Source organism: Pelodiscus sinensis, chromosome 3 (genome assembly GCF_049634645.1).
Source record: "Pelodiscus sinensis isolate JC-2024 chromosome 3, ASM4963464v1, whole genome shotgun sequence".
Lineage (NCBI taxonomy): Eukaryota > Metazoa > Chordata > Testudines > Trionychidae > Pelodiscus > Pelodiscus sinensis.
The window spans coordinates 95,920,347-95,992,435 of NC_134713.1; the positions used below are offsets into that span (position 1 = coordinate 95,920,347).

At 42.5% G+C, this 72,089-nt stretch overlaps 1 long non-coding RNA gene across 1 annotated transcript; it reads left to right on the plus strand.

Moving 5' to 3' along the window:
• The first annotated feature begins 22,836 nt into the window (after positions 1 to 22,836).
• LOC142827883 (uncharacterized) lies at positions 22,837 to 55,619 on the plus strand. The gene is made up of 3 exons (XR_012902677.1): positions 22,837 to 23,826; positions 52,285 to 52,327; positions 55,197 to 55,619. It is a non-coding gene; the product is annotated as an uncharacterized LOC142827883 (long non-coding RNA).
• Positions 55,620 to 72,089: the final 16,470 nt, after the last annotated feature.

The window sequence follows — 72,089 nt, forward strand, 5'->3', positions numbered from 1 at the left end:
GATTCTCATCAAAGTCAATGAGTGTTTTGACTGAGTAAGGATTTAGAACTAGGTCCAGTTCTTTGTATTATCATATGAAGGGCTGATTTACTTCTGCAAGAAGTTTCAGAGAAAACAATACAATTTTCAGTTGGTTCACTGATCTTTTCAAATATTTATCAAAACAAATTTTCACTTGGATTCAATTTGAAATGAAAAGATTTGTTTCCTATATAAATGGAGAAAAGTTCGTTTTGATTTGATTTGATTCTAATCCAAATGAAACAAAAAAGTTTTCACTTTTTAAGGTATTTTTTCTCATAGAGATTGGACCTCCCTGGTCCAGCACCCTCAGGAGCTGACCAGTCCTGGACAAAGGAGTTTGTTGGACCAGGGAAGGTGTGAGAAGGGGGGAAAGGGCACAGCAGCCTCCCTGCTGGGCTCCTCTCCCCAACCATCTGGTCTCCTCTCCCCAACCTTCTGGCCCTGCAAGCTTCAGCAGCCCTGCTAGACCTCCCAGCCCTGTGAGCTGCAATAGCCCCACTGGAGCTTCTGGCCCTGTTGGCCTCGCGACAACTCCCCTGCCCTTCCAGACCTTCCAGCAGCTCCACCAGCCTCGTGGCAGCACCGCTAACCCTGCTGGCTGGCTCCACTCCAAGCCACTGGCAACCTTGCCACTGGGGCTCTTTAGTCCTGCAACATCCGTGATTCTGTCAGACCATGGATGTTTTCAGGCCAGAAAATCCCAGACCACAGATGTTCAACCTGTATCTGTTTTGTCACCCCTCCTCTCCATTTTATCCACTGAAAAAGCAGGGGGTTGGTGAGAAGAACCACAAAAAAAAATCTGAAAAGCAAAAATATTTAATTTAATAAATTAGAATAAATTAGAATATTTTTTTCCAATTTGGATGAAAAATTGGACTATTTTGCATGATACAAAAACAGTTTGTATATTTTGCCATAAAATGCAAAAAAAAATACTTTTCAGTAAGCCCCCCCTTCATATTATACAACCATCAGAAAAAAGTAATAGGGTTACCACCAATGGCAGTAAAAAGACACAAAATCTCATGATACTATATATATATATATATATGTTAGTCTTTAAGATGCCACAGGACTACTCATTGTTTTTAATGACAGTAAAGTGAGCGTTTGTGAGTAGCAATGACATAAAGACTCATTTACAAAACCAATTCACTGTATATTTCAAGAAATTCATGTATCTTCAGTTTTACTTGCTTATGTTCTGCATAAACTGAACCATTTGAGTTTGTTGATTGTTTGAAAATGTTTTGAAACAGTCCTATTGCCCTCAATGGGCTGGTCCTTCCTTCTTCTCTTGCTGGGTTTATGATGTCAGATTCTAAGTAAAAAAAGCATGTTTCACCCGCAGTTGTTTTTACAATGGAATCTGTAAATAATGTATTTCCCATTGTTTATTCAAAGTAAAAAGGAAGACGTGCAAGGTTTGAATATCTGGCATCAAGTTCCCGACACACAGGCTATGAGCTTCCCTGAAGAAGCCAGGAGGATCCACCCCTTTTGTAAATAGTCTCTGCCAGAAGCGCATTGGGGAAAAGCTTGGTCAAAGGAAAATGTACAAAATGAAGTATTGTTAAAGAGGAAGAAACAAGCAAAAAGGAAAGTTTTTGGAACCCTGAAGTTAGCTAATACAATTAATTAATACAGTACTTGGGGCACAGATCTGTAAATGTTTTTTTCCCAACCATAGAGCTACTCCTGTACAGTAGTATCTTAGGGTATGTCTACACTACAGCATTATTTTGAAATAAGCTATTTCGAAATAGTTAATTCGAAATAGCTTATTTCAGAATAATGCGTCACACACAAAATGCATTTCGAAATAGCGTTTTTCTATTTCAAAATAGCACGGCCACACTGAGTGGATGTTGAATCGCACTTAAGGCTGGTTGGAACCAGTTCTGGCAGGGCATCAGGTCAGAAGTTGCCTCGTGGCCAGGGCAGCCAGCAGGGTACCCTGGGAAGGGCTGGAGGCCCCCTATTTCGAAATAAGCGTCTACACAACGCTTCTTTCGAAATAGCAATTTCAAAATTGGCACTATTCCTCATGGAATGAGGTTTACCAATTTCAAAATAAGCCCTCCGCTATTTCGAATGAATTTCGAAATAATGGAATGGCTGTGTAGGTGCTAGGAAAGTTATTTCGAAATAACTGCTGTTATTTCAAAATAACTTTGCTGTGTAGACATACCCTTATATTATGATATACCCAATGGTTCTCTCTGGCCTTAGGGCCCCTTTTTGCTGAGTACTGCACAGGCATAGCTAAGAATGCATTTGTAGCCAGGGGGTATATTCCGTGCCCACATAGATAGCTCTGATTGAAGAGCACACTCAGGGTACGTCTACACTGCATCCCTAGTTCGAACTAAGGATGCAAATGGAGACGACCAAAGTAGTTAATGAAGCGGGGATTTAAATATCCCGCGCTCCATTAACATGATCTCGCCGGCGCGCTAGTTCGAATCACAGCTGATTCGAACCAGGAAGTGCGCGCCGGCGAGATCATGTTAATGGAGCGCGGGATATTTAAATCCCCGCTTCATTAACTACTTTGGTCGTCTCCATTTGCATCCTTAGTTCGAACTAGGGATGCAGTGTAGACGTACCCTCAGAAGCTGTCCTGATCCACCGCCTTGATGTCATGGCCATCTACAGCTAAGTACAATCTCATCTGAGTTCCTTAGGTACTTGACTAAGTAGCCCATAACTCACTACTGTTTTTAGCAAATGTATCACTACTGAGCTAGGAACTATAGTTCCTAGCTACAGTACAGACATGCTGTAAGAGACTATTTTTGCCACAAAGCTGATCAGCTGGGGAAAATTCAGTAACTATTTCCATACTTGTCTTACAGTAGTTTTACTTGGAGGCTATATTATCATTTCTAAGTACTCTCTCCTTACCCTGTAACTACCTGCAGAATCCTTTCATTACAATGTTAATGAGCTCCCTTTCCAGCACAAACAGGTTCACCCTCTGGATCTGTGGCCCCCTTGTTTAAAAAAAGAACCCTAAAAGTTTTTTTCAAGCTTTTACTCATTCAAGAAGCATGGATGTCTATGTGGTGACCTCATAAAGTTTTCCTTCATGATGCTGTTTCTCAACATTGCCATGCAAGGAGCACCCTAAATAACAAGACTTCTATGGTAAAATAAGAACTCTTCTGGTTCTAGTTTTGCAAGAGCTGGCAAGCACATTGGTATGCAGGGTAATAGCTGCACAGTGTGAAGCCAAGCACACAAGGTATGTGTCATGAGTCTGGCCCTGTATCAGAGAGGGAAAGAGAGGCCTTCATATTTATATGAGTTTTCTTTCTTTCTTTTTTTCTTTTTTTTTTTTTTTTTAAAGCACCTCTCTAGAGCTTTGGATAAACATCAAAATGCACATAACCAAAGCTTACCATTTCCACAAGCCCAATCAGAACTGGATAAGAATCCAAACATTTGGGATGCTCACCCAGAGTCTGATCCAAAGCCCATTGAAATGAATGGAAAAGGTCTCATGGATTTTAATGGGCTTTGGATCAGGGCCCAAAGCACTAACCTAAGGAAACACTAAAAACCCTGTGCTTAACTTTAAGCTCAGGGTGCTCCTTTTTCAGTCAATGCTTAAAGATAATTACTTCCTTCAGTGATATCTTGGATTTGGGCCCTAAAGCTTAAAAACCTTTCACAAATTATAGTACCCTTAGAATTCCTTTCATATGAGGGTGACAACATGTTTTACATGTCCTTGTTAAACAGTCCTAACTTGTTTAATATCAAGAAGAGGACATAAACAGCATGTTAGCAAAATTCACACCTTGTACCAATTTGGGAGACGCCACCATCATCAGCAAATGCAATGTATTTAAAAATAACATACTGGAACTCAGTATAGAAAAGTGGGGGCTACTACATTAGTGGTGGGGGGAAATAATGCAAAACACAGACATTCAGCGAGACTGAAAAACATTTGAAGCACTTTTACCTACGGGGACTTGGGAGTGACACAGGAGGGTAACTGTGCAGGCTCATGGTGCAAGAGGTGAGAAAGGCGGGAAGAGACAAAAGTTTTGAGCTGCACGTGCAGAAGTCTCTCCTTGCAGAATACTGGGGTAATAGTCCCTCTGCCAAAGCATTCCCCGAATTGAAGTAGTGGAAGGTGGCATAATCCAGGCTGTGCATCCATTGCAGCAGTACCTGGAAGTGGGAATGTACCCAAACAAGCCACCTACAACCTTCCATTTTGTTAAGGAGCCCAGTGCAGCCCTAAAAAAATAGCCCAGATAAATGGAGATGTGCTGACTCAGAAGATTCCTATGGCCCCTTTTTTAGGAAAACTTCACCCAATGGAGCGTGAAGCAGATTTCAAAACTGTTCTCCCTAAATGGAAGTGTGACAGGGTGTCTGCCTGGCACTGGCCTAAGAAGGGTTAAATCCAGGGCTGGGGCTGTGGAGCAAGAAGCCGTAGCATATATTGGCCAACTAGGGCCAAGATGAAGGCTGCATAAATGAAGGCTCCTGTAAGAGAAGAAAACTCACTCATTGCTGAGGAGTAGGAGGGACCTGGCTGTCTTGGAAGCTAGAGGCTTCCTGAGACAGAGCAGTGCTGGGGAAAGGCAGACAGAGCTGGTGAGCTCTGGCCTGACCTCGCTCCCAGGCTGTAGGAACTAAGGCAAGGCCTGAGGGTGCTAGGGCTGCATGGAGGCAGCTAGGGCAGAAGAAGGCAGCAGGTCCACACCCCTTGTCATTGATGAGTGGCCATTTCAGACAGTCTTTTGTCCCTGAGGTAAGGGGCTACATGACGACTGGCAGTCAGTCATTGAGGCAAGGTGGTCATAGAAGTTTAGGGGTTGTGTGAGGGAGAGGATCCCAGAATATGAGGATACTGTGGCAAGGCAGTATCCAGAAGAGAGGGTGTCATGGTTTGAGAGGAACATGGGCCCTAATGTGAAGTGGCAGAACCATTAACATATAAACAGGGAACAGAAGGCGAGATTCCGCCAGAAAGGAGCATCCCAGGGCTGAAAAAGGCTAATTCCCAGAGTGCCCAGTGGGAGGCATTGTGGCAGCGAGTCCCACCCTGTTACAGGAAGCCACAGCTTGAATCACTACCTCTTCCACAGCACCCATTGTTCTCTGGCAGAGAACAGAGATTGCCAATGAGAGGTTCAAACAGAGGCATAGGGAGATTAAGTGACTGGCTCCAGGTCACACATCAGGACTGAGACAGTGTTTTGACCAAAGGGCTGATTTCCTGACTCCCAAGCCTGTGCGTCAGCCTTTAAACTATGCTCCTCCCCAGATCTCACAATAACCCTAGTCTGGTTTTATGGGTCTGTAATATTTTAACTGCAAACTGAAAATGTAACACAGCAAACATTTATTGTTACCTAATATTACTGTAATTCCTGTAAACAGAGATGGGAAGCAGCTCCTTTCAGAACCAATACAATTCCCCAGGGGTCATAGTCTTCTCTGTTTCTAATTCTACAGGATCCATAACCCAGTTATGTTGTTTATCTTACATGGGAGGAGCCACGTTGTTACTATACCTTATTGGTAGCCGTCTCCCTGAGCACATTTCCAGCTGGCTTTGAAGAGCATAGACTGTCCAGATCACATTTAACTTGTAAGCCCATGAACAATGATGACCCAGCTCTGACTCAATGCCATCTCTGTTTATGTTCCCTGACTACGCTATGTGTTAATGCTTCCAGAAAAGCAGCCAATCAGCAAGGATCTTGGCAGTTCTTTCTTGACCTTTCCAGCTAAGCTAACAAATCATATTGAACTAGTCAGGTCACAGGGAAATATCACTGGACTTCATCCCAGGTTTATGGATTTTCAATTGACTTGTAGGAATGAAAAATAATATTTGCACGTGCTGGCCAAATTGCTATGACATGTTTTCCCTAACCCTTTCATATTTATAACTGCAAAGTGAAATGTCCCATGGGCTCATTTTTTTTATAACTTTGGAACAACTTCCAGGTCTACTTGGCTGTAGAAGTCCACGTTATTGTAAGAGCTTATTCTCAATCTCTTCTCCCATTCTACATGAAGCTAACAGCACTCTAATAACACACAATGTCAATGAAGAGTTGTGTGTTAGGATCCAGCACCACACAGCAGTGTGGTCTGTGGCATGCATTCCCATAATAAAAGTTGATTCTAGCTCAGTTGTTTGTTTTGGTTCTGTAACTCTCTTTTCCCGCTAAGTCTGAAAATGCTTTTCTTTTCCTTAGAAAACCAAATAAAAATAGAAAAGGAACAAGATAAAGGCTTTATTACTTGGGTTGACTAATATGCCCAGTTGCAGCTTCAAATAATTATAAATGAAAGAACAAGTTCAGCTGCAGGCTGGACCATAAAAGACTGTTCCGTTTTCTAATGGTGATTTGATTGATGTAATCTGATTGAAGTATGTCCCTAAAAGAAACACCCAAAAAAATAAACTTGCTGAATTTAGGAGCACTAGTAAGATGGATTATTCCTTCTAATCATACTGGAAAACTAGCAGAAACTGGCAGCTCAAGGGAGATGTATTACACTTTTGATGATCTAATGATCTCAGTTTTAGGGATGGTTAAATATAGGCTAGCATGCAAGGGAAGGAGATCTGCAGCCAAGGATTAAGTGATAACACTGGAAAAAAATATCAGCATAACTTGTAGGGGTCAAGGGAACTTTATTAATAGGCCAGAGCATACCTGCTGCAGCTTTGTTCCTTCTTTGTGGGATACTGGAATGCACCTCATCTGATTCACCACATCTCATTCAATAGATGTTTTCAGCATTTACAACTAAGGGTAAACAACCTCTGGTATTTCTAAATAATTTACATCTCTGCTCATGTATCTTCTTGTTCCTTTTTCCCCTGACTATGCTTTTCCAAGTTTTCCTTTCCTGCTGTCTTTTTTGTTTCATTCCTACACGCTCATTTTTCACTTTCTTCCCCGCCATCCCCTAATTTTCTGAACCTTCTCTCTCTGTTTGACAGGCAATGGTGGGTCTCTGTCACTAGTAATGACTATGTGTTTGTTTTCAGGAAGCCATTGTAAGTATATACTTAAAGCTACTGACTGCATGAAGGCTTAACCATCAACCTGTGTATCATGCATATTCTGGGCTAGATCATGCCTAGCCCTGCAAAGATGAGCAAAGATGAAAGGAAAAGGCACTAGAACTCTTTTTCACCCCTGCATAGAAACTGCTCTCTATCTCTATCCGTGAACTATGTAAGCATAAGAATTGTGTCTCACCAGTACTAGCCTTCCCAAAGGAGACAGAGAAGAGCTTCCATCCTTTCTTGCACCAGCCAGAAGAGAATAACCAATACTGTATTCTTTTAAAGGTCTGAGTACTGACTTCTTGTATGCTGCTTCCACATGGCCTGGAGCCTTCGCCTCACTCAGTATCCTATAGTCACTATCAAGCCTTTATGTTTTTATATATAATATCACTAGTCATTTTTTTCAACAAATTTGTTGTGATTTTAATAAGAGAATTTTTGTGAAAAAATTATTGTCCCCGCATTTTTAGTTTCTTCAGAAAATTAAAAATGTATCAATCTAATGTCTTCAGGTATAATACCAGGTTCAGATCTTGCCCATATCTGCTCTCACAGTGTTGTAAATAGTAGGTGTGTAAGTTTGAACTCCGCATGCAGCCCAGGGCTAGCGGGAAATCCTCTAGGCTCCACATGGGCGCTTCTGTTTTGAAATGCACAAGAGCCTGGCTGCGGCTTTTATACATTTCAAAGGAGGAATGTGGAAATGCCTATCGGCTCTTGTGCACTTCAAAGCAGAAGTGCCCACTTGGCACCCGTAGTCAGCAGGACTTCCTGCTGGCCCCCAGCTGCATGTATTGTGCCAGCTTTGAAAAGTACAAGACTTCCCAGCTGATCCCAGGCTCTGCACAACATTTCAAAGTGGCAGCGCTGCATGAAGCCCAGGATCAGCTGAGAACTCCCCAGCTGACTCTGGGTTCCATGGAAATGCTGCACGGAGTCCGGGGTCAGCTAGGGAGTCCACAGCTGACTGTGAGCTCCCTGTGGTGATGCCGCTTTGAAATGTGGTGGCATTTCAAAGGGGCAGTGAAGCATGAAGCCCGGGATCAGCGGTGTGGTGCTACCTCTTTGAAACGCTGCTGTGGCATTTCAAAGCAACAGAGCTGCTTTGAAGTATCCTCTCCCCCTCCCCCACTTTGTTGTCTCTATCTGAAAACATGAACCAAAACAAGTGTTTTCAGAAACACCTAAAATATTTAAATGTGAAGAGACAAATTTATATAGCAGTGAATGTTGCATTAAGGTATTTGGTGGGTTTGAATCACTACTTAATTACTTCAATTGTATGCTTATGTAAGTCTGTTGATTTTAGTAGAGTTTCAGAATGGCATAAACTGGAGCAACACACTGGTGGATCAGGCCCAGTGGTTTTAGTTTGTCTGTAGATATGAAATCCTTAGGATTAACTGAATGAGTCCCTGCTGAGTTCTGAACAGAAAATCATTTTCATGCACTATTCAACATAATATTCTTCCATTAAACAAAGGTTGTCTCTGCCACTAGAGTCTCTGAAATGCTAAGCATCTATAGAAGCAGGAAGAACTGCTAATGCCACTTGGTCCTATAAAAATACCTCATTTGTAGTCAAAGATTTATTTTCCCTGACACATGAGAGAGAGAAAAAGGCTAATATTGTGCCAAAGGAGGAATGTGAATAATAGTAATTGCATTATAGGCTCATTAGGTATCCATGAACAGAAAGCAATAGTGACTATAATTTCAAAACAGGACAGGAGATAGTTGAAAAACAAGGAAAAAATAACCAGAAATATGGTCTTTTTCTCTCTGGAGAAAATCTAGCAGGGAACTACTTGGTACTGACCTTATGGTCCATGCATCAAAAGGGATAATTTACTCTTACTAGATTTACAGTCCTGCATTGTTTTTAGGTCATTATGTGGTTTAACTGTTTCTATAGCAATCCACAAGATTCCACCACTCCCTCAACAAACCAGAAATCAGATGAGCTTTTACATGCTCTTTGTTCATGAAGACGCTATTGCAACAACCAGGAAGCATTCCTTCAACATAGCAGAGGTGGACTGAACTTTTGCCAGTATGGGTGTTGTCACAGGTGCACCAAGCAACTTATAGGGTACGTCTAGACTACATGCCTCTGTCATCCCAGGAGGCATACCTGGGTGGTCGACAAATGCCTTTGATGTCGACACCCGCACGTCCAGACTACAGCGCTGAGCCGACAAACAGCTGATCAGCTGTTTGTCGGCTCAGCGCAGCAGCCATGTAAATTTAAATGAAGCGGCGATTATTTAAATCACCGCTTCATTTTCCTATGCCTTGTAGTCTAATCTACATGCCTCTGGCGACAGAGGCATGTAGTCTAGACGTACCCATAGACTCATAGACTTTAAGGTCAGAAGGGACATTATGATCATCTAGTCTGACCCCCTGCACAATGCAGGCCACAGAATCTCACCCACCCACTACTCACCTATATCTCAGATATTAAAGTCCTCAAATGATTGTTTAAAGACTCCAAGATACAGAGAATCCTCCCGCAAGTGATCCGTGCCCCATGCTACAGAGGAAGGTGAAAAACCTCCAGGGTCTTTGCCAACATTATGGTGGCAAAGAAAACCCTTTGACAAAGTCCAGTCTAAACTCTGGACTCTGTGTTCATTTATATTGACAACACAGCTGCAACCAAAAATTGGGCCACCCTAGATTTCGTGACTAACGCTTTGCCTACACTGGCAGATGTAAAGCACTGGCAGTTACAGCGCTTGTCACAGAGTACAGTAGGGAAACCTCTGTTGAGTGGCCAGAGTATCAGCTGCCAGCACAGAAGTAGCACTTGCAGCAGCATTTGGAGTGGGTGCACTCTAGGCAGCTATTGCAGAAAGCACCTCTGTGCTGCTGAGGTTTGTGGGATTGTGACGAGATGTGTGTGTGTGGGGGGGGGGGAAGCCCTATAATCAATAATGTGCATACATTTTCCACGGGCTGTGTTCATCCTGGAAGATATTTTGCTGCAGGGAATGAGATGGGAAGCAAGGGTGGAACTACTGCGATACTGCTGCTTCTGTCTTGGCCCTTATGCAGCTTCCCTGTGTGCAGCAATGGTAACCCTTCCCCTTTCGGCACAGTGTCATGGGAATGTTACCTTTAATGAAAGAAGGAATAAAGCAGTTCTACCAAGGAACCTGCAGAGGTAGATTTACCAGCATCCGCATTATGCTTTCAGTGAGATCTGCGAGGCTGATTACTGTGAAGTGAAAGAGTCTGTCAACACCCTGTTCCTCATCTGACTAACCCTGTGTCAGTACTAGCACACATAGACCCAAGCCTGCTGTCTTCAACTTTTCCTGCCCCCAACAACTCATTTCAGTGCTTCCAGAAACCCAAGCCACTTACCAGGTGCATCCTCTGATGCTAGTGCTTCCCTCAACCTCCGACTGCTGTGACTCCTGGTTCAGTCCACTTGTCCCTGAGCCCCCAAAGTGTCTTTAGAATGGAGATGGGATTGTCCTGGAGTATGTCATCCAGGCCTTTGTAGAACCAGCAGGTCATGGGTGCAGCACTGAAGTAGTGCTTTGCCTCCCATACCTTGTGGTAGGCGTTTCACAGCTCCTTCACTTTGACCCTGCACCTCAGTACATCTCGGTCATGGCTCCTTTCAGTTATGCATCTCGGTAGTTGCCCATCATATATATATAGTAGCCCAGTGTCTGAGAGTCTATAACGCTGAAATGCTGGCTGTTCCCTCTGGGTGGCACTGTTGCCTGAAATGCTGGCTGTTCCCCCTGGGCAGCCCATGCTGCATGGGGAGTGCGGGGCCCAAACAGCCACTTGCGCCGCTTGCTCCCCCATGGCGGCCCGGCTGAGCGGCGCAGAAGTCAGCCGAGTGCCACGGTGGGAGGCAAAGGGGGCAGGGCGGTGACGTGCAGCATGACAGTGGCTCCAGGCCATGAACCTCATCACCCCGCCCCCCTTCACCTCCCGCTGTGGCACTTAGCTGACTTCTGCGCTGCTCAGCTAGGCCGCCGCATGGGAGCAAGCCTCGCAAGTGACCGTTTGGGCTCTGCGCCTCCCATGCAGCACAGGGAGTGCGGAGCCCAAACGGCTATTCAGGCTTCGCAGTCCCTCGAGTGAGAGGCAGGAGGGGGAGGAGAAGTGAAAGAGAGAGACAGAGAGAGAGGCAGGAGGTGGAGGAGAGCTGAGGGGTGGAGGAAGTAGGAGAAGGGGAGAGAGAGAGAGAGAGAGAGAGAGAGAGGGTATGTCTACACTACCCCGCTAGTTCGAACTAGCAGGGGTAATGTAGTCATCCGCAGTTGCAAATGAAGCCCGGGATTTGAATTTCCCGGGCTTCATTTGCATGAAGCCGGCCGGCGCCATTTTTAAATGTCGGCTAGTTCGAACCCCGTGCCGCACAGCTACACCCGGCATGGAGTAGCTAGTTCAGATTAGGCTTCTAATCCGAACTAGGTGTACTCCCTGTGGAACTAGCGGGGTAGTGTAGACATACCCAGAGAGAGAAAGAGAGAGAGACGGAACGAGAGACCGGAGGCTCAGGAGAGAAGACCAACGTGGAGGAGAGACCTGAAAATCCCATCTTATGACAGGCTAATTGGCTAGTTGGTATCATAATTCCTATGGCTGGAGTGCATCTGGGACTGGACAGACTCTTTCTCCAAATGCTGATGTGGTCCAGCAAAACTGACTTCAGTGGAGCTAAGCTGATTTACAACAGCTGGTGTTCTGCACCGGGCTGAATTTCACCCTCAGTTTATATTTCACTGGAAATCTTAACATAAGAGCCTCTATGTAGCATTATAATAAATCCTTTTACTGAAACAAAGGACATTCTAAATGCTTTAAAAGCTCCACTACTTGCTCAAAACTCAAGAAGGTTCCAACCAAGAAGTATCCAAGACTCTAACCTTTCACTGACTCATTTTTTCTGTTAGATACCGTCAGTCAGATTGACCAGAACACTCAAGGAATAGCCATTCACTCTTCTGTACCATTTCTGTAGATGAATACAAGACTTCAGTCTTCAGAGCTGTCAGTCAGTGACTTTCTGAAACATTATACTTCCAAACTGCAAGCCAAAGTAATGCTTCAGCACTTAGGGAGAGTTCTATTCAGATCTAAATTCTGACTAGCACAGAATGTGAATGTGTTCCAATATAGGGGTTTGGTTTAGCCTGCTATGGAAATAGGAGTCAGCTACAAAAAATGAGGATTCAGATTCCAAACCCTCCAAAGTAGGACTGCCAAGTAATTTAAAGAATTAATTGTGAGTAATCACACAATTAAAAACATTTAACCATGATGAATTCCACCATCAATCATGCTGTTAAGCAATAATAAAGTACCATTTATTTAAATATTTTGGATTTTTTCTATATTTTTAAATATGTTTTCAATTACACCACAGAAGATAAAGTACACAATGCCAATTAAATTTTTATTATAAATACTTGCACTGTAAATGACAAAAGATTCAGTATTTTTCAGTTTACCTAATATAAATATTGTAGTGTACACACATATATAAAAAAATCATTCAAAAATAAAACAATGTAAAACTTTAGAGCCTACAAGTCCATTCAGTACTACTTCTTGTTCGGCCAACTGCTCAAAGAAATAAGCTAACAGGACCTTGACTTTAGCAAGGCTTTTGATACGGTCTCCCACAATATTCTTGCCAGCAAGTTAAGGGATTGTGGATTGGATAAATGGACGGTAAGATGGATAGAAATATGGCTAGAAGGCCGGGCCCAGCGGGTAGTGATCAATGGCTCGATGTCAGGATGGCAGTCGGTTTCTAGCGGAGTGCCCCAAGGTTCAGTTCTAGGACTGGTTTTGTTCAATATCTTTATTAATGATCTGGCTGAGGGGATAGATTGCACCCTCAGCAAGTTTGCGGATGACACTAAACTGGGGGGAGAGGTAGATATGCTTAAGGGCAGAAATAGGGTACAGAATGACTTAGACAAATTGGAGGATTGGGCCACAAGAAATCTGATGAGGTTCAACAAGGACAAGTGTAGAGTCCTGCACTTGGGACGGAAGAATCCCAAGCATAGTTACAAGCTGGGGACCAACCGGTTAAGTAGTAGTTCTGCAGAAAAGGACCTGGGGGTTACAGTGGATGAGAAGCTAGATATGAGTCAACAGTGTGCCCTTGTAGCCAAGAAGGCTAATGGCATATTAGGTTGCATTAAGAGGAGCATTGCCAGCAGATACAGAGATGTCATCATTCCCCTTTATTCGGCTTTGGTGAGGCCGCATCTGGAGTATTGTGTCCAGTTCTGGGCCTCCCACTACAAAAAGGATGTGGACACATTGGAGAGGGTCCAGCGGACAGCAACCAAAATGATTAGGGGGCTGGAGCATATGACTTATGAGGAGAGGCTGAGGGACTTGGGTCTGTTTAGTCTGCAGAAGCGAAGAGTGAGGGGGGACTTGATAGCAGCCTTCAACTTCCTGAAGGGAGGTTCCAAAGAGGATGGAGAGAGGCTGTTCTCAGTAGTGACAGATGGCAGAACAAGGAGCAATGGTCTCAAGTTGTGGTGGGAGAGGTCCAGGTTGGATATTAGGGAAAACTATTTCACTAGGAGGGTGGTGAAGCACTGGATGGGTTACCTAGGGAAGTAGTGGAGTCTCCATCCCTAGAGGTGTTTAAGTCTCGGCTTGACAAAGCCCTGGCCGGGTTGATTTAGTTGGAATTGGTCCTGCCTAGAGCAGGGGGCTGGACTTGATGACCTTCTGAGGTCTCTTCCAGTTCTATGATTCTAGGAGATAATGCTGCCTGCTTCTTGTTTACAATATCTCTTGAAAGTATGAACAGGTATTTGCATAGTGCTGATGTTACAAGATATTTGTGTGTCAGATATGCTAAAGATACTTGTCTCCCTTCATGCTTCAACCACCATTTCATGACAAAGAATTTGAAACAGTACTTGTATGAGGTGAACTGAAAGATATTTTTGTCTTTTTTACAGTGCAAATATTTGTAATAAAAATATTAAGTGAGCACTGTACATTTTGTATTCTGTGTTGCAACTGAAACCAGTATATTTGAAAATGTAGAAAAACATCCAAAATATATAATAGTTTTCAACTGATATTTTATTATTTACCAGTGCAATTAATCACAAATAATTTTTAATTGTGATTAATTTGTTTGAGATAATTGTGTGTGTTAACTGTAATTAATCAATAGCCCTAGTCCAAAGTTTGGTTGTTTCTGCCTCTAGTATCCATAGTGCACATGAGCATACAAATACACACACACACACACACACACACACACACACACACACACGCACCAAAAGTTAAGAAAGTCTAGGATTAAGGTTGTTGTTACAACTTCAATTCAGCTGCTCAAGGCATATGCATTATGATACAGTCTACAATTACATGCTCACATACTATGTTTTCCACAGAACACCTGCCTCATTCAGTGCCTGGGATGTATAGTGTTCACTTAATAAGCATCTATTAAATATTTCCTCATTGTTCAACATGTGCTCGAAGAAGTTATCCAACATGCACTATTCAGATACTGCACTGATGACAGACTAATTAATTTCCTCATGGACTTTTCTATGGTACTCCCCTGATAGCACCTGGGTGCTTTACAACAATTAATACATTTAATTGTACAACACCTTTGTACAAGTTGGAAACTGAGGCACAGAGAGAATAAAGTAAAAGGTATCAACTAATTTTTACTGCCCAATTTGAGATGCCTAGTACTTGCTTTTACATAACTCTGACCATTATATGGGACTTTACATGCTCAGGGCACAGCTCTTGTGAATATTGTTCCCAAATCAGACATCCAGGAAATAATGAACATGCAGTTAGGGTGCGTCTACACTGTACCCTAAACTCAAAATAAGATACGCAAATTGTGCTACACAAATTGCATATCTTATTTTGAAATAGCTTATTTTGAAATGTAGCAAGTCTACACAGCTCAAATTTTGAAATAAAGAGCTATTTCAAGCCATCCCTTATCCCTCGTGCAATGAGGTTTACCAGGATGGTGAAATAGTGTGCCCGTTATTTAAAAATGTTTCAAAATAATGGGCGGCTTGTGTAGATGCAGGGTAGCTATTTCAGGATAGCTCTGGTATTCCAAAATAGTCGTGCAGTGTAGATGTACCCTTAGTGATCCAGGTGTGAAATGTGTTTTGTAATTGACTTGCCCACACAGGAGCTATGCAGCAAAGGCAGGGGTAGAGGGGAATGTGATCTAATAGTAACAGATTCTTCTGCCTGCTCATCCCAAAGTTTGACCCCTTGTGACTTATGCCATGCTACCTGTGCTTATCCTAGTTTTTCCTGTTCCCCAGTCCTGTTTTCCTTGACTAACCAATCTCAGACTCCACTCCTCAAGCTTCTCATCCCAGTCTTCCTGGCCAGCAAATCCTACCCTCCCCCATCTGGACTCCCTCTCCATGTCTCCTTACCCAGTTCATTTCAGACACCACCCACCCTAATTCCCAGAAACAGTTTCCCTCTTCCTCTCTGATAGCATCAGTCCCAATTTCCCCATTCCAGGTTCCTTGTTGTAATCTACTCCTCCTACCCTCCTGCAGTGGACCCAGATCATGTGCCATCTGCATTGAAAAAAGCAGGCAGTTTCTTCCTCTGAAAGTACAGAAGAGAAAGAGAGAGAGAGAAAGGGACAGGGGTGTCCCTGCTGCCAGTCCAGGTGTAGAGACTCACATCAGGCATAACCCCACAACAGGTTTAGCGTGGACAGAGTCATCATAGAATTTAACTGATAAAATCTAAGCAGTTGCTAGGGCAATTTTAAAAAGCTTATAACCTGACCAAATTTGTGTGGATTTTCATGGGGATCTCAGAGGGCACATCCCCGATAAAAATAATTCATCAAATGTCAAGTTCATGCTCCAAAAATTGGAGGTACTAGAGCGTCTCAACATGGCCAAAGGAATGTATTTTTCTATAGCCATCCTTGGAAGTGATTGGCTGAAATACTATATGTCAGCTTGAAGCAGGCATGTAGCATGGAAAATTTCAGCACAAATGGTTGACGTTTGATAAAGTTATAAGCAGTTATAAGTAAACAGTCTTATAATGGGAAGTGTCGGGCTATTTTACAAATAGGCAGTACTATCAGCATCTTCGATAATAAATATTCATTCTTCCTTCATTATTTTAGACACAATTATAACCCTCACTTTTCAAACTCAGTCTTCTTGCTGAACATGTAATATAGGCTCAGACAGATATACAAGGATGTTTCTTAGGAGAGCAAAGGATATGCAGGCCCCTCAAGTCTACTTTATTCAGTGGCAGATTAAGCATGTTATTTATTTTATTTATTTATTTGTTATGTAGTAGCACTCAGGAGCCCTAGGCATGGACCATGCCCCCCATTGTGCATCGATATGGATATTGAAATTTTGGCTGGAAGGAATCCAAGGCCCAAGAGATTTTAGATCCACCGATTCAGTCATGTGTATTGGAAAGGCACAACTGGAGAAAAGTGGGCACAGGGAGTGATTTTGAGAGAAATGGGGGCTTATAATGGAAGTATTGGGCAACCTGAACAGCAATGCTACTAACAAACTCAACTATAATGTACACACATCCAACTTCAAAGGGTTAAGAGCTTGATTTCCCCTCCTCCCCGCCTCCTCAGCAGCACAAAGCATCTTCAGTGCTCATTTAATTTCATTTCAAGTTGTGGGTGCTTAGACTTTTGAAAAATCAGACCCAAAGATTGCTGCCCTCCCTCTTTGCTGGTGCTGTGGATTACAGACCTCAGCTATGAATAGTTAGCACTGCTATAATTACAGGCTTCAGCTAGGAATGCTACATGTGAAGGCAAGGGGAAGAGGAACAAAAAGTCCTAAACAGGTACTAAAACTTAATGAGCTTCCTGTGCATTTGAGAACTTGATAAATACAAAATCAGGCAGGCCAATGAAGAAATAGTTCTAGAAAGTTTCCAATGCAGAAATTTTGGAAGACAATTATTTATATTGTCTGGATGGCTTTAATTAGAGGACAATTCAGATTGGCTGTTCAAGCATTCCCCGGGGGTAAATTAATCAGTCTCCCTGCCAACTTGCATATTTTCCATTGCAGCATTGAGGCAAATCAACTGTGGCTATCATGAGACTGGCATGACAAGCTCCATCTTTTGTCAATTGCAGAGACTGCCAGGTATGTCTTTAATTTCATCCTGACCCCATCTCTAGTAAACTGATGAAAGTTCCATTCCATTCTGTGGCACCATAGCAAATAAAACTTTTTCCAGATTGCACGGATGTCCCCTTTAGTCCGTGCTGTAAGAGAGCTAGATTAGAGATACCAAAAGGAGACTGTAACTGTCAGTGTTTATGAAAGCCGCAGAACATTTCAGCATACTCCAATGATACTAATGGTCTGCCAAGCCGATGGAATCCAGAAACCACTTTCTCAGCCTACTCCCAATATAATAATTACTTCTTACACTTCACTGAATTTTTTCCATTTTATAATTAAGCTGTATTATCTACTTGTGTACTCATTTACAATGAGATGGATTCGTCCTCAGTGTAAGTCCACTGAAGACTGTAGAGCTACACCAGTGATAAATATGGCCTAGACCATTTTAAATTATTCTTTCTTTTTTTTGTTTGTTTTTTCTTTCAACCTGATGGCCAGCTGGTATAACTCCACATAGCTCCTTTGGCATCAACCAATGAACGCTGATTTCAGTGGTGCCACAGTAAATTCAATCAGTTGAGAATCTGACCCTTTTTATATTACTACTGTCACAAACTCTTGTATGACTAGTAAAATTAATAAATAAGCATATTAAATAATAATCTTTGGTTCTGAATATTTCTCATAATGAAATGTAGCTACCCTGACACTGACACTAGCAGCAGTGATGCAGCCATACAGAATGCTGTGATGCGGGGAGAAACTGCCAATGAGATGCCAGCTCCAGTTAGGGAGAGGGCTCTGAATCCACCTGAAGAGGCCGATGGAAAAAACTTTGAGAGGAGAAGAGGCTAGGTGCTGAGCTAGTAGATGAACTGGGCTTTCTGTGGTAGTGTGGGGATAATATAGAATCAAAGTAGGGGACTGGGAAGTGAGGAGAAAAGAAGGAAAATAGGAAAAGAGAAGCAGAAAAAAGAACAGACAGGCGTATGTAAGTAGGCACTCAGCTTTATCTACACTATGCAGCTTTTAGCGATAAAGCTCTGTTGACACAGGTCGGCATGTATGAACACTGTTTGTCAGGACTTTTGTCCACAGAATACTTCTGTCCCCACAAGTGGCTTTTGTTTTGTCAGCAGGGGACATATTCACATGTGCACTTGCTGCGGCAAAACTTTGTCATTTGAGGAGGTGGGAGGTTAAGCATCAGTGAATGAAAAAAGCTTTGCTGATCAATTGCAACATACTCTTAGAGAAAGAAAACAGCAGGAAATTAAATCAACGGGCATAGTGGAGCGAGAGTAAGAGAAAAAACGGAAATGAAATAGGTAAAAAGTGATTTGATCAAAAAAGCCGTGTGAGCTGAAAACAGATCCTGGAAACAATATATTAGGTGTCCACTGACAAAGGACCTGCAGTGAGTGAATGGAGAGAATGGCCATTGGAACCTCTATATAGTTCAAAGGTGCCAAATGGACAAGCAAGAGCCCGGTAGGTGAAGAACCCAATTTGTGGCTAAACTCAGTGCAAAGCGGTACAGTTATAAGAACACCAAATCTAAGAAGAAAGAAAAGCAAAGAAAATGCCAGCAAGAGTGGAGCTGGATTCTTCTCTGAAGTGATACAGTGCACCCTGGTAGAGAGAGAAGCTCAAAGGTGCTGTACTCACTGCAATGGTTCTCAATATTTAGACGGACAGACACTGTAACTGATAATGTCATTTTTCCTAGATACTTATAATGTGCTGCATTTCCAAACGGGAGAACATTCATTTACTTTAAGTGCCCTTCTGCATCATCAGCTGTCAGTGAAAATGTACTCATATAACAATCCTTGAAATAATACACTGGTAATTTGGCTCTACCGTCTAAAATGTTTCTCTTTTCATACCTTTTGTTATTGCCTTTTAGCAACAATGTGTCATGGATTGCTGCACAAAATGTTTTCTAGCATTTTCAAATAAAACAACTTGATGCCTCCCTGGTCCCAATGTGCATACCGAAGTGAAAACTATTTAATGGAACTCATTGCCATACAATGCTATTGGGGTCAAGATTCAAATGGGACTGGATATTCATGTGAATAACAATAACCAGAGTTATGACAGTGAACTCTTAACAAAAAGAGCATTGGAAGCAATAAAACCATCATCTTCAGTGGTTTAACTCCATCTCTGCCATCGGTGCCCTGGAGGCAGATTATACCACAAGTGTGTGCCTTCTTCTATAGCATTTGATGTTGGACACAGGCAGAGATAGGACACTGGACCCAAGATTCATCCATTCCAGCAATTTGTCTGTAGGCCCTGACTCACCAGTGCACCTGACACTACCCCTCCCCCCATGCTTCCCACTCCCTCTTCTTTTCTTTTCGTTTGACTGGAGAGGTGTAAACAGCCCACTTCACTTTGAATGGTCCCTTGAAATATGCATTAATACCTATGCTAAACAATCTCTTCTACCTTGTATTTAGCTGTGACACTCTGACAGGTTCTCTCCCAGCACTCCCAGAAGTGTTCAGATGTTCCCAAGAGACTTCCACTGGTAGGGGCAGGAGACTGGACCACTTAATGACCCTCGAGGTCTCTTGCAGTTCTAGTACTCTGTGATTCTATGTTTGACAGAAGAACAGTAAAACCTGTGTTATCCGGCACACCTAGGGATTAGAGTGTACCGGTAACTTAAACATTCTGGTTATCTGAGGGGGGAGGGGCAGGAATCGTGCAAGGCCTACAGTGTGGGGAGCCATATGGGGGCCAGGATGTGGCTTGCTGGGCAAGAGGGTGGGATGCGGCCTGGTGAGAGGGGGTGGAAGCCAGGGGGTGGGAGGCGGAGATGGCAGGGGTTGCCTGCAGGGGGTGGGGGTTGGCCTGAAGGGGATGTCGGCCTGAAGGGGGTGCCAGGAGCCATGGGGGGAGCCAAGATGCTTGCTGCTTGCTTCTGGCTGCTTTCGCCCCTTCCTCGGGTACATGCTGCACGCTCCTCCGAGGAGCAGCTCAGCACTTAAAGAGTCAGTTTCCTTTTTGTTTTGTTTTGTTTTCCCGGCATCAGAAATTTGTCGGTTTCTACAGTTTTCTTAAGTTCCGGATAGCGCAAGTTTTACTGTATTGGGAAAGTAATTTCCACGCTTGTTTGCGTTCACCATGATGAAACAGAACATTTGCCCAGAACCTAAGCCCTGAACTCCAACTTAAATGTTATCCTCGCTCTCTCTCTAGCTGAGACACATCGGCAGGGCAATGTAATCTGTACTGCCCCTGTCTAGTCCCTAATTTTTCTATGGTCAACCAGAAGATTTCTGTTACTTTATATGAGAAATATATAATATATAGTTAATGATAATATAAAATCAAGTATGGGTGAAAGTATTGTACAAGGTGTGTATGTGTACTTATCCAGGATCTGAATGTATCCATTGGTTATAAATTCAAGGGAATCTAAACATTATTTTCATTGGGTTAGATAACTAAACACTTTTTTCCTCTATAAAACTGAATGGAAACTGAGATTCACCATATTTCCAGTGTTTATTCTTCATTGGAAATTTTTCCTTCTCATTTTTCAAATGTATGTTACCATAACAAAGGAATTCCAAGAATACAGCCAAGCAGTTTGCAGGCTTTATACATATGTGACTTAATACAAATAGCTAGTACTCTAGATGCAGAAAACAGATTTACACCCAAACCACCAATCCACCCATTTATGGTTTCCTAGGGTCCGAAAGGCAGTGGAACTGAAGTGATTCCTCAACGGTTATGCACTGTGAAAAATGTGATTCTGAAGTTACAGCCACGTCGATGTGGAGGGTCAGAGAAGATATGGGGAAGGCAGGAAAGCATAACCTCAGCCAACTTATACATACATATTCAGGATCCTTGGTAGTCACAATGGAGGAAATAGTAGTGTGGTAAAGGTACACAAAGTTTCTATGATTCTATTTCTTTTGCCCTTCATTTCATGTTTTTGTACCACCCACAGACAGAGCCCTGGCAGACGAAGAGGAGTGAAATTATCCCTTTACCTCTTCTTTGGGTTTAAAATTTATGTATGCAGTAGCTATTCTTAGCCAATACTTCATCTGCCAAGTGTAACCTATTTTTAAATTTGCAAACTACCCACAATCAGACTTTTACATTGATATAAACATTCATTATTTCTAATGGTTTGAACATTTTACGCAAACACATTTTTATAGGTTGTGCACAAGCCATTCATTGCTACTATTCATGGTATATGATTGCCCACCCATTCCCAAAGTCACATGCTGCTATTTCTGCTGCAGGATTAGATGTCTGAAATTTTATAAACAGGATTAGCACTCGTCGGCTATGTCTACACTGGCAAGAAGTCTTGCGCAAGAAAATGTCCACACTGCCATGTGCGAACTGTGCTTTTGCACAAGAGCATCCATGGCAGTGTGGATGCTCTCTTGCACAAGAAAGCTCTGATAGCCAATTTAGCCATAGGGCTTTCTTGGGAAAGAAATCCCTGCCGAGCGTCCACACTGCCCTCTTGCACAAGAGCTCCTGCGCAAGACGGCTTACACCTGTTAAAAAAGAGCATAGCTCTTGTGCAAGGAGCTGTCTCTTACCACACCGTACTGTAAATTTCCTTGCGCAAGAGCGGGCGGGCAGTGTAGACACTCTGCGGATTCTTGCACAAGAACGGCCGTACTTGTGCAATAACCCGCCAGTGTAGACATAGCCTTTGGGTTAAATAGCACACGCCTGTATTTACACATGAGTACTGTGGGTCATATCTGAATCTGGCTATTTGTGAGAAGATTGTACTCAGGTTGCATGCTCTTTGGGGCAGGAGCCATCTTTGAGTTTCATGAGTGAACAGCATCTGGTACAGTGGAGTTCTGGTCCTGACAGGTAATTTTAGGAACCACAGCAATATAAATAAACAAATAAATAATAATCATATGAATAAAGTAAAATAAAAGCAAATAAAACCCCACTCATAGAAGTGTTCATGGAGAAGCAGAAAAACTCAGGTATTCACAAAACATATATGTTGGGATTTGCACAATTCATCCCACTGTAGCACTCAGCAACACTTACACAAGTGTATACTACAAATTTACAGCAGTCTGACTACATCGCTCAGGGGTGTGGAAAATTCGCACTGACCTAACTCTGGGTGTAGACAGCACTATGTTCATGGGGGGGCTTCTCCCGTCATCATAGTTACTGCCTCTCAGGGAAGTTAAGTACCTACACTGACAGGAGAAGCTATTCTATCAGCATATGTAGTGTCTTTGCTAATCACAACAATGGTGAACCATGCTGTTACAATGCTATTAGTGGACAAAAACGTAAGTCAAATTTCCATCAAACTGCTTGCGATTACGGTCTTAGTCGTAGGCAAACCTTTCATTGATTTGACTAGGCCATTTGCCTGAGCAAGGCCTGCAGTTTGGGTCACTCTATTTGCATAAAGCTTTCTCCATGGAAGTCTTCTCCTATTGGTATGTAATTCCATCCATGGGCTGATCCACACTAGAAAGTTTCATTGGCAAAGCTGTGTCAATCAGGTGTGTGAAAATAGCACCCCCTCCCCCCCATTACCACCACCATCACCAACATAGTTGTGCTAATAAAAGCCCTATTGTAGAAACAGCTTTGGTCTCTTTTGCCAGTGTAGCTTATTCTGTTTTGGGAAATGGCCGAACCTTTATTAGCAAAAGAAATTCTTATATACATCTCTACCACTATTATATAGATAGAAACTTCATCTCCACCGGTGGGATTTGCCCACATATTTTTAGCCATAGAAATATACTGGCAAACTCTATGTAATCAGGGCCCAAAAGCAGATCTGCACATAATCATCAAATCAGTCCCATCTCATACAGAATAAATTACTATTATTGTTGGATTATGTAAACTGAAAGAAGAATGTTTTGCCAATTGCTTTAGGTAAACTATGAAATAAAATAAATAAAAGTAAAATAATAAAGTAATGGGATAAAAAGCCCGGTTGGAATCTTTCAGGTAAATGTTCCAAGTACTAAGATATTTTTCAGAATTAAATTTAGAAAGACAGCTAGAAATGGAGTTATTTGGAGTAAATCTTCTTAATTTTGCTAAAGGGTTCTTGGCAGAACTAGAACAAGCTGATAGTTACATAATTTTTTTTCCATCGTTTGTTTTGTTATTCCATGTAAACCTTTAGCATAAAGTCAATTTAATTTGATTTCTCCAAATGCAAAATAACACAATTGTTTCATGGTGGAAATGGGTGGAAATGGTCTGGAGAAATAAATCCATATCATGAATGTAATTTTCTTGTACGTAAGCAGATATGTAATGGAGATTGTGCATGGGTATGGAATACACTGTGTAACCACTTATTTAATTAAAGAGTGGAAAAACTCCCCAACGTTTGCCAGCTGTGAATGCTGCCAGTACAGGCTATGTTGTTGATTTCCTTCTTTTAAATGTCAGAATGCTCATTCCCTCTGTAGCAACCACTGCTTTCTGATGCCTCTTCCTGTGGCCTTTCATGGAACACTTCAGTCTTCAATCCAAAAAGAAAACACAGCACACCAGGACACAAGCAACAGCTAACTGCAGGTGAGAAGTGAGAGTGGGTTAGGGAAGAAGCGAATCCTGAAGAAAGCTTAATTTAAAATAAGTCAGGCTTAAAGCCCCAGGAATTAGGTTTTCATTTTGCATTCTCAAGCAAGGCACAAGGAAGGTAGGAATTTTTTACAACACTATTGAGAAAAAAAAACTCCCTCTCTTTTTCCTCATCCTACATCCAAATGACAGGACACATTGACGGCAGGAGAAAGTTACTTCTGCGATGTTTTTCAATGTGTTGGTCAAAATTATAATAATCTACTGAAGAGCAATGGACTTTCAATGTCCTCCATGTGATGTAGGGAGTTTAGCGAACAGGAGCAGCTAACAGGGAGTTTTGTGAGGGAGTTCTCCAGGTGAAGGAGGAGTGATTATGGGACCTGTGGGGTAAGTGGCTGTCTGTAGCATGTGTGATAGAAATGTAGCCTTGTTAGTCTGGTGTAGCTGAAACAAAATATAGGACTATGTAGCACTTTAAAGACTAACAAGATGGTTTATTAGATGAAGAGCTTTCGTGGGCCAGACCCACTTCCTCAGATCAAATAGTGGAAGAAAATAGTCACAACCATATATACCAAATCACATTTCAGAACAGAAGGGGAATGCGGTGGGGAGGGGAGGAAGGTAAATGTCTGTGAGCTAATGGTATTAGAGGTGATAAATGGGGAAGCTATCTTTGTAATGGGTAAGATAGTTAGTGTCTTTGTTGAGACCGACATGTAGAGTGTCGAATTTTAGCATGAATGACAATTCAGAGGATTCCCTTTCAAGTGCAGATTTAAAAGGCTTCTGGAGCAGGATGCAGGTAATTAAGTCGTTGAGACAGTGTCCTTTCTGGTTGAAATGGCAAGAAGCTGTTTTTTCTTTGTGATCCTGTCTAATATCTGTTTTGTGGGCATTGATCCTTTGGTGAAGTGTCTGAGACGTTTGTCCAATGTACATAGCAGACGGACACTTTCAGCACATGATAGCATAAATTATATTTCTGGATGCGCAAGAATATGTATTCTTGATCTTATAACTCACTTGGTTAGGTCCAATAATGGTATCAGCAGAGTGAATATGTGGACAAAGCTGGCAACGGGGTTTGTTGCAAGGGAAGGTACCAGGGTTGATATTAGTGTGGTATGTCCTGTGGTTGTTGGTAAGAATCATCTTGAGGTTAGGTGGTTGTCTATAGGAGACTATGGGTCTGTCTCCCAGAGCTTCTTGGAGTTTAGTATCCTGTTCCAGTATAGGCTGTTGTTTATTGATAATGTGTTGGACAGGTTTAAGTTGGGGGCTGTAGGTGATGACAAGTGGTGTTCTATTGTTGGTTTTCTTGGGTCTGTCTTGTAGTAGATGGTTTCTAGGTATTCGTCTGGCTCTTTCAATTTGCTTTTTTATTTCTCCTGGTGGGTAGTTGAGGTTTATAAATGCTTGGTAGAGATCCTGAAGTTTCTGGTCTCTGTCAGTGGGATTAGAGCAGATGCAGTTGTATCGAAGGACTTGGCTATAGATGATGGATCGTATGGTGTGTGCTGGATGGGAGCTGGAAGCATGTAGGTAACTGTATGAGTCAGTGGGTTTTCCGTAGAGGGTGGTGTCTAGTTTTCCATTGTTGATTTGTACTGTGGTGTCCAGGAAATGGATCTCTCGTGTAGAATGGTCCAGGCTGAGGTTAATGGTGGGGTGTAGGTTGTTGAAATCTCTGTGGAATGTCTCCAGTGTTTCTTGGCCATGCGTCCAGATCATAAAGATGTCATCGATGTAGTGTAAGTAGAGAAGGGGACGGGAGTTGAGGAAACGTTGTTCTAGGTCAGCCATAAAGATGTTAGCATACTGTGGGGCCATGCGTGTACCCATGGCTGTGCCGCTGATCTGGAGGTATAAGTTGTTCTCAAACTGGAAATAATTGTGGGTGAGAACAAAGTTACATAGGTCTGCTATCAGGTTGGCAGTGGTGTCCTCTGGAACAGGAAGGATGGGCTCTACCTAAACCAACATGAAACCAGATTGCTGGCACTTAACATTAAAAAGGTTGTAGAGCAGTTTTTAAACTAATGGGGGAAAGTCGATGGGTATGGAGGAGCACATGGGTTGGACAGAGACGTCCCTTAAGGGAGGGTCTGTTAATAGAGATTATCTGTGTTCTAGTCAGGAGGAAAGGATGGAAGATGATAAAATACAGGTAAGATCAGATGAGAAACAGTCAAATGAAAAAGAGTGCCATTCAAACACATCAGGAAATGGCAGACAGCTAAATAGTGACAAATTTTTGAAGTGCTTATACACAAAATCTAGAAGTCTAAAAATAAGGAGGGGGTGAACTAGAGTGCCTTGTTTTAAAGGAGGATATTGATGCAATAGTCATCACAGAAACTTGGTGGAATGAGGGCAATCAATGGGACACAGTCATACCAGGGTACAAAATATATCAGCAGGACAGAACAGGTCATGCTGATGGGGGAGTGGCATTATAGAAAGAAATAAAGAAAATGTGGAATCAAATGAAGTAAAAATCTTAAATGAACCAAAATATTCCATCAAAGCTCTATGGATAGTAATTCTATACTCTAATAATAAGAATGTAGCTGTCAAGGCTGTTACCCACTCTGGCATGACAAATGCAGAAGTGGAGGCCCGCAAAAACACCCCAAAACCTGGTTTCTACAGGCTTTGGTACCAAAACTCCCCCATCCCAAATCCTAATACCCGGATTTTGGGGAATATCCGCTGCTACCACCCAAGTATTCCAAGAAAACCAGGGAAGAGATCACTTGGGAAACCTTCTCCCTAAAACTTCAGGGATACCTCAAGTTTTTTCCCCAAAGGCTTGAAAAAGAAAAGAGAAAAGCAAGCTGCAGTCTGTGGTAGCTGACAACTCAGCCAGCCAGACAACCAGACTTTACAGGTAAAACTTGGACACCAAAATGAACCAATACCAGGTTAATTAGAAGAAAAAGAAACTTTTATTATCAAAACAAAATCATACTTGCAAGCATAGTGACTAGATGAAAAAGAGCCACCAATTGATATACTCATGAGAGACCCCTCCCCGCATGAACTCAAAACTTAGTTACAAAAGAGAGAGAAAAAAAAGAAAACATTTTTAACAGCACAGACATCAGTTCCGAATCCCTAACCCATAAAAACAATAAAACCTGATGGGCTAACTACTTTGCCCTACTTACACATTATAAGAGGTGTTTTCTTGGAGAAAGGCAGGCCTTCCCATCTCCCTGTTACTTGGAAGAAACCACTCTGACACAGACAAAGGAGGGAAAAGTTAAATATTCTTTTGTCCCAGTTTGAAATCCCTACCTTCATTGTTATTGGCTGACCAGATACCTGGCTTGGGACAGTAGACATAGTTAGCCCCTTAGTCTCCAGGTTGCTGGTCAACTCTCCTGGTTATGACAATAGTAGTAGGGATAAACTATCGACCACCTGACTAGGATAGTGATAGTAACTATGAAATGCTAAGGGAGATTAGAGAGGCTATCAAAATAAAAAATTCAGTAACAGTGGGGGGGCTTTCAACTATCCCTGTTGTGGGGGTTTCAGGGTGCGATCACCCCCTCTTGGCCCAAGAGGGGGGGTCAGCGAACCCTCGTGTCCCCCTTTTTAGTGTCTATTCGACCTCGGAGCCCCCAACGGGGAACCCCCGGTAACGGGTGCGATCACCCCCTCCCAGGAGGAAGGGGGGGTCAGCGAACCCGACGACAGTCACCCGCCCAAGCGGGGTGGGGCAGCCGGCCCCTGGTCCAGCGTTTCCCCTTGCGGGGTCGTGACTCACTACAGCTCTCTGCTCAAGCCGCGGGGAGTGGGATACTCCCTTCGGGGAGGAAGGGGGACCCGGTCCCGCCCTCTCTCCGGGTCCCAGCCCGGGGCCCTAGGCGCCGGGGCTTGCTAACGCCCCGATGCGGTGGACGAGGGAGCTAATCCCTCCGAAACTCGTCCACCCACGGTCGCCAAAAGCGCCCTGCCCCGGACTCCTTCCTCCCCCCGGGCGGCGCCCGCCAATCGGGCCCGCCGCATTCACACCTACCCTGGTGCGGGGTCTCGTGGTGTCTCGCTTCCCGACGTAGCCTCGGGGGATCGCTCTGGGGTGCCGTTCCGTTTCCGTGTGTCCCGCTCCTGTTGTGCGCGACGCGGTGGGGTACGCCCCCCGTCTGCCGACGGGCTGAGGGACCGCCAGGGGCAGTGGCTGTCCCGAAGTCCCCGGGCCCAGCGCCGGGCTGGCAGCCGCGGGGTATGCCGCCCGGGCTCCGTTCTGTCTCTGGCTCGGTTCCTGTGCTCCTGCCGGGAGCCTGCCTCCTTCTCCGTCGGCGGCCAGCCCTTTTGAGCTGGCCCGCCGTACTCGCCGCTCCCGGGGACTCCGCCCCTTCCGGGCACGCCGCCATGCCGCGTCCTGCCGCCCAGCTGATCCGCCCCCCCCGCCCCCACCGTCCGGGGACGCGGGGAAGGAGTCGGCACGGCGCAGCCAGCGCAGGCGCGGGGGGAGTTCCCCCGCCCGCCGCCGCCGCCCGCGCGAGCTGGGGAAACGCCGGAGAACCAGTTCCCCGGCGGCAATCTCCTGGGGACCGGGGTTCAGGCCGCTCCGCCCCCCGACCAGTGACAGGCTGTCACACCTGTATTAACTGGGTACATGTCACCTAAGGACAGGATGCAGAGATAAAGTTTCTTGACACCTTAAATGACTGCGTCTTGGAGCACCTGGTTCTAGAACCCACAAAAGGAGAGGCAATTCCTGATTTAGTCTTAAGTGGAGCACAGGATCTGGTCCAAGAGGTAAATATAATTGGACCGCTTGGAAATAGTGACCATGATCTAATAAAATTTAACATCTCCGTGGTGGGAAAAACACCTCAGCAGTCCAACACTGTGGCATTTAATTTCATCTGAAGTGGGTTGTGTCTATGAAAGCTCATGATACAATCTACATTTCTTGTTAGTCTCTAAGGTGCTGCTAGACTATTCATTTTTAAAGTTTTTTTTTCAGAAAGGTAAACTACACATAAATGAGGAGGTTTGTTAAACAGAAATTAAAAGGTACAATGCCAAAAGTAAAATCCCTGCAAACTGTATGGAAACTTTTCAAAGACACCATAATAGAGGTCCAACTTAAATATGTACCCCAAATTAAAAAACACAGTCAGAGAACCAAAATAGTGCCACCATGGTTTAACAACCAAGTAAAAGAAGCAGTGAGAGATAAAAAGGCATTGTTTAAAAAGTGAAAATTAAATCCTAATGAGGAAAATAGAAAGGAGCATAAACTCTGTCAAATTAAGTGTCTCTGTATATTAAATAACTTTTCCTGCAAGATAGCAGAGTGATGTCATCGCGTCACTCTGCATCCCACCTGCCTCCTCCTCTCCCTTCTCCCTCCTTTCCCAGGTAGAGCCCAATCTCGCTGCTTCCCCTTGCCACTTGGAATTCCTATTTCAAACCAAGTCCCTACTCCCCTTCTTCTACCCCCACTCCACAGGGCTTTCAATGCCAAGAAACATGGCACAGTAGCTGGCAGACCCCACATCGCAGCTGTGACAGCCCAGGGTCCAGGGTGCTCAGGTGTGGTGCTTGGGACAGGTGCTAGGAGCGGGGCTTCCAGCTGGGCTGCCAGCAGTGGGCGCTTGGGGGCTCCCCTGCTTCCAGGCTCTGGGAGAGCTGGAGTGCACAACTCCCTGGAGTCTGGCTGCCCCTGCGGAGACTCACCCCTTGCCCAGCGGCTGCACTTACTGCAGCTGCCAGAGCACCTCTGAACAACCCGGAATGGGTAGGAATGGTTAGACTGTTTGTCAGGGGCTGGAAATGGATGACAGGGGTTGGATTACTTGATGATTACCTGTTCAGTTCACTCCCTCTGAGGCATCTGGCATTGGCCCCTGTTGGAAGACAGCACAAAATTAATCCATTTCTAAAATTGCTACTGCCATGACCTGTTATTTGCCAATGTTTATAAATGGAAGTGCTGTATATTTCTTTTTCTCCCTGTACTTAAGTGACCTAGACTGAAATATAGGTACCCCAAAGTAAAGGAAAACACAGCCAACTGGTTCTCTGTTCTGGTCAGTTTACAAAGGTAAAGAGCAAGGCTTCCCATAGCCTGATGCACCAGGAAGAGCTCATTGTCAGATATATGTAGGCTCATTTCAGTGGAGGCACATCTGAAGCAAAAGGAGAATAAGAAGTCTTATGTGAGAATGAGAAGTTCAGTTTTCTGGTTGCCAGTCCACAGGACCCCAAAGTCAGGCTTGGTCTGAGAATCTCCTGCGTCTTGTCCCCCTTGACTTGGGAAGAATAAGCAGTTATTTGGTATACATAAAACAATCCCTGTTGTAGAAACACCAGGCCACCTGTTCAGGATCAGACTTGGCAATTGCATGCCAGGCTCTATTATCTCGGAAGATTGGGGGCAGAGAGACACAAGATACTTTCTGTCTCCCTTTGAATGCCCTGCCCCTGAACTCTTCATTTGCCTGATGGAAAGAGACTAGTTCTCCCTCTAGCTAGCAGGCTGAGTGGGTTGTTTGCAGTGGGGCATAATGTTCACTTAGTCCCTTTGACAAAGAGTTAACCCCTTCCTTCCCCATCTCTAGAGAGTTTTGTAAACCCCTGCCAATTTTGCCTCCTCCCCTCCACCAAAACCAGTTTTCATCTATAAATAGGCTGATGAGGCTTTGTATTGTCAACAAAGTTAGCAGCAACTATCATGCAGATTATAAAAATAAGATAGAATGGTGGGTAAATTATTTGTGCACAAGGTAACGAGCCAAGAGTTATGCACTTCAGATTAGAAGCCTGTCACATTAGAAGCCTGTGACAGCACCTTTCCAGCAGCCAGGATTTCCATCACTTAGTTCCAGGCTATCACTAAACACTACAAAGAAATAAATGCAGGAGCACCATATTTAGTTTGATATTTCCATGGTGAATTGCTATTATAAAGTGCCTCTCACTATCTCATTTTGATTATATGGTCTGCCCTGCTTCATTCTAGTATATTTGACATTGTGTTACACTTTCCTTTCTTCAGTATTTATATCCCAACTGTTTATCTAATGGAACTTTAAACTTGCATGGAGAAAAGTGCTCTCAAGGGGAGGAAAGGACATACAAATCTCCTCATCTCAGGGGAAGGGTTTACAGCAGCATTTGTTTCAACTTGCTTAGTCACTGCTGGGCAAAAAGCCACACATTTGTAGTTAGTGTGTCAACTTTTCCAAATACAAAACCAGAAAAGTAAAATCAGCTGAAGCATTAGTCTTCTCCGTGTGATCACCGCTTGGCAAACCCTTCAGCAGTTCAATTATAAACTGCAATAGAGTACATGGGAGAGAAAAAAAATTAGCAAAGAGAATTATGACTTTATATAAATATTATAAATTTAGTCTTTACATAATAAGCACACTTTAAAACAAACATTGGTCAAAACAAAAAGCTCTCAAAATAAACAGTAGATATTCTAATGTTTTATGGACTTATTTGTGCAATACCTCTAGTCAGAATATTGCTAATCCTAGCCCTTTTCATGAATCTCTGCATAGCATCAGTAGGAATATGTATCTTATTGATGCTGAACAATCACAATTTTGAGATGAATTTTTAGCTTCCTAAAAGTGTGGCACTATTATTTTACTTTAAAATGTACATAACACACTCATTAGTTAATAAGATTAGGGATTCTAGGGTACCAAACAATTTGAACAATACATTTGATATGACTTGTCAACTAAAAAGAGATGTAAAAAAATCTAGTCAGGCACTGTAATATTAACAAAAATGGGATTCTATAGCTACTAAGAGGAAAATTACCATTACAAGTTCTTCCAAATTAGTAAGGGAGACAGCTGTTGAGAACCATCAGCAGAAATGGTTGAAAATTAGTCCTTCATTTGAAAATGTTTATTTGACCAAATCAAACTATTTCATGAGAATAGATTAGGTTTTTCAAAAATGTCAATTACAATTATCTAAAGATTTTATTTCAATAAAGTATATTGCAATAACTCAATTTAGTTAAAACAGTACATCTTTCTAGTCTTGTAGGTAGACAAAAGTCTTATAGTAGCTCTCCCCCAAATATCCCAGTAGTACAGTTTTGCAGGCTTTCTGCCTCAGGATCTACAAGGGTCATATTTCAGGGTTTGGAATGTGAAGATCACCTTACTCTGTGGCTGTGTCTACACTGGACCCCTTTTCCGGAAAAGGGATGCAGATGAGACAAGTCGGAATTGCAAATGAAGAGTGGGATTTAAATATCCCCCGCTTCATTTGCATGAACATGGCTGCCGCTTTTTTCCGGCTCGGGGCTTTGCCGGAGAAGAGATCCAGTCTAGACGGGATCTTTCGGAAAATAAAGCTTTTTCCGAAAGGTCCCTTATTCCTCTTAAAATCAGGAATAAGGGACCTTTTGAAAAAGGCTTTATTTTCCGAAAGATCCCGTCTAGACTGGCGCTTTTCTCCGGCAAAGCCCTGAGCCGGAAAAAAGCGGCAGCCATGTTTATACAAATGAAGCAGGGGATATTTAAATCCCCCGCTTCATTTGCAATTCCGACTTGTCTCATCTGCATCTCTTTTCCGGAAAAGGGGTCCAGTGTAGACACAGCCTGTATGTATGTTACTGGAGCCAGTAATATCTCTCTGCACAGCCCTACTTCACAGGTTATTTGCACTCTAATAGAAATAAATTGTCTGTGGGTAATATGCTACATTGTATAAATGAATGCAGTTTTTACTGCACACCTGTGAATTCACTTATGGATCCATTTATGTTTCTATCTAGACTTACACCAAATTTTGGTCCAAAGCCTTTGGTCAGAATTCCTCAGTTTTTGACTGACAGAAATCACCAGGCGTATACCAGGATTGAATTTAGCCCTTTATACTAAGCAGTTATAAATCAAACAATTGCTGTTAATGCTTTAATGGCATTCCAAGAAAAGAAGATTTTTCGAAAGAGGGTTAAGATTAAGTTTATAAAACTTAGTTATGTACCTAATCTGTCTGGGAAAATTCTTACCTTGCTTTGCACATTCTTAAGGCTACCTCCAACAGCAATGCTGATCAAGTGATTTTTAAGTTTAAAACATATAAATGTATATATATCCAGATAACACTGTTTTATTAAAATAGAGGAAATCATGTTTACTAGCAAAATTCCTCCCAGGAAATTCCATTGCCAAATCTCACAGACCCTAAATAAACCCCTCTACCAAGAATATGGGTGCTTTAATGATTATACAGGGCCAGGGGATAAAGAAATTGGTTTTTCATGAGAAAGACACAGGGTCAAATCCTGAGCCAGTGAAAATTATCACAGCTCCATGGAGCTATAGTAATTTACCCCAACTGAGGATCTGCCACATAGTTCTTATTCTATTATTACTTAGTTGGGTTTTACATTAGCATGACTCTGTTAACTTCAGTGGAGTTAAATTCTGTAACTGTGAGGGGAATCACACCCACTGTTAGCAGTTCTCTAGCATCCCATGTGCCATGCTGGGGAAACAGTCCCTTATTGACTCAGGCAAAAAGCACTTACCCATCAAGCCTATTTTATATTGCAACTAACTGTCTCCCATCCGAGTAATGACCTCATTTGATACTACTTAATTTGTAAGTACTGATGGTATCAGAACACAGAGTAACATGCTGCAGGCTTTTACAGCCTGGCCTGCTGGTAATCAACTGATGAGGCCCACTGTGTTATTCATCTACATGGCCCTGCAGATTAAAGTTGTTACTTAAACCCCTCTTTGCGCTGCCTAAATGGCAGCTGAGTAAACATAGTTCTGCCCTTCTCTGCGCACATTAGGTGCTCCACAGCTAGAGCTAGAGCTGCACTTTGGTGCTCCTACACTCTGTCAGAGTAGCCAGATGGGCCATGACATTGAGTGGGTGGGAAAGAATGGAGGCTGAGAAGAGTGGAACAGCGGGGATAGGGAATTAAGCTCTGGCCCCACTCCCTGGCCGGAATACCAGAGCGGAACGGGTTACGGCCTGGTACCCTGTCCCTGTTTCCCAGCTGGCTCGACAAGTGGAGCAAGCTAGGCCTGTGTCCAAAGTGAGTGGGCCATACCCCACTCAGGCCCACCTGTAGCTATGCCCCTGCTGCTCAGCCATTTTAGGCCTGCTGATTCCTAAGCCTACACCCATTCACTACCAGCTGCCCAGGTATTGAGAGTTAATATATAGCAGCAAGCAGGGTGGGTGAGGATAGTTTCTTGACAATGCAAGGCTAGCTGTGAAGGGATGAATGCTTATGAAAGGGAAGGATATGTATCTTTTTTTACTTTCCACATTTTTGGGGTCTGTGCTGTATAGCTTAGATCTCATTGGAGGTATAGTCCAAGAGACTTAGGATGGGTGTAGTTAAATTTCACATAGCTTTATTCCACAGGAACTGCCTCTGCACAATTTCCTTTTGCACATATATATCAAGGACAGGCAGTTAACTGTATATAGATCTCTGGGTTCATTTGTTGTGCTACTTACATAATTTGAAAGGGATACAGTCAACTGATTGTCCATGTAACAATGGTGCCTATCGCTCCAACTTCCAGTAGTTTCCTGTAGGGTTTCTGATGACTCTGAAGCCAAGCTAGCAGTACAACATGATCCAAACTCCTGAATACTCTCCCCTCCTCCTTCTTCCGTTCTACTTTTTCTGCTCCTTTTTCACTCAGTTATGGTCTGGTAATAAGAAGTTTACCCCTTTACTACAAATTATTTGATTTTATTTAGAATTGAAAGACTCTGTTGGGTGTCTGAGGAAATGTACTTAAACTCTGATAGCAGATGAGTTTATATGAAGTCTCATTTAACACTCTTGAAGATCTTCACTTTTCTTACATTATCTGATGTACCAGGGAATTGACCATTATATATAACTGATATTCTGACTTTCGGATAGACTCCCCTGAAACAGGGGAATCCTTTTATAACCACAGTTCAGAAACACAAAGAATGAAGGACTCCCACTTTCAATCACACAATGTACAGAATGGATACAGGACCTGCAGGGATTTGGTGGTGTCCTAATATTGACCAACATAAACAGCTGATGTGCATCCTCCTGTTTGAAGGCAGAAAGATGACTGTACAGATGTGATGGGACAGTTCCACAATAGAATGGCTCCTAGGTTCAACTATGTGCTGATGGAAGGAAGGAGAGAGGGACTGGCTGGTACCACAGAGAAGCTGGCAGTTCACTTCATGGATGCACCAAGAACTGTTTGGATGTGGACAAGTTTTTCTGCCAGCCATTGGTCCCTCTGTATAGTCCCAATGCTAGGTGGAGTCTGTATCAGGATCTCCATGGGCAGGGGAAGACTGGCCTGGTGGGATACCGGGAATTTCCCGGTGGGCCATCATCCAGTGGGCCATCATGTCCGCACGCCGTTGCCCCTCACTCAGAGCGGCTCTGCAGCTGCGCTGTATGTGGCATGCAGAGCCCGACTCGCCGCCTGCGCCGTGTGCCGAACATGACACGGGGCAGGGCTTGAGTGGCCCGCAGGGGTGACGTTATGAGGAGGGCCATTCTCAACCCATTTCTCGGGCCTATTTTGATTGCTAGTACGCTCCTGTGCATGGGTATGTCAACATTTGGAGCTGAGCTATCATGCTAAAACTAGAACTGTAGCTGCTGTTGAGCAATTATGGGAGGGGCAAGCCTGCCTGAAAATGTACCTGTCTGAGATCCCGAGGCAGGTTCTCAGGAAGGCTAGCCCATCCCATTGGTCCTGCTGCCATAGCTACAGTCTAGTACACACTTTAGTGCACTGCCTTGAATAGCTCTGATGTGAGTATATTGCCTCAAGCTAGGATCAGAGACCTCCAGTCCCAAGTACAGACAGTCTGTAAATGAAAAGCCTTGGAGTTTTTTGAGTGTTTGTTTGATTGATTCTTCCATGGGCTTTTCTATGGAGGCAGAGAAATTATGGCCAGATTTTTCAAAAGTATTTAGACATCTTATTCCCCTTGAAATCAATAGGAAGGACTTTTATACCGTAAATATCAATGGGAGCTAAATGCATCAATACCTTCACTTAGTCCTGCAATTTGCAGTTCATGTGCTCTTAAGAAATGTACTTCTTGAAATAATACGGTAGAACAGACAGTGCTAGTGAGCTCTGTCTCATGAAAGAAAGTAGCTATTTCTGAACTGTTGCAATTTACAGAGGTTACCGCTGCTATAGGGAAAGTGGATATTTTCAATCATATTTCATTACTCACAATAGAACGGAACCTATGCAATCAACCCCAGCAAAACTTCAGAGAGAGGCTAAATGGCCACTTCATTCCTATTTCCACACAAGATGCTTTTTCGAGTACTAAAATTCCCTTAAATCTAAATAATAATAATGATAATAATATAGGCCAGGGACAATAGGGACTGCCATTTATTTTTCTCAATGAGGCACCAGGGAAGTTTTGTATAGGTTAATGATGTAGCACAACATAACAGTGAAAGAGTAGGTTGAAAATAGACATCAGTATCATTTAAGGGGAAATTTGCGTTTTTATACTCCATGTTTGTGTTCAGTCTCTTCCAATATCATTCCTCTTTGTGAATAGTTTGATTAAACAGCAGAAACATTTATTAATAAATAACACTATTGGTCCTGGTTTTGTGCTATATCTTCTCAGATAATCTGTGTTTATTATATATTTCTCACTTCCATCCTGATTTTTTTCTGTTATTCCTGGGACTCTTTACACTCATTGTCACTTAGGTCTTTCCCATTATGTTCAATTTGTATGCTTAGGGACAGACTATAAACACCTTCCTCCCATATGTGAGCTGTCCCAGTAGCTTCGGTGCTCATGTAAGTCATTACTTACCAGCTGGACTAAGGGTTCCAAAAGCCAGCACACTGTTATAGTCTTTTGCTTCACCACAATTCCCACTGAAGTCAGCAGGGTGTCACACTATAAGATTAATCAGAATGAGTAAGGAAAGCAGAACCTGGCTCTTGGTGATTGGTCCCAAGAATGTTTGGACCAGATTCTGTCTCCTGTACTTATTCCAGGTATAGATTTATACAGCCCTTTGCACAATGAATGAGGCCCCAATCAGGGACTCTGAGAACTACTATAATAAATATACTTTATTTCTGGGAAGTGATTCATCACAAGTTAGTAATGTAATTCAGTTAAGCAAACTAGTGCTTGTGCCCTAGACATCCCCCCTAAAAACTTACTGCATTTCAAAATGTGAAACATTTTTCCCTGCAGCCATGATATAGGGTTTGTAAAGTCAACTGGTATCTTTAAACCTCATTTGGCATCAGGCTAATGCATAAGCTCACTCTTAGTGCTTGAAGTGCAAACACAGAGGAATAGGGCAAGTTATTCAAAAAAAGAATCTCTATATTAGGCTAGTGCTATGCTTAATCCAGTGAGACTAATGGGAATTAATTGATTCAACCTACATGTGTGCACAAGAACACTGGCGGTTACTAACACAAGCCCTCATGGGTTTTCTCACTGTTCAATTCCAGAGGGAAAAATGAAAGAGGGGAGAAGGCAAAATCTAATATGTAGCAAACTGGATACATTTAAACAAAGGTTTGACTCAGAGAGACTAAAGGCAGCATTGTAATTTTACAATCTGCCCTGACTCTGGTGCATCGTCGAAGAGGCACAAAGCTTCCCAGCTCCACACTTGCTGTAGGGGGGAAGTAACCAGCTTCATTCCCTTGTATGCAACAGTTGATTCGCCCCTGTGCACACAGAAAAACACTTTAAAGGGGCAGAGCAGGGGCTCTCTCACCTACCCTCTTACTTGCTCACAGGATGGAGGGAGTATCAAGTGAGCAGCTCCTGGTTTGCCCAATGTTTACTCAAGGGGATTCTGCACCCCCCCCCCCCAAAATTGGCACAATATTTGAAAATTCTGGAAAATTACACAAATTGCATTTGTTGAAATAACATTACATAATCACACCAATGTCAGTTATTTTGGTAAATCATTCCAAAATACTTCTCAACAAGTATATCTATAACAACACAGACACACACACAAATTCCCCCAGGAGTAGAGAGCTAAAGAAAACCCTACAACTAGCCAATTCCTGTTTCTTTGTCTCCTCCCTACAAAGCCCAGCCAGGGAGCCAGACACCCATGCCCTCTATCTCCCAAAGACCAACGGCAGGTCTCCCTAGCCTATATACTCATAGCCATTCCCCTCAGAGCCCAGTCACACACCCCACAGCCCAGGCATTCATACCTCCTATCTTTTGGGACCAGATGCACACAGACACTCACACCCTCTATCCCCAGAGACAAGGGATCCAGAGGGAGAAACTTCCTGAGGTACAGTTTCCTGCACCTTGCTGCCTCCTTCTTTCAGGGTGTGCTGGGAGTTGCAGGTCCCCCCTCATTCTTCCAGCCAGCCTTTTCTTCTATCTGGGTATGTCTACACATAAGAACATAACATAAGAACGGCCATACTGGGTCAGATCAAAGGTCCATCCAACCCAGTATCTTGTCTGCTGACAGTGGCCAATGCCTGGTGACCCAGAGGGAGTGAACCGAACAGGTAATGATCAAGCGATCTCTCTCCTGCCATCCATCTCCACCCTCTGACAAACAGAGGCTAGGAACACCATTCCTTACCCATCCTGGCTAATAGCCATTAATTGACTCAACCTCCATGAATTTATCTAGTTCTTTTTAAAACCCTGTTATAGTCCTAGCCTTTATATCCTCCTTAGGCAAGGACTTCCACAGGTTGACTGTGCGCTGTGTGAAGAAAAACTTCCTTTTATTTGTTTTAAACCTGCTGCCCATTAATTTCATTTGGTGGCCCCTAGTTCTTATATTATGGGAACAAGTAAATAACATCTCCTTATTCACTTTCTCCATATCACTCATGATTTTGTATACCTCTTTCATATCCCCCCTTAGTCTTCTCTTTTCTAAGATGAAAAGTCCTAGTCTCTTTAATCTCTCTTCAAAGACAGCAGGGCTAAAGTCAAATTAAGCTATGCAACTTCAGCAACATCAATTGCATAGCTTAAGTTGAAATACCTTAATTCTACTTTTGGTACTGTCTACACAGCAGGAAGCTAAAGGCAGAACACTCTTCCCTCAACTTCCCTTACTCCTCATGAAATGAGCGTTATAGGAGTCAGAGTAAGAAGTCCTCCAGCTCAACTTTATTTCAGAATAAAGGCTTGTGGTGTAGGTGTGCACTACATTATTTTGGAATAACGTCAGTTATTACAAAATAACGCTGCTATATAGACACATAGGCAGTGAACTGGACTTTACTGGATCGAGTGGCCCCTAGGGGCAGCCAGCATCCGCAGCCCATGTAAAGAAAAAAGGAAATTCTGCATGAATAGCATTAATTTCTGCAAAATTCTGCATTGTGCAGTACACAGAATTCCCCCAAGGAGTATGTTGCAATCAGAGTAGAGAGAAGCTGGAGAGCAAAGAGGACCTGACAGTCTCTTGTGAAACTGAGTAAAAGTTATGACAATCTAGCCCTTCAACTTCATAGCTAAGATTTTAATTACATTGTTTCACAATAAATACTTTGGGGTCTTCAAAGTATTTGAAGGCTTCAATATCAGAGATATAGGTGAGAGGATTATTCTAGAAGGGGGTGGGTGAGATTCTGTGGCCTGCACTGTGTAGGGGGTCAGACTAGATGATCATAATGGTCCCTTCTGACCTTAAAGTCTATGAGTCTATATTCATGTATAAGGTGTCATTCTGAACCAAAACCTTGTATTTGAAACCATTGCTGTGTTTTGCAATTGAAACAGGATCATCTGACTATTGAAAGCTGGCTCACATCTTTTTCATTGACGTAATCCAAAATGCCATATCTGAACACCTCTAAATTTTAGTATGTTTAAAATCAGGATCCAAATCTAAAATGTATAGCCCCAGCCCATTTCTAGTTTGAAATGTTAACCCTGTTTGTCAAAGGCACATAACTACCAGGTTCTGTAGTATATTACTTCGTCTGTGTTTTTTTCAGTAAATGTAGAATAAACTATATTTTTATTATTATTTTATGAGATCATTATAAATTTAATTGAATTTTTGTCTGTAATTTTCTGAATGCAGTTGTAACTGTGGTGTAGACATAGCCTGAGAAACTCTCCAAATTTTACCATGAGAAAATTTGGACTAATAGAAGAGCCATTATAGATTCCTGCAATCAGCTCTAGAGTTTTTCGGAAAAACGGCCATTTGGGATGCGAGATAGCATTCATACTGATTGGACACTATCTTTCAAAAAAGCAGACCGCTTTTTCTATGTGCTTTGTCAGTGTGGATGCTCTCTTCCGGAAGAAGCTTTTTTGGAAGATCTCTGCAGTCTAGATATAGCCTTTAAACTCAGGTTTTTGGCTAGGGGAATATTTATACCGTATCAGCTTCAATGTGAAAATGAATAGTATAAAGGAATTATGTCTGGGCTATTTTAAATCCACTGGCAAATACATAATTTATTAAATGTATCTCTTAGGTGAGAACCTTTAAATTGAGTTTTGTAAATCTGAATTTATACTTGACATAGGCTACTGAACCTGCTGAATTATTCAAAGAAAAAAAGCTACAAATGGGAATAACATTAAATCCAAAGTGGGACTTGAAATATGCTTCTATTTTGTTTTGTTTTTTTGAAGTTTAAAAATTAAATATGGCTATGTTACACTAAAAAAAACCCTTTTATTTCCTCTACATTAAAACAGCAGCTTGTGATTGGTAGTTATTAATTCTGTTAATCTAAAACTAGGAGTCTTTTAATAGGCAATGCATGCTCACATCTGTGAGTGATATTAAACCAGAATCATAGAGAGGATTATATTATCCACTGAGCTAACAGAAATGAAATATAATAGTAAGCTACTCCCCATAACTTTTTTTTTTTAAATTTCCAAGTAACCAACAGACTTTTTTTTTTTTTTTTTTTTTTTTTTTTTTTTTAAAGGAGAGGATTGAGGGCAGCCTAGATTCTGAAAAGCTTTTCATAGATTTGGAGACATCAGTTTAAAACAGAAATTCATTTTCACTCTTAGCTCTCATGGCTGCTACTGCTCCATAAAATAAGTGGGTTAATAAAGTGTTCTGGGATTCTTCAGGGTGGGAGGCACTATGCAAATATTAGTAACTGTTATTACTGTAGCCAGGCACAGCCAAAAGAAAATCTATGATATTCAGTTAAAGCTAAATCCAGTTTGCTATTATCAAAGGATCAGATTACCTAGTGTCTGAAACAAACCTTTTATATATACAAAGAAGATGTTGTTCTTGGCAGCAAATTTGTTCTTCACCTGCTATGATGAGAAATCTGCTCAGGAAGTGAAACCCAAGTATTTGCTTAGGACCTGTTTTCCTACCAGAAAACAGGGGCAACTCCCATGGATAGAAATGGGTTTTACTCAGATCTTGTAGGAGGGGGGGCAGGAATTCTCTGTCATAGGTTGCAGGGACAGAAAAGCTCAAAACACAGATTTACAAACATAGTGAAGGATTTCACACTAATTTACACCCTTCTAAGTCCAGTTCTCTCTTTCACTTCTCTTTGGTTTAGCTTAGCTGGAAATAATATAGTGATGATATGAAAGAAAATGTCTCAAAAAAAGATAACCCCAGCTGCCCCCTACAGCTCTCCTAACCATCTACATGTGCTCCTGATTTCCACTACAGGAGGAGGAACAAGGAATTGGGTAACCTCCTGGAATGTCCTGTTTGGATTTCTTCTCTCCTGAACTGCATTTGGTCACCAAATTAGCTCACAAAAACAACAAAAGAAACCAAGAAAGCAAAACACCCCTTCCAAAAAACATAAAATCATATCACGAGTGAAAGTAATGGCAGAAATAAAGGCATCAGCTCCTTACCCTGTTGAGCACTGATATTCAAAGGTGTTGGTGCTTACTGTAGAAAGCCAGGGATCAGCATGCCCAGTGTAATTTGGGCATCAGGTGAGGGCAAAAGCAGTTGATCTCCACCATGCCAATATGAGCTTGATGGCATGTGCATCCTTGCACAGGGCAGTGTCGAAGCATTTGTTGGACTAAATCAAATGCTGAACAGTTATTATGTCCCATATGCATTATTATACCTCTGCTCCTAGGACTTGAGTCAGGAGTCATGGGAATGGACAAGCATCTATTCCTGCCCAAGAATTTGTAAGGAGCACTGTGTGTTTTCTGTGGATGTGGGGCAGTAGTGCACCTGAATTGGGTTGGTCATTGTGGACATACTATGCTGCTATGCCTTGACTATGTCAACCACACAGGTAAATGTAGCAATGGTGCAGTTCTCTAGTGCAAACAAAGCTCATTAAAGCCAATTCATCTACTTCAGTGGGATTTAATCATGGGTGAATTAGGCCCTTCATATTCACTGAAAAGCATCATTGCTTACTGATCCTTAGAGGTTACGTTCAGTCTTTGATTAATGCCTTTGGCTCATGCGGCTTCTCCTGACAGACAACTTGATATTGCTAGTCTGGAGTCTTCATTAAAAAGAGAGAGCTAAATGTTACTGCAAGGCAGAGATCTAATCACTGGAAAGCTACTTCCTCGAAACTCGGGAACTAATTGGGTCACATTATAAGACTTATTTTGCAGTCTGCTTCATATGCTCTTGCTCTGAATCACTGATTCTGACATTTTATTTAATATTTCATAAAGTCTTTCCAACTGACTGACATACAGAATGGGATCATGAATCTTTTAACAAGTTACCAGTGTGCCTAGGCTTCACCATGTATTGGGGGGAAAAGGGGAATGGTCTTTGTTCTTTCTTTGATTTCCCCTCTTCCCCACACAATAAGGGGAGCATCTGTCACACTTTCCTGTCCTTTAGGAAAAAATAGACTGGGAAAACATTCCTGGGTTTGTCCAAGCAGAGGAGTTTTACTCTTCACATAGGAAAAACCTTGTTAACTGGTTAAAATGAAGACATCTAGTCATGGACCAATGTTGAGGCTACTTGAAAGAATATCAGTTTAGTTGGTGTATGTGACTAGTTTTTAAAGCAAAAGCTGAAGCTTTTAATAAAAATAATTATATTATAGGTTTTTCATGTTCAAAGTATTTTACCAGTATTAATGAGCTAATACTTTTGCACCATTCCAAAAGAGTTCCTTTTATATGGTAGTAGAAGACAAATGGCTATGACAGCAGAGTATGCTGACGTTATTCAGCCACAAAGAAGCCGTTTCTATGAATAGAAATAATGGGAAGATGCATCTCATAGTGTTAGAGAAATATCTTGAAAGAGACTAGTGATCCTGATTCTTTCTTTGTTTCTTTCTCTGGAAGCTGCCTATTAAGATCTAGCAGGTCCAAGGAAATGGAGAGATGTATGGAGCACACCTGTAAGAAAATCTAACTTACCCACAAAAAGTTTTCTGCTGTCCAGGGAAGTCAGGTGACATTTGACAGGGTTTCAATATGAATTTAAGAATGTTCTGTAAGGGCCAGGTGGACAGTAGGAAAGTGTGCTACCTTCTCAGAGAGAAGACATGATATCACTCCAGAGTGGGCTGTCCCTCCAAGATATCACTCCATGGCTATGTCTAGACTACATGGCTCCGTCAGCGGAGCCATGTAGATGAGTTTACTAGACATAGGAAAATGAAGTAGCGATTTAAATAATTGCCACTTCATTTACATCAAAATGGTCGCCGCGCTGCGCCAATCAGTTGTTTGGCAGCACAGCGGGGCAGTCTGAACGTGCTGCGGTCGACAAGGGAAGCCCTTGTCGACTGCTCCAATAAACCTCATTTCAGGAGGCATAATGGAGCGGTCAACAAGGGCTTCCCTTGTCAACCACGGCACATCTAGACTGCCCAGCTGTGCCCCCAAACAGCTGATCGGCGCAGCGCGGCAGCCATTTTGATGTAAATGAAGTAACGATTATTTAAATCGCCGCTTCGTTTTCCTATGTCTAGTAAACTCCATCTAGTTAATGGAACCATGTAGTCTAGACATACCCCATGAGATAGCACTCCAAGACTTGGTAGGTTTCTGCATAAGTGCATCTATGGAAAAGAATTAACGACTGCTTAGCACCCACCAGCAGACTCCTGTCCAATCAACTGTCCAACTCACACTGCCTCCTGTACAATTAACTGCTCCCCCTCCCTCTCAGCACCCCTCCTGCTTGCCTCAGTAAGTTGTACTACAGTGTGCAGAAAGCACTGGAAGGGTAGCAGGAGGAGTGGGGATGGGGCATGCTTGGGGGACAGGGCAGAACTGGGTGGGAAGAGGCATGGTGTGGGTGGAATGGGGGCAGGAAGAGAGGGTGGGCCTTGGGGGAAAGGGTGGAGTAGTAGTGGTGCCTGGAGTTTAGTGTGGGTGGGCAAGTCAGGTATGGGAGTTTGAGGGAAAAGATAGAGTGGGGCCAGGACCGGAGGGCTGAGAGGGGTTTGAGTGCCCCTGGGGAAAGAAGAAAGATGGTGCCTGTGGGCTTCTGACAGGCAAGGATCCGCTGGAGATGGCTGGTAGCAGTACTAATGACACTAGTGGGGGATAATCTTGCAGATAGGAGTTGACTTCAGGGAACTCAGAAGAATGTGAAAGCAGTCTTCTCTAAGGGTACGTCTACACTACAAAGTTAAGTCAAACTAACAGACGTTAGTTCGAATTAACTTTGATAGGCGCTACACACGCGAACCGCTAGTTCGAACTTAATTCAAAATAGCGGAGTGCTTAATTCGAACTAGGTAAACCTCATTCCACGAGGACTAACGCCTAGTTCGAATTAAGGGCTGTGTAGCCACTTAATTCGAACTAGTGGGAGGCTAGCCCTCCCCAGCTTTCCCTGGTGGCCACTCTGAGCACCATCAGGGAAACTCTTCTGCCCCCCACCCAGCCCCGGAGCCCTTAAAGGGGCATGGGCTGGCTACGGTGCCCATGCCAGGTGCAAGCCTGCCAGCACCCAGCCAGCAGACCCTGCACCTGGCACGGCTCGAGCCAGCCACCCGCTGCCACCCAGCCCTCTGCCTCTTCCCGGGACCAGGCTGGCGGCTCCCGGGAGCCTGCCCAGGTCTGCAAGAGGCGGGCACCCGCCTGGTCTAGTGCAGACATCTTGGACCTCATCCATGACCTCCGCACTAGGCATAGGAAAGTGACCGTCTAGGGAAGTATAGCTGCCAGCCTGGCCACCCAGGAGCAGGTTTGCATGAAAATCAAGGTGGTCCACTGAGACTCCTGACCCTGAGCCCTGAGCTTAGAATGGCCGTACTGGGTCAGACCAAAGGTCCATCTAGCCCAGTAGCCTGTCTGCCGACAGCGGCCAACACTAGGGACCCTGGAGGGGATGGACCGAAGACAATGACCAAGCCATTTGTCTCGTGCCATCCATCTCCAGCCTTCCACAAACAGAGGCCAGGGACACCATTTCTACCCCCTGGCTAATAGCACTCCATGGACCCAACCTCCATGACTTTATCTCACTTCTCTTTAAACTCTGTTCTAGTTCTAGCCTTCACAGCCTCCTGCAGCAAGGAGTTCCACAGGTTGACTATTTGCTTTGTGAAGAAGAACTTTCTGTTATTAGTTTGAAGCCTGCTACCCATTCATTTCATTTGGTGTCCTTTAGTCCTTCTATTATGGGAACTAATGAAGAACTTTTCTTTATGTACCCTCTCCACACCACTCATGCTTTTATAGACCTCTATCATATCCCCCCTCAGTCTCCTCTTTTCTAAGCTGAAAAGTCCCAGGCTCTTTAGCCTCTCTTCATATGGGACCTGTTCGAAACCTCTGATCATTTTAGTTGCCCTCCCCTCTCCCACCCTCTCTCTTCCCCTCTCCCACCTCCTTTTCCCAGTCTCCCCGAGTTTTGTTCAATAAAGAGAGTTTCTATTTTTGAACACACGTGTCCTTTATTTTGTACATCAGGAAGGGGGGCTAGGGAGAGGTAAGTGCAAGGAGGTGAGGGAGGAATGGGGTACGAGCCCCTGATGGGGAGGACTGGGCTGGCTCTGCGGGCTCCTCAGGGTGGAAGCTCTCCTGAAGCCCCTTGATTGACCCCCCCCTCCGGATGGCAGCCTGTGGCAAGTGCAGCCATGCTGATGGCCGAGTGCTGTGATGTGCCAAGTATGGGCACTCAGGGCACTCCAAGCCAGGACTGCTTTGCAAGCGGGGAACCCCTGAGAACTGTCTGTCCGGGGTGGGGGTTGGGTCCCTTTAAGCACAGCCCTCAGCTAGCCTGAGACAGCAGCTCCATGCTCTAAGTCCTAATCTGATGCCCTGCCGGCACTGCTTCCAGCCAGCCTTAACCTCGGTTCAGGGTCCACTCAGTGTGGACATGCTAGTTTGAATTAGCAAAACGCTAATTCGAACTAGTTTTTAAGTCTAGATGCGCTAATTCGAACTAAGTTAGTTCGAATTAGTGCTGTAGTGTAGACATACCCTAAGATCCTTCCTGTCCCATGCACAAAGGAAGGCCAAAAAATCTGGAAATGAATCTCTGGCTAGGTAAGTGGTACATTGTGTAGGCTTTGGATTTTGTGGAACGTTGATCCACATTATATGGGGCAGAGGGCTGTTTAGTTTGACTAGGCTCCAGCTCAGTAGAAAGGAGGCCAAGTCACTGTGGGGGCTGGCTGGTTACAGCAGTCAGGAGAGAGTTAACTATATAGCAAAAAGGGAGGGTAAAAAGATATGAGCACTCCACTCAAAATTGAAATGCTGGCAACAAAATTTATCAAGGAACCAAATGACACAATGAAAAGAAATTCTTGAATTTGCCTATGTATCAATGCTAGGAGGCTGGGGAATAAAGAGGAATTGGACTTACTCAGTTATGAGCATAAATGTGATCTAATTGGAATTGCTGTAACCTGGTGGGATAATCTCCATGGCTGGAATCATGGTTATAACCTACTGAGGAAGGATCAAGTGGGCAATGGGGAAGGGAAAGTGTCACTCTATCACAAAAATGACATTACCTGAAAGATCTAAGATTAATGTGCACACATTAAATGGACTAAAATTTGGTTAAATGACAGGTCTCATGATACAACTGTAAAAAGGGAATTATCTTAGATCAGGTATATTTCTAGTGGCATCTCACAGGGATTGGTTATTGGCTCTAAGTTATTTAACTTTTTTATGAATGAGAAAACAAAATCAACACAGTTAGAGTTTGCAGATGACACAGAAATTGAGGCAGTGATAAATAACGAAAGGGACAGGTCCCTAATTCAGTGCAAGTGGGATCACTTGGTAAACTGGCATAAGCAAACAAAATGTGTTTGTAGACAGCTAAGTGTAAACATGTACAACTAGGAACACATAATGTAGGTTGTTTTTACCAGAGGGGGGACTTTATCCTGGGAAACTGAGACTCTGAAAGGACTTTCAGGTCATTGAGGATAATCAGTTGAACATGAGCTCCCAGTGCAAAGCAGTGGCTAAAAAAGCAATTGAGATCCTGGGATACTAAACAGGAGAATATTCAGTAGGAGAAGAGAGGTCATTTTACCTCCGTATTTGGCACTGATGTGACAGCTACTGAGATACTGTGTCCTGTTCTGCTGTTCATAGTTCAAGAAGAATGTTGATACATTGAGATGATTCAGAGAAAAGCAACAAGAACAATTAAATACATCGGCACTGACTACATGCATGCCCTGAGGCTGGAGCACACAGAAAAAAATAGTGGGTGCTCAGTAGCCACTAGCCACAGCTCTCCTCATTAATGTGATGAAATACATATTGTTTTCATCAATTTTAATTAAGAAGTCCCTGTGCAATCCAGCCCAGTGTTCCTTGTAAGCTGAGCTCTTGGGCAGCCACCCTGCAGAGATTCGAATAACGCCCAGCACAAACGTATTCTGCACATGGATGGAAAAAATTAGAGGGAACACTGGTCCAGTCTATAAGTTTTGCAGCATTTATATGTAAGCATCATATGTATGGAACCTGGCCAGCAGTAATTACTTAGAATCAGCCTTGTAAATGGTGTTGATGATGGGTACTACATTAAACAAACCTCCACTTGGTCCAATCTTCTAGCAGTGCAACTGGTGCAGAAAGCAAACAAATCTCCCTGACTGGGCATTCCCCCCACCACTGGGACAATCACCAGTGTGCAGAAAGCTAGAGTAGCTCATTCATAAGTCACCCCCCAGTATATGTCCTTAGTATTAGGGGCAAGCTGTGGAGGCAATGCCAACACATAGCCTTTCAATGCATATTAAAGGACCTCCAAACTTCTCTAATTTATATTGGGACTAGTGCAGAACCAGCCTCCAAATCGGGGAGCCAAAGTAGGCTCCTTTTGTACTTTCCCCTAGCTGCTGTAACTAGCGGCAGCTCAGCACACCTGAGTATCTGAGCCAATGTTTCCTCTCTGAAAAAAACATATTGCCTGATCTCCTAGGGCAGGGGTGGGAAACCTGGTTTGCCTGGATTTTTCCCCTGAGGCTTATGAGGTTTCCCCACCATTGGGGAGCTGGCACTGCAGCCTAGCGGTTGCCCCACTTCCCAGACCCTACAACCCAAGCTTGCTTCCCAGCCGTCCCCTCTCACACATGGAAGTCCTATGATCTGGGGTGGAGCCAAAAATGAGGAGGGCCCACATCTCCTATCAGGGGTCCCATTAGCTTTGGTGTGTTAGGGGAATGTCTTTCTGTTTCTCGGATGTTTTACTGGGGGCCGGGGGCTTTTGGTTTTTGGTTTGGGGTTTTTTTTGCTTTTCACTGTTGTGTGAGCTCCTCCCTTTCTCCGACTGATTTTTCTGTGGATCAGCGGCCCCCAACCCAAAAAAATGTTCCTCACCCCTCTCCTAGGGAAGTGAACGCACTACAGCCTACACAGGCCAGTCTAGCACAATCTGGCCCTATTTATCTACTAAGAGAGAGAGCGGGAGTAAACACACACAGATTACTTGGGCTGTAAGCTTTTCAGGGGACTGTCACTTTGTTCTGTGTCTGTACAGTGCCTAGTGCAATAGAGTTCAGTCTGTGGCTGAAACTCCTGCTAAACAAATACAATGAAACATCAATGTCTATAGCACAAATTAATCCTGAGGGTGCCCAGTAGCAAGTTCTTTTTTAGTCCTTTAAGAGATTTTAAAAGAAGCACTTACACCAACCTCCGATAGCTCTTCATATTTCACATTTATAACCCAACAGCAGCATATTAAAGAATGAGGGGAAAAAAATTAAAGAAGATGCTTTTTAAGCTGTTTGGCAGTTTTCCATCTATGTTTAGAGTAGAAACACCATTCATGGTGAGCACTTCTTTAGCTGCATATTATGTCTGCTCACTGATTAAATTTCTAGTATTCAGAGTACTTGTGGCTGCATCAGACAGCTCTTCAAAGCTCAGCCAGAGCCTTTTGTTTGATCACAGTACTTGACGCTGGCTGCAAAGCCGTACAGACCGTTTCCTTTGCAGTGCCTGGCCTTTCCAATTTTAACAGTCCCTCTGAGCATCCACTGCACACCACATGGCAATAAAAGTACAAAGGACCAAGAGGAAGTCAGGAGCCATCAGGAGTTCCATAGAGAGGGTGAGGCAGATTTCTGCTTCAGAGGAAGTGCCCACTCCATGACCTGTCATTTCTGCTGTCTGGGCTGGTGTCTCCTCACTTCCTGGAGTAAAACAAAACAGCAACAAAAGAAAAGAGAGTGCTAGTTTTCCTTTGTTTTGGATTTATATCCTACAAAAGCAGTCTAAATCTGTCAGCCCTGCTGGGATGAACGCACAGAGAGGAGTTGCTGGAGGGTGAAAGAGTAAAATTAGTATGTATATTCAAAATGTATTTGGACATAATCCAGACTATCAATTATAACCTTGTCAACTTTGAATTCCTGGGGTGGGGAACTGATGTCCTGATCCTTCTGTTTAAACCTGCCACTATAAGTTTGGACCCAGGTTAGGTCTTCAACCAAATTCTAGTTCTAGAATCAGATCTAGGATTGCCTTTCCAGGTCTAGATTAGCTATTGCTCAAAAAGGTGGAAAATTCTTGTAAAATTGGTAATTGTGCTTGATTTCTGGTGTTTTGGCCTCCAAAATTTCATGTGAATGTCTCAGTAGCATTCGGTACCACTCAATTCAAACCAAACCCTAGATTTAACATAATGTTGATTTGGGTAGAAACCCCTTAGTCCATCTCTCATCATACTTCTCAATCAATCAATTTACTCTTGATCCATCCAATTTATCAGTTACTCATTCTAGAAAAAAGTCAACAATGGGGTATGTCTACACTTGCACCCTCTTTTGAGGGAGAGATGCAAATGTAGAGAATCGAAATTGCAAACGAAGCGGGGATTTAAATATCCCATGCCTCATTTGCATAATCGTGGATTGCGGCTTTTCCGCAATAGCGCTATTTCAGGACATCAAACTCAGTCCCCACAGGGTTATTTCAAGAGAAAACCCTTCCCTTGAAATAACCCTTACTCCTCAAAAAATGAGGGAGCAGATTATCAAACTGGATTATTAGGCAAAAGGGCCTTAATCCAACCACAAATGCCCAGCAGAAAATACTGGGAATTCCCAGCTGGTGCATCTGCACTGCAGCCAAGCCCTGTGCTTCAGGCTTAATATACCCACAACCTACCCTGAAGTAGGTTGTGTGTCAAGGGAGAAAGGCAGCATGTCAGAGAAGGGAAGGGGCATGTCAAAGCTCTGCTCCCCCATGTCAATCCTCTACTGGTGAAGGGTCCATTGAAGACTCTCTTCTAGTGAGGTAAGATAGGGATACCTGGAAGCAATTCTGCATTACTTTGAGGCTGGATAGAGCCTCCTGTCCAGTGACTCTTTCCTGCATTGAGGACAACTTTGGCAGGAGACAAGCAAGCCCAATAATTAGTACATATGCAGAACCAGGAAAATTCAGTGGGCAAATTGTCTCTTGCACAAGGGGGCACATTCTGGAGGAAAGGTGGGGTGGGTAACTGTACAGGGCTCCCTGACAGATCCTCTTTAGTAGTTGCACTGAATGAAGATCAGACAGCTTTGCCTTTCAGATACTAGGATGGTCCTACGGCCATTTTCTTCTCTGATAGCTCATTCATCATAACAGCTGCTGAGATCTCTCCTATCTCATCTGAAAGAGTGCAAAACTTCTGAATCAGACAAAAGACAGGAAAATTCAGGCAAAAGGGTGCTTTTTTCTTCCATTCATCATATGAGGCACAGAATGCTAGAAAAATGATGTGTGTCATCATTAGGTTTTAGGGATGAGTGAAACAGAGATACATTTTTAACCATATAAATATTTAACTAGAAAGCGTATTTTAAGGACATTAAAAATCAGTGCCCGGTCTGTCTCCTTCCATTGTTGAACCTATGAATTTCACTGGTTTGAAATTGCCTTGGAGTCACAGTGAGCTCGTATCCAGGGATGTGAAGATCAGGAGCTGTGACAAAAGTGTTTATGTTTCTCAGAATAAAGCTATAGGAAGTCAGTTTTTTAAGCAGTTTTTAGACTGGTCCCAAACTTGGTCGCATTTATCACCCTTTAAATAAAGACTTGTGCAGCTCTTAGAGACTTCTGCTGACTTTCAGTAAAGCTGCTGCTCCCTCAATGTCTATGTGCCCAAGGCAAGCAAATAATACAGCTCAGCTGTGAGGTTATGAAGCCTCAATATCTTGAAATGAGATCTTCCAGATGGAACAGATGGGTTGGCCTTTGAGATGAAGTAAGGAGACCAGTTAATAAAAGCTGCTTTCCATTACATATCTTCCACCTTGTTCCTCTCCTCCATGAGTTTCAGCCTTTGTTCTATTTCCAAGAGCTAGACACCGTGGCCCAGATACTTGAAAGCATTTAGGCACTTCCCAATGCAGCTAGGTACTCAGTGGGGTTGTGGAAAGCATCTTAGTATCTCACATTTGAATCAGTGAGTTGGGTGACTAGTTGCTTTTGAAAATCCCTCTAGGTACCTATCTGAATTTCAAGGTGCCTTACTACCTTTCAGAATCTGACTCTGCATTGCTAGTGAAGGACTTCAGATTATTTTCACACAGGTGTTTTAGACTCAGTCAATCAACTTCTACTCTCGGCTATATACTGTACACTCACAACAGGGATCACATGCACGCTAGGCAGAATTGCTGTCAGTGACAGGTGCAGACTTCCAGGTTACCTGAATATACAGAGGAATTCTCAAGGCCTATAAAACCCACCTTCCTGTCTGCTGCTCCAGGATGTAATCAGGGGGTATGGAGTATAGCCAAAACTCCCTTATGCCCCACTTTTCCCTGGCTACTGGACTGAGTTCTTGAGGCTCATGGCAGGTGTTATCATTGGAATATCCTTCAGTTGCACCAGGCAGTAGCCTGACACAGAACAGTTCAGGACTGGGGGAGACTAAATGTGGTTTTGTGCCTTCCCCTCTACTGAGCCATTCAGCAGTTTCAGCCTTGAATCTGGACCACTGGTTTCATTTTGGAGATTCTTGTTCTCTCCTGCTGCACTTACTAATTATTCCCTTTTGTTTCCTATCATATCCAGTTGCCATCATGTCAGCAGTCAATGGTATCTCCCCTATTCAGTGGTAAGTAGCTTAATACACAGTTTAAATGTAATTGTGTCCAAGTGTCACAGAGATTGTATTAAACTTACTAGAATGACTTGAAAATATCCATAGGTCCCATTCATCCCTGCTGCAACTACTGAAAAAAAATTAGAGCATGGTTACATTTGACCATATATGCCCACAATTCTCTGGGAAGCAAATGCACATATGTCCCTTCTCTCTCTATCTCCCTGGTTAGCTCATGGCAACATGCCAAAGGGAGCCTGACTAGGCTGGCAACATATCCAATAATGGGGACATGGGCATTATCAGGCGATAACGTGGCAGCATTGTCACCATTTAGTCACCATCTTCTTCAGTGGGGTTGCCATGGAGTTACTGCATAGTTTTCACAAAATAACAGTGTTATTTTAGGCTAACTATGCAATTAACTCATGTTACTACTTCATGATGCTCGCTTAGTCATTAAGGATTCCGTTTGTCGGGGGCGGTAGCTGAGATTTACAACATTCCTATTGATGGCAAATTGCAAGTTCATATTTTACTGGATGATAAGGGGATTTTTTTTGTTGTTTGTTGTTGTTTTGTGGCTCAAGAACAAGTATTCATTACTGATACTAACTGAATGCACATATTCTAGCCCTTAGTAGAAAATTAGCACTGTCCTCTAATGTGCTTTAGTGGCTTTATCTCATTCCTCTCGCTACAGTGATAGAATTAAGAGAGGACTTTTTTCCATGTAGTTAGCCAACAGTATTGTACATTTGCCTATCGCACAATGTCTAAACTCAGAAATTGCTATGCTTTGAAGATAGGCTAAATGTTTTCTTTTTGGAAAGCCTGTATTTATTTCCCTCCTTCCTCCCCCCATAACAATGTGTTTTTAATCTTTATCTCTTTTATGTAAAAAGTATCCTTTGGCAGATGATGCTTTCATTTTCTACTTCACAATTTAACTTTCATGGCCCTCCTTAAACATAGTGGAGAGTGGTAAACATTAAAATACCTCTGTACAAAACCACCAACCTACACATTTGAGAATACAACTGAGTCAAATCTTTACTGAGGCCCTGAAATATCCAGATATTTCTTTCTTTTCCTTTTTGTATTTATGCTCTTCCAGCGTCTGCCTGGGAACACAAGTGCCAAAATACTGTGAGAAAAGCTTCTGTTCACACAATATCTCTAGCCAGAAGTGGAAGCATAAGTGCTAGAAATCTCTCAGGGAAGCCTCTTATGATACTTCCCAGTCTAATTTTGGTAACTGAAGTGGTTTAGATAATTTGAATATGCATCCACATTTGGAGAGGCTGCTATGAACTGAACTGCATGCAGATCATGAGAGGTTTGCCTAGTTCTGCTTGAAAGCTTCTGTCCTCAAATCAAGTTATTTTAAAAACCACGATCTCTATTATCCTGTTGCACCATATGGTCAGAGCATTGGACCCCAGGATGCAAATTAGGTGGAACTATTTACAGGAATTAATATTGCCTTTGAAAATTAAGAGAAAACAGGCTGTCTCCATTTCAGAAAGCCACTTCTAATATTATTCAGTTGCTTTTTGTCCCTAACTACATTTTTAAAAAAACATAAAAGGCTGCATTTTATGAATCAGTCCCCAATCTATGATTACTAAGGGCTTTGTTGACTTAGCATCCATATTTGGCTCCTCTGTCGCCGGAGATCTGTGTCATGCGCCTGGCTGACCTCCCAGCGCCACCTACTTCCATTGACTTAGATGCCATTGGGATCCCACCCAAAGGAGTCAGTCCTCCCCTGAAACAATGAGTAATTCTTGCAAGACACAACTGGAACACTGTTGCAGTGGCACAGGAAGGCCTGATAGCATCTTTCAAGCCACAGCATTCCTTTGTGTCGGCAGACAGAAGTGGGATGTTCCTTCTTAAGCTTTGTGGGGCAAAAGGAAGTGGGCTCCGAAACACAATGTTCATTGAAATCAGCTTTCATCTGAGGAATCTTATGGTGTGACTCCCGCTTGGTGATGTGCATTTCCATCTGTAGCTGTGTACGCCTGATGTACTTCCTTTGTTTGCTCCAGGGGGAAGACTGCCCCTTTAAACAGACATACAATAAAGAGCATTATTCTTTACTTTGAAAAACAGTAGTGTTAGGTAATAAAGATTCCCCAGTGAGCACGATAGTGGAAGTAGATTGTATGTTTATTTACCTGCTCTTTACCTCCCCTCCCCATCACACTTGTCATAAAAATGTCCTAAAGCAAACAATCTACCACCAGTCATCCTATGTGAAACAGTGCTTAGCTGGTATGAGGTTTTCACTTCAAGAAAAGGTCACATACAGCCATGATGCTGGAAGATTTAAATGATGTATCCTTTTGAGAACAATGCTGTAAATGTGGGAAAATTCAGTGGCTAGGAGACTACTGTGATTTAAATGAGATATGTTCTGTATATTACAAATTTGGTTATTAAAGGAATAACAGTGTCATTAAGGAAAAATCAGTTTAGCCCTGAAAAAATCAGTGCTTCTATTTTCACTGTGCTGCAAGTTAAAATTCTAGTTCAGCTTTTTTTGGGGTTTTTTTTTTGTTTTTTGGGGGGGGGGAGGGAGGTTGTTAGCTTTTTTGTTTTTAGCAAAGTTTTATAATTATATACATTTGTAGGTGTTTAGCAAAGATTGAAGTAAAAATACTTCATAAAAGATTATTTTCATGTGCATATGAGTGATTTATGTGTTATTGTTTGCATGAAGCACATGTAGGTACATAATTGAACTTGACACTATAAGGGTAAATAGTAACAGTTTCTAAGAAGCAAATGTTCTTGCTAAATTCTGGGGAATACATTACCTTCTCTGTTACAGGGCACTATATAAATTGTCAAAAAAATCTACTTTTTTTTTTAGCATGAAATGTGTCATGAAGATTCAAACTACAGCAAGAGAGATTATATTGCTAAGAAGGGCAGATATAAGGACGGAGTCTAAACCATGGATATGAACATTTTAAAAGCACTTGCAATCTGGACCTGGAAGCCTATTTTTTTTACATTTGGGGCTATCACCATTACCTATTATGCTGACAGTTTATCCACAGGCGCCAGCTACCAAGTTTCCCTGAGAATGCCAGGTCAACCTACGGGACTTTACTGCTGAAAATTTGAGAGGGAATTCACTACAGGTAGCAGCTGTAAATGCCAGTGGAACATAAATCTTGGACTTAAGTTATGCCTACACTTAAATTGCTACAGTGGCACTATGGCTATGTCTAGACTGCAAGCCTCTTTCGAAAGAGGCTTTTTCGAAAGATACTTTCGAAAAAGCCTCTTTCGAAAGAGAGCGTCTAGACTATACACGGAACTTTCGAAAAAGCAAGCCGCTTTTTCGAAAGAAAGCAGCAAGTGAGTCTGGATGCTCTCTTTCTAAAAAGCTCTGTTTGCTTTCAAGAATGCCTTTTTTCGAAAGAGCACTTTCGAAGAAAGGCGTTCTTCCTCGAGGAATTAGATTTACCACCGTCGAAAGAAAAGCCACATTCTTTCAATTTAATTTCGAAAGAACGCGGCTGCAGTCTAGACGCAGGTGAAATTTTTTCGAAAAAAGGCTACTTTTTTCGAAAAAACCCCTGAGTCTGGACACAGCCTGAGAGGGGCTTCAGTGTAGACATGTGTTACACCAACAGTAGGGGGCTTTCCTATCAATATTGTTAACCCATCTCCTGGAGAGGTGGTAGGCAGGTCAATGGAAGAAGTCTTCTCTTGATCTAATGCTAGCTACACTGGCAGTTAAGTCAGCTTAACTACGTTTCTCGGGGGGGGGGGGGGAGTTTCACATCCTAGAGAGACATGGTTATGCTGATATAACTTTTCAGTGTAGACAGCCCTCAGGCATCTGAAGGGACAACTGGGCACCTAAATCCTATCCGTGAATCTAATCATAAAGCCATATCTACCCAAGCATGTGTGTTGACAAAACTTGTCACTCAGAGGTGTGGAAAAATATACCCTCCCCCCCGAGTGATGTAAGTTTTGCTGGTCTAAGCACACCTGTGCACAGTGCTCTCTCACCTCTCATAGAGCTGGTTTTAGTGTGTTCACATGAGAGCTCATTCTTGTCGGCATAACATGGCTGCACAAGTGCTCTTACAGCAGCACTATGTTGCTCTAATCTTGTAAGTGTAGACGTGGCCTGTGTATAAAAGGAGCGTGCACTCTTTCCTTTCCTTTGTTTCCTTTTCCTGTCCTCTCTCTTGTTCACGTTTGTCCACGGCCTACATTTAGTTTGGAGCTATCAATTGAACGCAACTAATGGTCGGTGAGTAAGCCTATGATTTTTTATATGTCCCACGTGAAAGCAGTTTGATGCTGCTCTCATGTTTTCCCTGCATGCCCAAGGCAGTAGAGATAGAAGCTTTTCACCATTGCGAGTTAGAATAGAGGATCTAATGTGAAGCTGACACAATGGCCTGCCTAGCATTAATTTAACATCTAACTAATCAATACACTGTGATAGTCCTTCTAGGAACATAAAAGGTTGAGAGGACCTAATCTGGCAGGAGGAAAAGTAAATGTTAAAAACAAAATTCCACCCTTGCTTGTGACATTCTGGGATAAACTCATGTCAGTTAAAAACAGAAAGTCTCATCTGCAACTGGTGTAAATGGCTGCAGTTCTATCTAGTGCAATAGCAAAGGGTCTGACCCACAAAGTGTATAACCAAGTATTCAGCAAGGGCTAAACTTCAAGTATGCACTGGTGGGGAGAAAGTGGCATGGGGGCAGAGTGTGAGGGAGGAAATAGAAAGCATATCAGGTGGTAATGGCAGGCTAAAGAGAACTGGACTAAAAAGGGCAGAAAGAGAACCGGACTAAAAACATTCTCCTAAAATGACCTTCCTTGGATATACTGCCATCGCCATGGGTGCTAGATGAATGAAGGTGCCCATGAAGGTGCTGCTGGTGCAAATGTTAATGTCCATTCCTTGGCCTTGTTCGCATTAGATGAAATTCTAAGCATTTAGAAAGACAAGACTTCAGTGAGTTTTCCTTTTTACTTACACACGTACAAAAAGTCGAGGCAGGGGTTTTGCAATCTCTAATTCACAGGGATTGCTTCCTGTGCAAAAGTCAGCTGTTCCCACACAATAGACAAGCTATTCAGCAGCCTGGCATCATCCCAAGGTCATGGCTTTTCTATTGTTGTTTCCACTGCATGGAAAATTCCTGTGCTTTTTAAATCTATATACTAAGTTTTCTTTGAGTAAAAAATCCCTTTACTTGACTGCCTCTTGTGGTTGTCAAGGAGTTCGGCAGTGGGTCGAGATCTGAATTTGGTTATTCCTGAATTTGGGTATTCAAGGCTTGCCTTTCTTTAGACAACATCAGTTCCTAAAGTATACTCTATCTCAACAACTCATAAGTATTTGACTTTACAAATATTAATCTATACTGTATTATGAGTAGGATATAAATCAAATTCAAAACTGATATTTTCCCTTCTACTTGCTTTTCTAGGAATTCCCATAAAACTCCCATTCAGAGAGTAAGAAATGATATCGAGTCAGTTCCTAAATGCGCTTTACTTATAAGAAAATTCACTGCTTACACAACAATCTCATCTAGAAGGCCTATAAAAGTAAATAGAAGAGATCCGTACTTATATACAAACCCTCCCAAACGATCATGTCTCATGGAGAGAGAATTGATGGAAAAACCTTGAAAGCAGCAGAGATCAGGTTTCTTTCTGAAAAGCATCCAGAAGTTCAAGTGCTTGTGTGAAGCTCGTCCAGACTTTCTGAACCTCCCAAGTTTCTAAATAGGTTGTAGGTTTCACTCAGAAGAGGGGGGCGGGAGAAAGAAGCCAAGAACCAACAACCATTTACAGCTCCTTGAATCTCTGTCTTGGCCCCAGTGCAAGTTATTTGCCTCTTACCTCAGCTAGTGATGGTTTTCCAAGGGTGCATCTAGACTGCAGAGGGGGGGTTCAGAAAAATGGCAATTTTTCTGAAAAAACTTCACTTACATCCACACTGCAATCGCTTTCTTTAGAAAGAAAATCGAAAGAATTCAGGGGTTTTTCTGACATTGGTAAACCTCATTCTACGAGGAAGAAGCCTTTTCCAAAAGTGCTCTTTCAGAAAAAGGCATGTGTGGACGGGGAAAAGGGAGTTCTTTCAAAAGAACAGAAAGAGGAAAAAACACAGGTGCCCTGGTGGCCACTCCATCCATAGTAATTGTTAGAAAAAAAAACTGCCCCCCCCCAGTAAAAAGTTTGGCCAGGCTGCTCTTGCTATAGTGGGCTGCAGTACTCCTTGGGAGAAACTGGCTGCACCTTTCCTGCATACCATTGCCTTTAGAAAAAAGGGAAGGTGTGAAAAGAGGAAAATAGCTTCAGACTCTCCCACCCATCACCTTGCCCTGAGAACTGCGGGGATTACCTGGTCGCATGAAACCTGCACAGTTTCGGCCCAACCCCTGGGACACAGACCCCTATTGGTGACCGTTGGGCCATCTTTGGTAATATGCAAGCGCGGGAAAGCGATGTACAGACTTGGGGATAAATACCCATCGCACAGTTCGCTCGAGGAGGTCTTTGCAACACACGTACCACCATGCGTGTGCCTTCCCATATACTCCAAATTGCTGCCGGCCTGATTGACCGACCAGCACCCTCCCTCGACTCTCGGGCATAACCAAGTCCTTCGCAACCGAACCAATATCTTTGAAATGTTCCGTGTGCTGTGTAAGTTGGTATGTATGATTTGATTTTCTTTGTTGTATAAGCTTAGTGTTGTACTGTATTTGTTTTTGGCAGTACATAGAGTTTGTAGTTATTATTTTTATTAATTAGTGTAGATGGATATTTTTAGACTAGAGATGATTCCCCTTGCCATTCCCATCCTTGTATTTCTGACACATTTAACTAGAAATCGTAGAATATAATAAATACTGTAAATTCATTATTAACACGGTCTATTAAAAATCTTAGAATAAATACTAAAAATTCATCACTGTTATAAATAAATATCTTTTATTTGCTAAAATGGTCCAACTGGTTCTGTCCTTCCCCCCCTTGGGTATGCATCATCGGACCTGTGATTCTTGCAACAGTAATCACGGCTTAAATGCGAGATTGCGAGATAACGTCCATTCAGTATGCACACTATCTTTCAAAAAAGCAGATGCGCTTTTTCGATGCTCTTTGGCAGTGTGGACACTCTCTTTGAGAAGAAGTTTTTTTGGAAGTTCTCTTCCAAAAAAGCTTCTTTCGAAAGAAGCCTGCAGTCTAGACGTACCCAAGGGAGTATCCACCAGTGAGGACAGCAAGCATGCAGCACATTTTACATGCAGCCCCTGCAGGAGAGGTGAATCAGGGACTGGGAATGGAAAGGCCTAAGAACTACCTGTGCTAGCTATTCTCCTATTGGTATCCCTCATGCTAGGGCAATCCCCAACAGGAGACTTGTGGCTAGACTTTTGTGCTGCCCAACTGGCACAAATGGAAAGTGCAGAGATTGTGCTTCTTAGTATTGATTGGGGCTCTCTGGCCTTTTTGAAAGAATATGTTCAGCCAATAGTCTGAAAAGAGCGGATACCACTGATATGTAAGACTACTTTACTAAATGTTGTATACGGGGTATTCAACAAACTATACAGTCACATAATCATGGAGAGCATCTAACATAGTTTGCCATTAATTTCTCTCTGGGTGACTGTTTTGGTCTATGCATCTTAAGTTCTCCTAGAAGCACAAAAATCTAAAGTGTAGCAGCCAAGGGAGAATATAAACACCTATGCTTCTCAGATTCCTTCCATAAAGAACCGACTAAACAGACTTCCGCAGCTCAGCTGGGATATTTTGCAATAAAATACTTTGTTTAAAGCTTTTCCCCCAATGACCTATAGGCTTTTCAGTTCTTTCCCTTCCTGCACATTATTGTATTGTGGAAGTTTCTGTGAGGCTATTTCAAGTTACCACAGTGGCTATCACTCTAGCCTTGAAAGAAAAGATAACCACAGACTCTCTGGAGCATTGTGCCACTCATAAACCCTGAGTGAGTTACTGTATGGAGTGAAGACAGAGTACAGTGTACGGGCTCAGAAAGTAAATTATATGTCTGCTAACCTCTACAGATATATTATATTTTTATGACTTTGGGATTTTTCCTGACAAAAAAATAAAAATGTTTTGAATATATGCCCTCTCTCTATCATGTAATCTCTGTTTTAAAAGTAACATATACTAACTGAGGTAGGAGCCTTACATTTTCATGTAAGGTATTCAGAGAAATATATATACCACTCTACGTATACTAAACTATCCTTTCACCGATACATTGTCATCATTCCATTGAAATACTGGCATTTTGTTCTCAGATGCATGACTTTAAATTCAAGGTCCCTACTCTCATAGGTGATTTATGGTAGCACTCAAGCAGTTCACTGCCCCCTATGCTCCTACCAATTTGTAATTGCTAAATGAGGTTTCCCCACCTATCCCTACTGCCTCTTTGGGTGGCCCTTCCTGTACCCCCTCATCCCACAAGCACCAGTCACCTCTGTCCCTTTTCCTATGACTATACTAGGACATTAACTCTGGATATTAATTTCCACTATTTAGACTCTCTTTTCTTTTCAGAGCTGATATGAGGGCAGTTCCTGCTGCCCTTGCTGAAAGGTCCCGCCTGAAGAAGGCACAAGCATTTTCTACTGGTTATTGTATTCTTTTTCACTTCCCAATGCAAACTAGTGTGTCTAAGTGATTTCCACACTAAAGGGAACATTTTGTGACTTCCCAGAACTCATAGGTGGCCTGACTGCACACAAGATTTCACATGGTACATTTAAAAAGCATACCATAAAGTTCTGCAGTAGAGGGACAAAACACTGTATAACTTACAATAATGCAGCCTCAGGCTATGACCACACAGCAGGGCTAGAGTCAAATTAAGCTACACAACTTCAGCTACGTCAATTGCATAGTTTACGTCAAAATAGCTTAACACTCTTCCTTCGACTTCCCTTACTCTTTGTGAAATGAGGGTTACCATGGGATGGAGCAAGAAGTCCTCCAGCTCAGCATTATGTCAAAATAGCTTGTAGTGGCAGTTAACATCTAATCTTGCTTTTTGGTTTGGAGTCTTGTGTTTCTCTTCCAGAGGAAAGATGCTTATTTTACCACCATTTAAAAATAAAGAGAACTAATGAAACAGAACAATAAAAAACGACTCATTCATCAGCTGAATTATTTTTCTATGTTTCTGCTGTGTATGTGAGAGTTGTTCCACAGGGAAAGAGGGAAGGCTGTGAATAGAATTAGTGTTTAAATAGTACCAAAGTATTAGGTTGCTCCCTGTCACCAAGCAGCAATAAACCCATGTGGTGCAGTAATATGTGCGTGGTAGCCTATGACACATTGGTACTGCCTATATGAGAACAGCAAAGACGCTTTGTTCTCTGATGTCATGAGCTGTGAGCACTGGGAACTCAGTCACTGACTCAGCCACAATGAACTGCTGTGAGATTCCTCTTGAAAGGAGAAAAGGAGTAAAATAGAAAGGCTTTTCCCCTTTTTCCAGAATTTCAAAAGCTCTGCTTAGCCCTGGGAGTTGTTAACCCATTGGTGTTGGAAAGGACTGACACATTTTGAAAGATTACTGAGGTTTCATGATTCATATCAGAGAGAGAATCCATATAATGGCCTTCATTTACAGCAGCTTGCTGGGTTTGTTTCTGAGCTCCTGATGGCATTTAAGTCTCGTTTTGTTGACTTTCACAAACACAGTGCTCTGTTTAATTTTATGATTTGTCCACATAAAGTGTCCATTGAAGAACTGGATTTGACAATCATTCCAGACATCTCAGTCAGTGATTTGGAAATGGAAATAGCAGATTTCAAGGAGCTGGATACCTGGGTGGAAAAATTGGTCAAGCTGAATTCTGAGTTAGAACAGCTTGCTCAACAATGTGCAGAATTGGCAAAACCGCACAAATGGGCTGACATGAAGAAATTGGAGCATGATGACAATCTGATTCTGCAAATTTGGAAAGAACTTCCTGTCATGTACAACTCCATGCAGAATGTGAGCTTGACCTTACTTTCAATGTTTGGCTCCACCTAGATGCGTGAGCAGGCTTTCTCTCATTTGAATAACATCAAAGGTAATTTGCATTCAAGATTGACAGAAGACAGCCTGAATGCATGAATGAAGCTGAATTTGACCAGTTATGATAAAAACTTCAAAAAGATGCAGCAGCAGAAGTCCCATTACATAAAGTCCTTGAGTACAATTCATTTATGTTATTATTAATCATGTTAATTGTTAGTAATACTAATTTCTATATTTTCAGTCATGCAAATTGGCATTCTTATACTAGTTTTTTGTTGACCATTGAGTTTTGATGTAGTTTGGCTTTTTGGTTTGAGAAAATTGCCGACCCCTGCCCTATAGGTTTGTGTGTGTTAACACGGATGCTTCTCTGAGATAATTATGACAGTACAACTTGGGGCTTCGCAGGTTGTTTGTAGTGTGATAGCTTTACTGAGTTCCACGGAGCTACATCAACTGAGAATAGATTTTATATCTGAATTGAGACCAAGCAAAGTATTTCATAAAATATGCACTAGTGCTCATACAAGCATTTTAGCCTCTAGTCATTTAAGATGGTCTAAACAGAATTTTTCCTTCTGCAGTCATTTCTCAGTAGCTTTGGATTTTTTTTTGGATCTTTTTCTTATGCCTATCCAAAATAACTAATGCACCCCTGGTGTAAACACAGTGGCTATGTCTACATTGGCATGATTTTCTGGAAATGCTTTTAACGGAAAAGTTTTCCGTTAAAAGCATTTTTGAAAAAGCGTGTCTAGATTGGCAGGATGCTTTTCCGGAAAAGCACTTTTTGCAGAAAAGCGTCCGTGGCCAATCTAGACATGCTTTTCCACAAAAAAGCCCTGATCGGAGCTTTTTTGCAGAAAACAAATCTCTGCTGGCCCTTTTGTGCAAAAGTTTTTTGGAAAAAGACTTTTGCCCGAATGGAGCAGCATAGTATTTCCACAAAAGCACTGACAATCTTACATGAGATCGTCAGTCCTTTTGCGGAAATTCAAGCGGCCAGTGTAGACAGCTGGCAAGTTTTTCCAGAAAAGCAACTGCTTTTCCAGAAAAAGTGGCCAGTCTAGACACAGGCAGTGAGTTCAGAGAGAGATCAATTCAGCGTAATAATCAAAGTCTTGCCATCAGTTGCCTGATGGCTTTTTTCAAAATAGGCCTTGCCAAACCACTTCAGTACAATGCAACTTTCTTTTGTCTGCCTTCTTTCAAACGAGTTCTGTATTTAAATGTTAGAGTTAAATAATACAATTATAAAAGGAAGATAAAAGTTCCAGAAGGTGCAGAAGTCAATGCACTTGCAGTGATGGAGTCACATGTGTGCAGGGAGAGAAGGGAGTTTGGTATTCAGTTAGGGCTGGTCTACACTAGGACCTTAATCCAAAATTAGCCCCCAACATCACTTTTGTAAGCGATGCAGCCACACTGCCAACCCCATTATTCTGAAATAAGGGACCATGGAATTCGAACACTGTACTCCTGCTTTTCATGAGGAATAACACTATTCCCAAACTTGTAAATCTGAAATAACGTTAGTGTGGATGCTCTGGTGCTGCTAATTTGAACTAATTGGCCTGCCGGAGGCCTCCTGCAGCAATCCAGAGTGTTCCCTCGGGTTCCGAGTCTGAGAGAGTGCATCCACATTAACAGAACATGCCTTGGACCACATTCAATTCTTCCCTGTAATGAGGACACTAAACTTCAAATTTGTAGAAGTCGAATTTAATAACTTAGAAATAATTGCCTAGTGCAGACATTGCCTAAAGGATGCTCTGTGATGCAAGAATGCAGATTCTCCCTTGTGTTGAGATTTGCTTGGAGAAGGGTTGTCATGATCATGGGGGTTAGCCAGCAGCCTGGGAACTACAGCATTAACCTTACCTAAGTCAGGTAGATTCAGCCAATAGGAATGTAGGTAGGAATATCAAACGGAGACAAAGGAATGTTTGGTTTTTCCCTCCTTTGTTCTGGGCAGTTTCTCTCCAACTACTGATGGGGACAGACAGAATGTCTCCCTCCAAGAATAGACTCTTCACTCTTCTGTAAGTAGGGTAAAGTTTAGATAGATCCGTTAGGTTTTATTGTTTTATGGTTTGGGAAATGGGATCTGATGTCTGTGCATTTAAAATGCTTTTTGCTCTCTTTTGTAACTAAGCTCCTGGGTCATGGTGGGTTTCTCCTCCATGAGTATATTACTTTGTTACTTTTCCATCTAGTCATTATGCTTGCAACAGGAATATTGTACTGATAATAAAAGTTATTTCTCTTTTCTTTTCTTAACCTGGCATTGGTTAATTTTTGTGTCCTGGTTTGTACTTTAGGGGTGAGATTTCCCAAGTGATCTTGCCCCGATTTTCTTATCAGTACTTGGGTGGTGGTGGCAGAGTTTTTATCCCCAAAATCTACAGTTAAGATTTTTGGGGGAAGTTTTTACCAAAGCCCGGTAGATAAAGTTTTGGGGTACTTTTGCGGGCCCCCACTTCTGCATTTATCATGTCAGAGTGGGGAAGGAGCCTTGACAAGGGTAATGGGGGGAAAGGAGGGGAACCATTAGGGAATCTGATTCTGTAAGCCTTAGCATAAGCTGCAGCACCAGCACTGGGCATGATCTGGGGTTGAAGATAATGGCTCAGTATCTGAGTGAAGTATGTGTTCACATGTCTTTAATCCAATCTCAACTTGATCCCTATTATCATCTGCTGCCAGCACTACATAGAATTAAAAGGTTTCTTTTTGTGTTAGAAAACCTCTCCCTCATTATGTAGCACTTGAAAATGCTGCACTTCTGTGTATATATTTGAGGAAGTGGTGGGTCCTCCATTCTCTCTGTCTCCCATCTTGTCACTTCCTTTTTCCTGTCCATCCACGTATGCTCCCAAACTAGCTAGATGTAAAAAAGTGGTTTGTTTAGTACTTTGCTACTCTTTCAGCCATGAAGTTTGTCAGGGACATTTGTGCTCTCCTGCCATTTTTCTGATGTGTGAAGTGAGGCATTTTGAGCTACTGTAAATGTAAAATGGAGTTCTGAGCAATGGAAGTCTGTTCTCAAGAATGGGTCATTTTCCACCAGAAAGAACATCACTTAACAGATGTGTAAGTCTGTTATACATTTATTCCGCACAGAAAGGAGCAATCGGAATGAAAGGTGATGTTTAAGGCTGTAATGGAGGTCTGGAAGCTCTCTTTCACTCTCTCCTTTACTGAGGGGCAGATTCTCACATAAAATGGTCTGAGCAACATTAATCTTCCTAGAAGACCCTGCAGAAGCCAGGCAATTGAGTACCAGGCAGGCCATCTTCATCCCATATAACCATTTCATATGGTAATATAACAGCCTATTAGCTGCACAAGTACATATGTGCTTAAACTCCCCTCTCCCCCCAAAAAAGTAAAGTTAGTTCATAAAAAAGGTATCTGTGCCTTTTGTTTGTGTAATTTGCCTTATATTGTCTATGTAGACTGTAAATTCCCTGGATCAGAGATTGTATCATCCCCTGTCCTGCTTTTTTAGGGAAAACTGTGTGGTCTTGTTGAACCTCAAAGCTGTTACAGAAAGGGATTGCTGAGCTGATGACCCCACTAGCAAAGCTGATGGGAGAATTCAGCACATAAATCAGTTTTCATGTATTATTTTAATATTTCTTTTCTTCCTCAACTTGTGAGATGTCTGGTATCTGTGACATCAAAGAATATACACATTTCCGGTGAGACTTATACATCATTTACCATTGCTAATCAATCTGATAAAAAGCTTCAGAGGGGTAGCCAAGTTAGTCTGAAACTGGAAACTGAAACTGAAGAAGTGGGTTATGCCTATGATACCAGCTATGTGTTTTGTTAGTCCCTAAGGTGCTGCAAGACTCTTTGTTGTTTTTTAAGTTTTTCCAATCTGATAAAGTTATTATGATGGCTTTATCTGCAAAAAGAAAAAAATAGCTTTTTAAATGTGACGTCTTAAAGTATCAAGCATTGTCCATCCTACTACTAAGTGTTTTTTTCTTCTGAAGCAATATAACCCCTAGCATAACTATGTACTATTTATTGTTATGGGTTTTGGGTTTTGTGCTACTGTTTATACCTTAATGTGGTTCCTTCCTGTGAGGTTACAATTTACAACCATTTAATCTTTTGTAACTCTTTGACCTGAATACAATATAAACTCCTTAATTATCTTTTTAAGCAAATAGAGATAATTAATTAGTGTTCTTCTCTGAAGCAAGACAAAAGAAAAATTGCTCATTTAGATCAATCCCCCAGTACAAAGATATGGAAATACAGCTGTAAGGGAACCCCTGTAAAATGTAAAAACAATTACATTTTCCCCATTGCCTGTAAAAATGTCTGAGTCTCCTCTGTAGAGCAACTAATCTCTTTACAGAACGTCTGCATGGTGAAAAGAAACACACTGCTAGGCAAAACAGCGCTGCCTCTGGGAACATTCCTCTGGATGTACATATTTCAACTGGTGCAAACGTCACTAAAGTCAGTTGGGACCCTGTGAAACAGTTACAAGGCAATATTTTCTGTGCTCTGTAATTTCTGTGACACATGTAATTTCGCCCTAGGATAGCTTTCCCAGGCCCTCTTGGCATAAAAAAAACCCTACGAAACTGCTGATTGCTCATATGCCAAACTATCTATACTTTTCAGTTTTATAAATGCGTCTGCTCACAGGTCTTAGGATAGTTAAGCAGATGGAGTGATTATTGGCAGAAAAAAATCTGTATCAAAGCATTTGCAATGACACATTTTAATGCAAAAGTGCAATTGTACCATGCACAGAATGATAATTTTATGTACCAACCTAATACCATGGGTTGAAACATCTGGGGCAGGTGGGGAAGAAGGATGACCCAAAACAGAGATTAAAAATACCCAGAGTATTATTGAATGATAAAGAATTTTAGTAATTCTCAGGGGATATCAAAGGCCCCCAAGCCATGTACATTGCAGGCTTTTGATTCTCTGTATTGTAATTTCTGAATGATCTCAGTTGGATTATTTTCATTTGTCAAATATTCTGATTTTTACAGTGCATGCCTTTAAAGTTTATGGAGTCAAAGGATATTAAGAAGGAACCCATTCACAGACACCACAGTATCAATGTTCCCAATGTCATTTCCTCAGAGTGCTCAAAACATTTCAGGACTGCTTCTCCATTGCTCTGCACCTTGCATCTTCACTTATCCCAGTACAAAGCAGGAAGAAAATGCTATCCAATCAAAATGGAGAGTTTTACGCTTTCTTTGCACTGGCTTTGCTTCAGTGTAAGCTACTTCATGCTCTTCATTTCTATTCATTTCATAAAAGGGGCTTTTTGTCCAAGGGAGAGTATTTGTTTGCTCTCTCTTCACTTCTTGCCCATACTCCATCTTCTTCCGACACCTTTTCTCTCAATGTAGCTAGTTTTTAAATAGAGAATGGTCAATAAGGCAAAATGTTATTGTTTACATTGTAAATTAATGTGTTCTGGCCATGTTTGTGTCTGATTTGTGTTCTTTTTGTGTGTGCTCACTTTCAGTTTTCAGGGTGCAAATTTCAGTATTTTATGCTAGAAGGGTTTGCATGCTTATTCAATCAGGCAACAAAAATAATACCAAGTGACTTCATCTTATTAAGAATAACAATACTAGGCTTTATCTACACTGCAGGGTTTTTACACAAGAAGCCTTTTGCAGAAGAGTTCTTCTGCAAAAACTTCTTGCACAAAAGCACGCCCAGACCTCAAAGCGCATCACAAGTGATGTGCTCTTGCGCAAGAGAGCGTCCACACTGCATGGCCATCAGAACACTGGTGCTTTTAAGGAGCTTCCACACTTGCCTTTTTGCACAAGAGATCGTGTGCAAAAAGGAGTTATTCCTCATGGGGGGGAGGAATAACTCTACCACCAAAAGCCTTCTCTTCTGCCAATTTACTTGCGCAAAAGCGCACTTGAAGTTTGGGCATACTGCCAGTTTTTGCACAAAAATGGCTGGTTTTGCACAAAAATCTTGTAGCGTAGACATAGCCTCTATTGAATAATCATTTATGAAAATCTCACATTTAGAATGTTTGCAGTCTGTCCATAGGTCATTATTCATTGTGACTGTTACTATTCTAGTAGTGCTTTGAAGGTTGAATCAGGACTGAGACCCCATTATGTTGCACCCAGAACGAAAGATGGTCCCTACCCTGAAGAGTTTACACTCTAATTAGACAACACAGACAACCAAAATATGCAGACCACAAAGTAACTGTCAAAGAAGATGCAGGACTTGTTAGCTACAATCTAAACAAATCAATCAATCAAACAAACAAACAAACAAAAACAGTCTCCTCCCTGTCCTTCCAAGATGTTCAGGAGCCCCAGTCAAACTGCTTCATCATAACTGGCCAAATGTGTTGTCCTTCTATCTTCCTGCACACACCAACCCAAAAGTTGCAGGGAGAAGAAAAGGAAGACGCATAATGAAAAATAATTTTGAAAGACAGTAACACATTTCAGTAAAAGGCCCTTGTCAAATAAACTGATACTGTATACCAAGTGACGATTGGGCTCAGAGTATACATCTGTAGATAAAGGGGCGGGGGGGGTGGGGGAAGGCTTGCTTTAATTTGGTTGTAGGAGAGAGTTCAGTGGCAATTTGCATTTGGCTAAATTTACTTGTTAATCCCTAGCTACTGCAGTATGAATGTTGTCAATGAAGCATGTCACCATCTTGATTATGAAAGGCCGTTCCATCTATTATATGTGCAGCAAGTCTCTATTATATGTGCAGCGTTCTCTCAGAATAACTCGCCTCTACACTACAAGCCATTATTTTGAAATAATGGCGAGATGGGTGATTGCTTACTCTGGCTCCTATAATCCTCATTTTACGAGGAATAATGGTAGTCGGAGGAAGAGTGTTCTTCCTTCAACTTCCGGCTGTGTAGACAAAGCCAAACGCCAAATTAAGTGATTCCGACTTAAGCTACGCAATTGACATAGATGAAGTTGCGTAGCTTAATTCAACTTTAGCCCTGCTGTGTAGACGTGCCCTGAATTATGTGAATTTTTTGACAGGGACAGGGTTTGGTTGGTTTGTTGATTGGTTTCTTTTTTTTTTTTATAGCAACAGTTATATTACTAGAACATATTATTAGCCACTTTTTATCTATCCAGTTGTCTTGATATGAACTGATACAAATCAAGAAAGTAAAATCTTTAACACCATTGTGTCTGTTGCATGTCCCTTATCCACCACCTGTTGCTGAAAAAGCCAGAGAAATTGGTTTGGCAGACATCTGCGGCTCACAAATGCAAGTCCTCTTCTCTGCAATTATAACAGGCCACTTACAGCTCTGATGGAACTCCACTGGATTCAGTGAAGTTCCTCCAGGAATGAATTTGGTATTAGGAATATTTTGCAATACTTTGCCTGGAATTAAAATGTGGGTTGTCATGTCCATGTCTAAAATGTATGGGGAAACAGCAGGAGGGAGTACAGGACATGAAATGAAAGTGGGTCCGTTCCTATGATTCCTTGATGGTTTACAACATAACAAAGCAGCACTAGGAAAATTTCACTCCACCCTGTCCCATCCCATGTTAACTGCTGCCAATGTCATGTGCTGCAATTTGCGTGTATCACAAATCTGTGTAGCCAGAATTCCATGTTTACATAAGGAAAAACAACAAGCAGAAGTGATAGTTCACAGCAACCCATGGGAATGTACTTGTGTTCCCTCCCAGTAACACAGCGGATTATATTCATCACTGCTGTCTAATCTGACCTGCGGTTGTCTCAGATCAAGCTGATGACATCGCTGGTTCACAACAGCTGGAACATCTTATAGCCTTCCATCCCTGGAACTCAACCCTCATCTTCATACCTCAAGCTGGAAAACTTGTCAGGTGATTGGGAAATCCAGACTTGTTTAGAACCTGAGCCAAGTAGAGGCCAGGGAGTTAGGCACACAAGATTCTTTTCCCAGCAACTTCACAAGTGCATCACATGAGTTAGAAAATCAGCTACTCTCTCTGTGCCACAGTAACTCTATCTGACATATGGGGATGCTGATAAATCTGTCCTGTATAGAGGTACATCTAAACTGCAGAACTTTTCTGGAATACTGGATGTATCCCGGAAAAGATCTGCCGCGTCCAAGGAACATGCCCGCTTTACAAAAAAAAAAAAAAGTCGGAAAAGCGGATGCCTTTTGTTGGCATCCCTGTAAACCTCATTTTACGAGGAAGAAGGGATGTTCTGAAAGAGGGATTTTTTTCCAAAATTTGTCTCCTATAGCCCTGCTTCCTGCAGGGAAGAGAGTGGAGTGGAGAATGGAAGTCAAAGGAGTAAGAACACAACCGTAATCCATTCCAAAGAGCCTATGTGCAACTAGGAATAGTACAGTTCTCTGGTAAATTCTACCACTCTCCTGTGGCCTTTTTGTTTGCATCTGTTTGGCTGCTGTTATTTTTATGAGGCAGCTATTTCAAGATGAGCAAGGCTTCTGCATTCAGATGTGAGCTGGTTTGCTGCACCTGTTTTGAGTCCACAATCTACACAGAGAGCCTCTGCAACCACAGAAGGAAATAATTAGTTTCCTGATAAATTATCCTGCACCTCTGAATCACACCTCAGTCATCTCTGTGTGTGCCAAGACTATCCCGGCTCCTCTCTGGGGAAGAGAGGGGAGGGGAAAAAAAGCAAATACACTGGTTTAAACAACAAGATTAGCCAAAAGGACATGTGAGGAAACCAATGTGTTTGTGCCAACTGGAGTTGCCAATAAATTAAACCATCAATGTTTAGCAATGACTCGAAGCCTACATTACATTAGTTACTTTTATTGCAGTTGCTTTTATTTTGCTTTCAGCATCAAACAAGAAGTTCTGGCGACCAAAGTCTGAAGAAGCCCTGATGGAGGAACCGAGGCAGCTGTTGTCAGCTTCCAGTCCTTTTACTGACAGATCAAAGCGCTAAAGTCGTGCAATATGAATAATGCCTGTGAGAAGTTATGAGGGAACACCTTTCTACAGAATGAACATGCAGATCAGCCAGTGCTTTTTGTTGGTCTGTTTCAAAAGGGTCCAGTAAATCTCAGATCATGCTCTATAGCAGGGGTGGGCAATAACTTTTGATGGGAGGGCTACTCCAAGATTTTGGTGAGTAGTCAAGGGATGCACTTTCTATGGGGAGGGTGTGGGGTCTGAGGCAGAGGATGAGTGCAGAAGGGAGCTTTGAGTAAGGAGTGGATACAGGAGAGGGCATGGGGTCTGAGAGGGCATTTGGGTGAAGTAGCGGATTATAATCTGGGTTGGGATCCAGGATGGGGTATGGGTGCAGGAAAGGATTCTGGTCTGGAGGAGGAGTTTAGGAGAGGTTGGAGAGTTTGGGAGGGAGGTATGACCTAGGGGAGGGAGGTATAGAAGGTTTGGAACATCTGGGGCCGGAGGCATTGGTGATCTGGGGCAGGGAGTTGTGGGGAGGGAGGAGCTGGATACCAGAGGTAGGCTATGGTCAGGAGGCACTTATCTAGGGGGCTCCCAGCCAGCAATCCTGCAGGACCCCGAGGCAGGATCCCTGCCTGCCAGCAGTCCCAGACCTCTTAGAGTGATGTGGGGCTGTTCTGAGCCTGAGGATTCCAGTGAATCTTGGCAGACCCAACATGGTCTGCAGGCCATATCTTGCCCACCACTGCTCTATAAACTTGGTGCAAGTATGTATTTG